Source organism: Eptesicus fuscus, chromosome 10, assembly GCF_027574615.1.
Source record: "Eptesicus fuscus isolate TK198812 chromosome 10, DD_ASM_mEF_20220401, whole genome shotgun sequence".
Taxonomy (NCBI): domain Eukaryota; kingdom Metazoa; phylum Chordata; class Mammalia; order Chiroptera; family Vespertilionidae; genus Eptesicus; species Eptesicus fuscus.
The window spans coordinates 29,645,725-29,717,813 of record NC_072482.1 but is presented as its reverse complement, the minus strand read 5'-3'; positions in this window follow the sequence as shown (position 1 = coordinate 29,717,813).

Sequence of the window (72,089 nt, the reverse complement as noted above, 5' to 3'; positions counted from 1 at the left end):
TTTGTTTCATTTTATTTTGTTTTGTTTTAGACTCCATGTATAAGTTAAACCATATGGTATTTGTCTTTATCTGTCTGACCTATTTCAGTCAGCATAACTCCCTCTAGGTCCATTCATGTTGTTGCAAATGGCAAGATTTCAGTCTATTTCATTGCTAAGTAATATTCCATTATATATGTATGTACTATATCTTCTTTATCCATTTATCTGTTCAATGGGCACCTAGGTTGCTTCCACATCTTGCCTATTATAAATAATGATTCAATGAGCATTGCAAATTGGTTTAGCCACTATGGAAATTAGTATGGAAATTTCTTAAAAAACCAAAAATAGATCTACCATATGACCTAGCAATTCCACTTCTGGAATTTATCTGAAGAAAATGAAAACACTAATTTTAAAAGATACATGTATTCTATGTTCACATAGTTCTTTTTTAATACTTATTTGACATTTCATTAGACATTAAGTGATACATTTAACTTCTCTTCCTTAATTTTTAAAATAAAAACTTTCTTCCTTTGTTTAAAATCTCTCTTCTTCATCCTCTCAACTTCCAATGTATTCTTAGTGGAATATGTAGGCTACTATTACACTTTGCATTTTCCAATTTCTCTTTTACTCTTTCTCTCTCTCCACTTCTAATAATGACCTGCCATGGACACTACATTTTCCTAGATCAGTAATAACTGTTTTGAGGGTAAATCTGTGACATGTGCCAGATATTAACATATTTTTTTTTCTTGAGACATTATTCTGTACTTCTACATTTTTAAAAATATATTTTATTGATTTTTACAGGGAGGAAGGGAGAGGGATAGAGAGCTAGAAACGTCAATGAGAGAGAAACATCGACCAGCTGCCTCCTGCACACCCCCCACTGGGGATGTGCCCACAACCAAGGTATATGCCCTTGACCGGAATCGAACCTGGGACCTTCCAGTCCGCAGGCCGACACTCTATCCACTGAGCCAAACCGGTTTCGGCTGTACTTCTACATTTTGAACACACTTCCCTTGAGTTCTAGCACAGAAATTTCAGTTTTCATCCAATTTTCTTTTCTCACTACTTTTTTTAGTTTATCATCTCTCTTTTTCAGTTTTCTTCTTCTTTTTTCTGGATACTTAGAAAATGATGTTTTTTTTTCAGGTTCCATCTTTAGAAATGGCCTTGCAAACTCACACAATTCTTACTCCCCTAAATCGGGTGTGAATTTGTCACTCATATCAACATTTTAAAATATCTTAGAGATGCTGATAATACCAATTCATCTCTTGAGCACTTATTTCAGGGAGTTTTTTACTTAGCTGTCTCATAAAACTGTAATTATATGTGCTAACATTCAACTCTCATCCCCCTTTTGACATCCTACTATTTAATCTTCTGTCCTAGTTTCTACATCAGTTGTCTAGCCATTCATACCTAAAATCTGGGAATCGCCCTAGAGATGCCCTTTTTCAGCAATAAAATACCATTCATTCCCTTTCCTTCACTGTTCCTCATCCCATTGGTAAAAAAAAAAAAGACAGAACCAAAAAACAAAAACCACTGCTTCTGTATTTTCTGTTTATGCCATTTTGTTATACCCATTCTTTTATCACCTGTTTCTTTTTTCTAATGTCCCTACTGCTTATATTTCTAAAAAGCAGTCTAACCTTACTTCAATCTAAGTTCTTAAGACTTAAAATGTAAGAAAAGACTCTTTCCCATTTTACTTGATACTACTTAAATTTGTTTTATTATATCATGTTCATTCAAATCTTCTTGTATTTGCACTTATTATTTTCCCCCAAATGTTTCAATTTCTGATATATCTCTGAATACTTCCAGTGTGTTTCTCTAGGAAATCTTACTTATTCTATAGGATTGACATAAGCAGCATTTCCTACAGGAAAACACCTCCAATATGCCCACCATCCAATGTGACTAGATCATGTGTTTCTTCCTTTGTCCACTTAAATGCATACTACTATTTTTGTGATAGGTTTATTATATTCATATCTATTTCTTTTTACTTTCCGGTGAGCTCCACAAACGCAGGCCTTGTAGATTCTAAATATGTGTCATGAATTGAAGGACTTGTTGAATAATTTATGAATGAGTAAAATCCAGAAATTATGGACAACAAAATAATATAAAGATTTACTTGTATAACTTGGGTCTGTTCACCCTCTGCATAGTTCTTTTAAATTGACTAGACATACATGTGGAAACACAGAATAGATATGTTTGAAACCAAAGTATTTCATTTGATTTACTACCAATAGAATCACACATCTTGTTTGATTCCTACATCAATCCGGCACTCAGGCACAATTTTACGTAACTTTTAAATTTGAGTATATATCTCTCCTAGCTCATCTTGTTCATCTCACATTCTCTGTACTCGCCACACCTACAAAATTTTAGCTGCATATAAAAGACATTTTGCCTATGAAGTGTTTTTAAACTCATGACATAAGGAACTGTATACAATCATTTAGATTGACTAATCTGTGGAGTAAAATCTGACATCAGAGGTTATCCAGGACCTATTATCCAGGAGTAATTTTTCTAAGAACACTCAGTGTGTTAAATGTTTGGGGGACATAATCATTAATGCATTAAGAAAATTATATAACAGAAATAAGGCTTGGAATATTTCATTAGAATGTTATATGATGATAATTTGGAATATTGAGAAGGAAATGCTCAAAAGATTTACTGATCAGTAATAATCTATCATGTTTGTCCATAAACTGCTTTATCTCAAACACCGAAGATGGTTCAAATATTTAGGAGAAGCACATATCTGAAACAAAGTCTCTGTGTCAATTCAAATATGTAATCGTTCCCAGGAGAGTAAGTATAGTATTTGCTGCAAGACCCAATTTCATCTATCTTATAATGTGTATTGATGCGTACGGGAGTGGAAATAACTAACTGTAAATCAGAGGACAGAAATCCAGTAGGCAATACTAGCTATTGTGAATTAGCTTATGAGAACAATTGTTTCGGATTATCTGTTCCTTTCTACAGTCTCACTCCATATATGTTGTAAACACCATCATGTTAAGTATGTTCTCAGTTGGTATATTGGGTTAGATGTATTCTAAAATGGGTTGATGCTAAAGAGATATTGGAGTTCCCAGAATAGAATATCTGAGACACAAAGATGTTAAAATTAGTTTATTGGCAAATACAATGTTTAATTAGATTTTTAAGTTAAAAAGTTTTAAGAGTAGATTTGAATATCAGTGCAAAGGACCAGTATTAATAAACACACACACACACACACACACACACACACACGATGCATGAAAGAAAACAGAGAACAGAAAAAAGGATGAATAGAAACTAATTACACTATAAATAGCTATATCAGAGACTATACTGTTAATGGTGTGGTGATATTGATGAAGAAACAAACAAAAAAAATGGCACAAAAAATATAAAGATTGCTTTAAAAAGGGGAAAGCACTTTGTAACTGACATAATTAGAATGACAATTACATTATGAATATTTTCAGGAAAGATAATTTGAAATATAAAACAAATAGGAAACTTACTAGAAGCAATACACTGTATGAGTGACTCAAAGTTAATCTACCTAATAGATCAGTCCCTTTTGCTGTTAGTCCCTCTAAGCCAGACATGCAGTGTGGAAGAGATATGTGACTGAGTCCCAGTAAATTCAACATGATGAAAATATTACATTTTCTGGTTGATCTTATAAAATGTCTATGCTCAATCACTTCATGTCTCACATACTCCAGCCCCGTAAATTGTGGGTAGCAAAGCCAAAGGGAAAGGGGCCTGGGTGCCTGAAGTCACTGATCAGAAGAGAACCACTTGATAACCAGGAGCATCCGTTCACACATTTTACAGGAACATAAAATTGGTTTGTATTTTGTTAAGTTATTGAGATTCTGATATGTAATCTTTAAACAGCTGTGATATCTAAACCAAGTACTTTAATGTGGCTTAATTAATATTATTACAAAACTTTCTGTAAAAATAACATGCTTAAACAGAACAGTGGTAAATAAATTGCATGAGAATAAAAAATCTTACAAAGGAATACTTCAAGTTTACTTGTCTTTACTAGTAAATTCCACTGAGTATTCAAGGAAGAAAGTGATCTAATAATACACAAAAACCTAGAGAGAAGAGAATGCATGTTATGTTCTCCAACTCATTTTATGAGGATAGCAAAACTTTGTTTAAAAATCCAATAAGGACGTTGTCTAGTAAGAAAATTATAGACTAATGTAATTTATACACACATATTTAACACTTTCAAAAAACAAAAACGCCATATTGGTAAACTAAAGATAGAAGTCAACTTAAGCTGATAAAGACACCTACCAAATATTTGCAGTCACCATCATACTGAATGGTGAACTGTTAAATGAGGTGATTGTGTGTTAATTAATTTGATTCTGGTAATCTTTTCACGGAATATATATATTAACTCATCACTTGGTACGCAATCAATCAACCAGCCTCAATCAATGCTTTCCCTCTGAAATTAAAAATTAAAGAGGTTCACTAAAATTACTTTCATTTAACTTTCAACTAGAAATTTGTTACTGCAAAAGGAAAAAAGGTATATAATTTATAAAGATAAAGGTGATATGATTATTTATGTAGAAAATTCAGAGAAACTAAGGATACATTATAAAGAATTACTAAGAGAGTTTATTAAGATTTTTTAGCACAAATCAATTTACCCAATATTTTGTTTCACATCCCAACTAAAACAGAAAAAGATAGCACTGACAAGACAAATTTTTAGGAATAAATATAAAAAATATTGAAGGTATATATGGAAAATCCATAGCATTGTTATGTTTTATTTTATGGAGACATTACAGAATACCAAAATATTTTATTGAAAGATATTAAAAAGTCCTAAATAAATAAAATTTAATTATGGATAGTCATGGATAATTATGTCTTAGTTTTGTAATGATATCAACTATCCCTATATTATTCTACATATTTAACATATTAAAAGTATAGAATAATCTTCACTATTGTAAATTGTGCTGCTATGAGCATAGGGATGCATATATCCTTTCTGATTGGTGTTTCTGGTTTCTTGGGATATATTCCTAGAGGTGGGATCACTAGGTCAAATGGGAGTTCCATTTTTAACTTTTTGAGGAAACGCCATACTTTTTTCCACAGTGGTTGCACCAGTCTGCATTCCCACCAGCAGTGCAAGAGGATTCCTTTTTCTCTGCATCCTCTCCAGCACTTGTCTTTTGTTTATTTGATAGCCATTCTGACATATGTGAGATGGTACTTCATTGTTGTTTTGATTTGCATCTCCTGAATGATTAGTGACTTTGAGCATGTTTTCATATGTCTCTTGGCCTTCTGTATGTCTTCTTTTGAAAAGTGTCTATTTAGGTCCTTTGCCCATTTTTTTTATTGGATTGTTTATCTTCCTTTTAAGTTGTACGAGTTCCCTATAAATTTTGGAGATTAAACCCTTATCTGAGATAGTATTGGTAAATATGTTCTCCCATGCAGTGGGCTTTCTTGTGTTTCGTTGATGGTTTCTTTTGCTGTGCAAAAGCTTTTTATTTTGATGTAGTCCTGTTTATTTATTTTCTGTGGTACATCTACACAATGGAATACTACACTGCTATAAAAAAGAAAGAATTCTTACCATTTGCAACAGCATGGATGGAACTGGAGAGACATTATGCTAAGTGAAATAAGCCAGTCAGAGGAAGATAAATATCACATGATCTCACTCACTTGTGGAATATAATGAACAACATAACTGATGAGAGTCATAGAAGCATCGAACAGACTGTCTAACCTGTGAGGGAAGGCAGGGGGTGAGGGAGTAAGCGATCAATCAAAGGACTTATATGCATGCATATGAGCATAACCAATGGACACAGACAGTGTGTGTGTTGGGGGGTGGGGCGGGGTGAGGGCATATCCTGGGGTGGGGGGGCGGTCAGGGAGAGGTCAATGGGGGAAAAGGAGATTTATGTAATACTTTAAACAATAAAGAATTTAAATTAAAAAGAAAGTGTAGAATAACATATTTGGAAACTTCACAAGTTGATTTTAAGATTTATAAGATAAACAAAATGGTTTCAAGACAAAAAGAATAAAGTGGAAGATTTTCATAATCAAGATTTATAGCCTTGAGAGTGTGGCTCAGTAGGTTGGAAGCCTTCCATGTACCAAAATGTTTCTGGTTTGATTTTCAGTCAGGGAACATTCCCAGGTTTCTGGCTCAATTCCCAGTAGAGGACACACAGGAGGCAGCCAATCAATGTTTCACTTTCACATTGATGTTTTTCTCTCTATCCCTCTCCCTCTCTGTCTAAAAATAAATAAAAATATTTATAATAAAACCATAGTAATTATGTTAACCTAATACTGGTTCATGTCAAGCAAATAGAGAAACAGAACTAAAATAGCAATATAATCATTATGGCTAAGATGGTCTTTTCCATGAATAGTATTAGAAAAATAGAAAATTTGTGTTTAAACTATGAAATGTGGATTCCTATTTCCACTACATTAAAAAAACAAACCACACAACTATGTGTAGATTATAGAACTAAATGAAAAGATAAATTAAACAAATATGTAAACTTTAAAAATATAATCTATAAGAATATTTTCATGGCCACAGAGTAAAGACATATTTTTAAAACAATATGTAAAGCATACTAACCATTAAGAAAAATACAATGGTGACAATTTAGAAATTGTAACCATTAAAAGACACCTTAAGAACATGAAGAAAATAAGCCACAAAATGTGAGATTATAATTACAACTCTCATAAGCATCAAAGAACTTGTATACAAAAAATACAAATAATTTTTTTCAAATTGAGGACTAAGACATTGCAAAAGTAAAAACAAAATATTATATTTTATTTTAGTTACATTTATAGGTAATAAAAATACTGGTTAGAAACAATGTTTACCAGAATGTCTAAAATTACTTCTGACACTTAACTGTGGGCAAAATATAGAGTAATAAGGACTCTGGTTATGTCATAAATTAATAACAGTATTTAGGGAAATAAATCATTTTGTAGTAAAATAAAAGTTGTACTTATAATACAGATATTTTGATATATACCACAGTGATTTTTATGTACTTATGCAAGTTTATATATACTATAGAATTTATATACAAGAATATTCAACATTGCATTGTTTATAATAGCTCATAACTGAAAAAAGTCTTAGCAATATTCATACATTTTAAAGTTCATACCTACGGTGCAGGTTCAAGCCCCAGTTGGGGCACGTACAGGAAGACACTGATCAATATTTCTCTCTCACATCTCTCTCTCTCTCTCTCTCTGTCTCCCTCTCTACCTTTCTCTCTCTCTAAAATCAATAAACGTATCCTAAGGAGAGGATAAAAAAATAAATAAAAATACGTTTTGATGTTGAAAGCTATTCATCAGCATATTTAATTTATAATACTTCATTACTAGTGAATCCTAATATTTTAACAAGCTTATTATATGATTATTCTTAATAGTTATCCATTAAACATATACTAAACCTTTTTATAAACAATATAATTAAGCACACTCTTACCACTCTCATTAAAACTCCAATACAGTTGTTTAAAGAAATATTATAAAATTATAGATGTGACCAGTATAACCAAATAAAAAAAGAACTAGCTAGATAATAAAAACATATATGTAACAATCAATATATTATTTTCAGAACTCAGATTGGCAAAGACTTAGAATAAATTAATTAATATAAATCTGTTAATTTATGTAAAATTCAATATTGTTACACATTATTAGTAGAAATACATTATTAACATGGAAATTCATATCCTTTAATCTATAAGTTACATTTTCAGTAATATATGCAGTTTATCATATACATGCAGAATTATTGATGTATAAGATTTTTTTGTAGCTCTATTTTTTTTTAAAGGAAATATTTAGAGCAACAAAACATTCACACTTACATACTTGGAAAACCCATTTCTGGTAAAAAGAAGATAGTGTGAATTTAATAGGAGAGTTTATTTCACATTAGGGTTACATTAATCACTAATTTCCTTTGGTCTTATGTCTCAGTCAGTTTTATTTAATCTCATTTCACTGCTAACTTTGAATATGTATTTTTGTTGGTCCCATCAAGATATTATTTATTGCATATGGTAAAAACCCCACAAACATTCAGGAGTAGTCTTAACAATTATGCATAAAGAATCTCCTGTTTTTTTCCCCTCACTCTTTGCTTTATTTACCCCAGTACCTAGATGTCCAGAGCAGAGGGGGAAGAAAGAATAGCCCTTAAGACATGATAGGTAGATACTATTCAGAAATTCTGATTAGTTTCACATTACCCCAAAATTCATTAGGAAATAGATGAGGCCCATTCCTTTGTAATTTGATAATATCCCACAATATATAGGATTCTAGTAAACTAATATAACCACTTATTAAATAAGATAATTCCTTAATAATACATTTCTCATTTATACATAAAAATTGTGCTATAAAATGATTTCTTGCCAGAAAGGTATAAACACATTGGATGTTAAGGGTGAGACAAGTTACCCTAAATGCTGCATTTGTCCAGTGATGCAAATTTTATAGATTAGCACAATACTTATACAATGAACATTTGAAAAATTGAGAAAATTGCTGAAGGTTCCTGGAAGACATTGTGGCATCCTTTAGGCTGCTATCTATCTGCAAACTGGTATCATGAGGCTACAAAAAATGCACCAATGGACTGTCTTGTCTGTTTTACCTGCAATGAGATTCAGCATACTTTCAACAAATACTGAACTCTGCTGTGGTAGGACAAAGCTGGGGTGAAAGTGGAGAGAAACTGCTAGTCAAATGATTCCCTGAACACTCACTAAGGAAAACTGGTATTTATGTTTGGGAGGTATCCTTTAAATGACTCATGATAACCTCAACATTTAACATGATTGGAGAAAAAATTATCTGAAACTATTGTCAAATTTTAAATGTGTTATAAATTTGGCCCACAGACATGGAGTTGGATGTGGACTGTGGCTGGCACATTTAAACTTCCTGCAACACTAATCCTATCTAATAAAAGAATTATATGCAAATTAACCATCACTCTGCTATACCCACAAGCCACACCAACCAGCCAATCAGGAGCGAGTATGCAAATTAACCCAACCAAGATGGCTGCAGCCACAGAGCAGAGCAGGAGGCTTGGGTTTCCCTGGCAATGGAGGAAGCCAAGCTTTCTGCACACCCAGGCTGCCCCAGGCCTCCACTCAAGGCTACAAAGTTTCAATTATAGAAGATAAGTAAATCCCAGATACCAGGGCCTCCGCTGGGGGGCGTGGCTGGCCTGAAAACCAACACAGGCCCCTTGCCCAGGCCGCCCCATGCCCCAAGGGAACCCCCACCCTGATCCAGGACACCCTTTAGGGCAAACCAGCCGGCCCCCACCCATGCAACAGGCCTCTATTCTATCTAATTCTACCTTGTAATAGAGAAACATGCAAATTGACCGCACCTCCGCTATGCCTATGATTGGGCCTGCAAGAGGCTGGGGGCGGGACTCCGGGTGGCCTATCCGGCCTTTGAGAAGACCAAGATGGCGGCGCCCAATCCTCTTAGTTCTGGGGGTCCTGGGGCGATTGCCAGCCCGGGGGGGGCGTGGCCGGGCTGAGCCAGCTGCTTCCCCGGGGGTCCCGGGGGTGATCGCCACCCTGGGGGTGTGTGGCTGGGCCCAGCCCCTCCCAGGGTAACTGGGAACATTGCAGGCATGTGGTTGCTGAGACTCAGACCAGGCCTCTGGCCACAGATTCATAGCTTTCGGAGACCTAGGGCAGGGATCTCCCTTATCTGCAGAGATACAGAGGTTCTGCAGTGACCCCAAGACGTGGGTGGGCCCAGCCAGGGATCAAGGGGCATGGAAGGACTCCTGGCAGAGGGGCAAGGACCCTCACCCCTGAGGCAGGGGTTGAGGGGTGGAGCCACTTCAGTGAAGGGGTGCTGCACTGCAGGGTACTGGACTGACTGACATGATTCAGAGAAGCTCCCAGTGCTAATGGGCCTCACTCAGGCGGCCTTCACACTTCAGAGGCAGTGACTACTGCTCCTGCCTTCACCCAAAAGCAAGCTCGCTACACCCTGCCCCATAGCAAAGCATGCCTAGGCAGTGAGTGGGAAGCCTTCCACCTGCTCCAGAGAAGCGGGGGCAGTAAAGAATGGGGGTAGAGGAAAGAATGTGGAGCATCCGCAATGAAGAGGTGCTTGAGAAAGAGGCTGGGAAGGCTGACTGGAAGGTTTGTTCTGTTTGCTGGGCCGCTGCCCCTTAGGAAGCGCAAAGAGCATGGCTCTGAGGGCTTCCTGTGTGCTCTGAGGGCTTCCTGAGTCTAGTTCCACAGCCAACTGGAATTGGCCTCAGTTTCCTGGTCTGTAAAATGGATGAAGTGTGTCCCAGTGCCTTCACTGAGCTTTGATGGTCAATTGAGATACTGTATAAAGAAAATGAGGGAAGAAGTGAGAAAGAAAAGGAAGGACAAAAAACACAAAAGAAAGACTGAAAGGAACCTGTAAACCCATTGTCACTTAAATAGGGAATATAGTCAGTAGTGTTGTAATGATGGTATGATGCCAGGTGGGTACTAGAAATATCGGGGAACACTTTGTAAAGTATATGATTGTCTAACCACTATTCTGTAACTAATATAAAACCTGAAACCAATACAAAATAATGAGAGAGATGTCCGACTGCCCATTTAGGCCTGATCCCTCAAGGGGTCCCAGATTGGAGAGGGTGCAGGCTGGGCTGAGGGACACACACACACCACCCCCCACACACACACACACCCTGTGCACGAATTTTGTACACCGGGCCTCTAGTCCTATCAAAATTCATAATGATTTGAAGACTCATGTCGATAATGCATCTGATATTCTGGCTTCACAATTCCTTCATTTCAACTTCCCTAATGCCCATTACCTAATCCCTTGGTAATTACCTACCTATTATCAATACCAACAGCTCTACTACTATAATTTTAGTATCAACACTATTCTCTAAACAACACCTCTAACCTCCAGCTCATTCCTTTTGGTATCTCATCTCCAATAATTATTACATACCACAGAATGTTTTACCCATCAACCCAACTACATTTGCAATGTCCAGACCCCTAATGTCTTTACTCTTCTCATTACACAGGATAGATTCTGGCCCATTTAACTTCTCCCTTTTTCATACTTTCAACTTCCTTGCCACTCCCTCCCTTCAACATATTTACTAATGAAACTGTTAGTTTCATTCCAACATCACATATATCCCACCTACAACCCAGCCTCAACATGGCGACCTAAAGATTTTAATTTAAATGCAAGGCCAATACCCTCAAGGAAGCCATTCAACTCAGCAGCTATTTCACCTATTCTCTCTCTTTAAATTGCCAAGACCCCAATCTCCTACTGCCACTGTTAGCAGATATTCTCGTCTTTTTATTTTCCATCATGAAAGTTCTAGGCATGAGGAGAAAAATTCTTTATCTTTCTATAAATATGAATGTGCTTGCATTGAAAACACATACTTTGCCTTCTGGGTCAATAGTTCTTTGCCATTAATCTAAGGCCACCTCTTAACTCTGTATTAAATTGTTTTTCCTCCCATCTATGTAAATTAATCCACTATAACATTGATACCAATTTTATGTTGTCTCATCAATTTATCAAGAGAGAAAAATGCAATATCACTCAAATTTTGAAAAAAGAATCACTTCTAATGCCACCTTAATTTTCTACCTCATTTTTCATCACCATTCATCACAAAACAGCTCAGTGAGGTCATCAACAGGTCTAGGTTTAGGTCTTTGTCTAGGTTTTCACTTCCTCTCTTCTATTCTCTTATAAGCAGACTTTAATTAAACTTTCATTTTTACCACTTTGTCCAAACTGTACTTACTAGAGTTACAAATTATATACTACCAACTTAGTCCAATCTTTTGGTCAATTTTGAGAACGTGAAATATTGCCATTATTAACATCATTTAGTATTTTTATTACTCTCTCTTTCACCAAAATATTACTTTTTATTCCATCAGGCAGTTTTAATACCTTCTTATCTTGTGAGGCCTTCCCTGATCTCCAAGACAAGAGGAATTTCTGCCACTACATGCTTCCACAGAACATTCTTTCAAATTCACTTGGTATCATTTGCATAATGCATGAATTTCCTACCAGAATGTAACCTTCTTAGGGACAAAATCATATCCGTTTATAGTACCATATTTCTAGTGCTTAGCACACTGCTGGCATATAGCAGCTGCTCAATAAATATGCTAAAGTGAATAAATGAATGCATGAATATTTTGCAAAACATGTTCTGTTTCTTCACTCTGGTACTTCCGAAACCTTATCAGTTTTATTCTAATAAAGGAAAATAAAGAGCTCCAGAAATACTTTACGTATGCTGTCTTAACCTCCCATCTAACCATGAAGACAAGTAGCACAGGAATGCAAAAGTCATACCTAATTACTTTACTAATGGAATAGGGATAAAAAGAGTAACATTCCAAAATATTATATGACCTTACTGGTACATAGATGAGGGGCTATCACCAATAACAAAACACTTTCAAATCTCATTTAACACATATATTTATAAAATAAATCTACATTGATTAGTTGAGCCAGTGATTACAAATTTGGTTATATTTCCATCAAGAGGACATTGACGACAAGGCCCTATCGTAATTTGTGATCCCAGACCTCTTTTTTCTTAAACATTCAGGTCTGAGTTTCATAACCTTTCTGTGGTGCTATATCTGTGTCTCTCTTTACACAGATCTCTGCGTGGATTTATGCCTTCATCTCTTTAAGGTCTTTGCTCTAATAAAATTTGTGTCTTCTCCCTAATCCTCCCTTGCCAGCTTTATTTACCTCACAGCACTTACCACAAACTTATACTATATATGGTAATGATTTATTGTGTTGTTGTTTTTTTACTCCATTGTGTCTCCACTAGAATGTAGTCATCATGAGGGCAAGGGTTTCTGTTTTCTTTATTCACTGTAATAATATGAATAATTTAAAAATCACCCGTCAGAGACAAGTACTCAGTAAATATTGATCAAACCAAATGAAGTTCACATCTTAGTGTCATTCCTCGAAAAGTAACACAACAGAATTACCTGCTGAGGCCACTTTGCCCTTAAAATAAGCTTATACTAATTACAGTAAAATTAATCATTATATTAAAATCAATTAAAATAATTAACATTCATCTGCTTGGGGAAAGTGGCATCCTCATCTCCAGATATATGTGAATTTAGAGAGGGTAACATGTTTGCATGATTCTTTCTATCTTTCTAGAAGTTTCTTCTTCTCCCAAGTTTGCTCACTTTAGAAGGTCTGATTCCATCCCACCATCCCTTTTCTGTTGAACATACTTAAACCTAGCCAGCAACACAGCATTGTCCTTAATCTATATGAAGCAAAAACATAGTATTCATGATAAACTTTTTTTGTGATTAATAGACTTTCTTGAACTTGTAATAACCAATAGAATATTTAATATTTTTGTTTTTAATAGTAGCTCAACTTATTTCCCAAACATAATTTCTGGCCCCATCTCTCCCTGTTTCTCTCTCCTCTTCTCAATTTCAAATCCACATTTCTATTTATATATTAAGCAATGCAATTTAGTTGTATATGTGTGTATCTGTGTGCCCATGTTTTATTTATTTGTCTTTAGTCAATTAAAACTCTCAAAGTTATTTCTTAATCAAGTGCTTTATCAAGATATACTGTTAGCAAAGGCACTTCATACCCCAGGATAAAATCTGCTATATAGCATATTTACTCCGGTATAATTTTTTAAAAATTAACATACAGTTGTGTATCACAAACTCAATCAATGTGGACTGTTTTTTTCAATTGTGTTTCCCCTTAAAATATACACACTTACTTGCTTTGCTAAGCCATCAAGAGGCAGCTGTGTGGACAGATGGCCTGCATTGACTACTATGTAATAAACTATATTAAATGCAATTAACACATATTCTTACTTCTAAGCGGAAGTAGTTTAGTGTTATCTATTTCAGACTAAACTACATTTTGGTGTATACATGCATTCATAAATCCTCAAATTCCATGAGTTTTTTAAGGGAGCACTTTTGTCAACATTTCACATTTTCAGAAAGACATTGAGAAATTTAGTTGAGAGAATATTACTTCATAAGAATGTTCTCTGAGACTTTAAGTTATGAATGACAAGTTATTGTTAGTAAATCATATATTAGAGCTTATTGAAAAATTTAAAATATAGTAAATACAATAATAACAGGTACTTGTTGAGTATTTGCTATATAATAAAAATAATCTATGCTTATCATCAGTGAGCTATTACTCCTATCCATATTTTATAGAAGATAAACCTGAAACACAAAGAGAAAGTGATGTATTAGTTGGCCAATGAGTGCCAACTTTCTACCAGGAGAGGAGATGCAAGACTGAAACCAATCATTAAAGAGTTTGAAAAATATTTTTCTGTTGTACAAATGGATATTTTTCATAGTAACCCACATGGACATTCAAATGTTGCTTATAATGCTATCTAAAATAAAAAGCAAACAGAATGTATAACTGTTCAACCTAAAGGAAATTAATGTATTAAAATTAATTTGGACATTAATGTGTTATACCAAAGCCTATGATCTGTGTTTTATGTGGCATTTTGAAAAAATAAAATTTCTCAGTCATTTTTAGGAAAGGTATAAAATAATTTAAAATAATTATAATTAATTCCTAAATCATACCCATTATGAGATAGTCTCAAAACTATTTCTGTACATTATTATAGTATACAATTCCATTTCCTACAAGATTCAGAATTTTTCATATTTTTCTATTTAATATTGTGTATGTTTAAAAGCTGGACATCATTATGCTAAGCAAAATAAGACAGTCATGGAAAGACAAATATCACAGGATCTCACTTATATATAGGATCTAATAAACACAATAAACTGATGAGCCAAATAGGTCCAGGGACATGGAAGCATGGACAGACTGAGAGATCTCAAAGGGAAGAGGGTTGGGAGCAGGGAGAGATTAACCAAATGATGATTATGCATATACACATAACCCATGTACACAGACAATAGTGCAGTGAAAAAACAAACAAACAAACAAATGCCAGATGTCATAAAACCATCTAAATGCATATGGAAATTTATATTGTTGAAGTGACTTATATAAATAAATATAAGCAATTTCAAGAAATAGAATTATTTGGAAGAGATACCATTAACTTTTACTTTAAAATATATTTTTTTTATTGATTTTAGAAAGAGAGAAAGGGAGAGGGAAAGAGAGACATCGATGACAGAGAAACTGATTGGTTGCCCCTGTATGCCCCCTACCAGGGATCTACCCTGCAAGCTAGACCTGTGCCCAAACTGGGACTCGAACTGGTGACCTCTTGGTGAGTGGGACGATGATCAACCAACTAAGCCACAGCAGCCAGGGCAACTTTTACTTTTTAATGTGCTTCCTGCTAAGGATACACTTTGGAACTTTGGTATAAATTTAGAAATGACAGCAACTTTAAATTAAACATCTATCTATAATACCATGTCATGGGAAAGGACTAAAGAATTCTGCACATGAAGAGCAAATTTTTCAGACTTAAATGCAACAGCTTTTTAAGTTATGTCTCTTTAATAGAAATGTCAAAAATACCTATATATATTTTTTATTTTCACTATTGCACTTACATTTATAAAATGTCAAAGGGAAGATATTTTAGATTAAAATTTTCTTTTGATGTTTCTTGATATAAAGAAAGGGAATATGTGTTATGAAATCAACCATTAGGCATTGACTTTATGCTACCATGGTTAGTGTTACTTTTTAGAATACAAATTTAAAAAAAGTAAATTATCTCAATTTCATATTAGAAGGTTGAAACTTATCAAATGCATCCTCAGTATTGCGATAACAACAATAAGGGATCTAGAAAATATTCGGCATTATTCTAACCTCAAAGGGCTTTTATTGTATGTCCATGTATGTGCACCAGTGAAAAAGACTGGTGCACATACATGGACGTACAATAAAAATATAAGAAAATATATATGAAATGGTGGTCAGTTATAAATTATAAATGCTATAGGAATTGCAGGGAAACATGTAATCAAAGCACCCTGGTACTGGCACAAAAACAGGCATATAGATCAATGGAACAGAACAGAGAATCCAGACATCGAACCAGGCCAGTATGCTCAATTAATATTTGACAAAGGAGGCAAGAGCATACAATAGAGTCAAGACAGTCTCTTCAATAAATGTTGCTGGGAAAAATGGACTGTTAGATGCAAAAATATGAAACTAGACTACCAACTTACACCATACACAAGAATAAACTCAAAATAGATAAAATAATTAAATGTAAGTTGTAAAACTATAAAAATCCTAGAAGAAACCATAGGCAGCAAAATCTCAGACATCTCTTGTAGCAATATGTTTGCCGGTACATCTCCTAGGGCAAGAAAAACAAAAGAGAAAAAACTAGGACTACACCAAAATAAAAAGCTTCTGCACAGCAAAGTAAACCATCAACAATGAAAAAGGAGCCCATTGTATGGGAGAACATATTTGCTAATGATACATTTGATAAGAGGTTAATATCCAAAATATATATTGAACAAAAGGAAGACAAACAATCTAATTCAAAAAGGTCTTAGTTTTAAATGTCACTTATTCAGAAAGGTATTTCCTTCAAAATGTAATAAGAATTACCTATTAAATTTTCTCATTAAATGGTTATGAGAAACAGCAAAGTCACTTACAATATTGTTATCAAGCCATTATATTTAATTATTTATTTTCTATTGATATTCTACAAGGTAACTAGCCTATCTATTTTATTCAGCACAATCTACTAATGTAAAGCCTCATGACTTGCACAATAAGTGTTCAATTAGTATTTGCTAAATGAATTAGATAATTATAGTGATACTGTTTTATTTGAACCACATTCAAGCAAAAGTCTTTCTACTTCATCAATTACTATATTTAAAGTAATATTTTGTGACAGATGTTTTTATAAGAATGGATTTAAATGTTGTTCAAGGGCTCCTAAATCTACCCAAAATTATCTTTCTATTTTCTAAGCATTCTGGGAAAATACCTGGTACCCAACATCATTAGCAAAGAAGCATCTGTCTCCTTCTTTGTGCACCTAATTTTCAGGTGTCGAAGTGCAGTTGTATAATAGAAAGCTGCAGAGGACTCTACCATCAGGGGAAAAAGAAAAGAAAACAAAAACACGAGCAGGTTTGCACCAGCATAATTGTTTTGTGTTTTTTTGGCGCTTTTGTAATTCACTGACTCAGACTTGCTGAAGCTTTGGCTTACTCCTCATTACTGAACGGCAAACTGCAAGTGTCTGAGAAAAAATAGGTTCCAAGAGAGAGACAGACAACTAAATATAATAGACCTTGAAGAAACTAGTTATTGGAGGAAATGAAAATAAGAATCTGAAAGAGGGGGGAAAAGTCTCACAAATACCTTTAATACAACTCACCTCCTTTGAGAATAGTAACTGAATGTTGATAACAAGAAACACTACCTTGTAAAATTAGTCCTTCTTTCCCACTCAATCTATAACATCGCTGAAGCAGGATAGAAAAAATCATGTGTGTTTAAGCTCAAATTAGAAGGGAAAATAACATTTCCATTTGTCAAAAGGCCAAAAAGTGTAAATATTTAATGTCTTAAAAATAAGATTTTTATCGCAAAAATTGCACAAGAATGTTTCCCATCACATTTGTCAATTTTAAATATATTTTTTAAACTAGTGTTTCCCAAACCTTAACATATATGTCAATTGCTCAGGAATGTTGCTAAAAGACAAATACTGGGTCGGAATTCCTGAGGTAGAGCCTGAAATTCTGCCTTTTTAACAACCTCCCAGATGATGTTAATGCAGTTATCTTATGGGACCACATTTTGAATAAGAAAAGGTTCGAGTATAACAATTATTTATTAATGGATTTAACTTGTACGAATACCATTTCATTGTAAAATGGATGAGATTATAATGATTTTAAGACCCTTCTCTCTTATAATATTCCCAGAAATTTTATGAATATTTTAAATTGCTATTATAATTCTTATTTTACAGATTAAGTAAATGAGGTTTGGCAATGTTAGATGGTTTAACCAAGATCACAATCTAAGATGTATACACTGTTAGTCATTTCAAATTGTGTTTTTTGCCTTGTTTTTTCCTCATTCTAGCTGGTAAAAAGTGCAAAAAACTATGACTGTGTCATGTGTTCAGAATTCATTTATCATGTTATATTATCCTTTACTAGAGGCCCGATGCATGAAGATTCATGCAAGAATGGGCCTTCCTTCCCCTGGCTGCTGGCACCACCTTCGCTCCAGCTTAGAGCCACTTTTCCGCCTTCCCATGCTGCCCAGAGACCCAGAGCTTCTGGGGTGGTGCAGAACGCCTGCATCATCACCATGGCAATGACACAAGTGTCCCGCCCTGCCCCCGGCCACTGGGCACCTGCATATGCAAATTAACCCACCATCTTTGTTGGGTTAATTTGCATACTCACTCCTGATTAGCTGGTGGGCATTGTGAAGGTATGGTCAATTTGCATCTTTCTCTTTTATTAGAGTAGATGTAGTCATACTCCGGGCTTTTTCCCTCCCTAACATAGACCTGGACAATGCTCTCTTATGTTTAAAGAATAGAAACATCTATTGCACTTTAATATAATTATGTATATATAATTTTAAATTTTGATACATATTTTAAAAATCTTGGATACCCATTGGTTTTCTTCATTGTTTACAAGGGTACTTATTTAGCCAATATTTGCTGAATGTCTATTATCTGCCTAATATTGTACTTAATAATGGGATACATAATATTAAAAATGTATAGTAAAACTAATCTTCATACTTATAAACAAAATCATAAAATTCTGTTGTAGAGATACTCAGGATCTAGCAAAAAGAAATTAGCAATTTTAAGAAGAGAAAGCAATATGTTAGAAAAAATCAGTGTTGGGCCAGAAATACCTATTGGGAGTTATCTAAACATAGAAGAAGCTATACCAAACATTACTGTTTTCATATTTGGGATTCATGGTGGGTTTTTATTAAGTTTTATTCTACTTACTAGAAAAAAAATGGTTTATGAAGTTAATGGATTGTTATAAAAGTTTGGGTGCATATGAAAGGGCAAATAGACCAACATTTCAGGGACCAAATAAAAGAAGACTCAAAAGAAGAATAAAATAAAGTTATATTAGGAAGTCCAAAATATCTGATTGGTACCGCTTTTCCTATCTGGTAACAGAAAAAATAGAAAATAATTAATTAGAATAGCTCTCCAGAGTTAATTAAAACTCACATCTAAAGTGTCTGTCACGTTTTTATAGGCAATATTCTACATTGAGGCATCATTAGGCAAACTGAGTATAAATGGTATGTTACATGAAAAATGGGGACCTGACTCGCCTGTCATTTTCCCTGCATCATTGCATATCTATTTTAGGCAAGAAGATTCTGCCAAATCATCAGGAACTACGCCTTTATGTGAAAAGATATGTGGAAACAAGGAGGGAACGACATTGGGCTGTGTAATCAGGTTTGAAAAGTCTGAACATTTCTACAGTAGCTGCACCTACCCTGCAATGAAATAAAAAATAGGAACAAGGTTGTCAGCAAAACGATTTTTCATGGTAAAAACCTTGTTGTTTTTTAGTAAAAAACAGTATAATGAAACTAAAAATAGTTTTACTGTGAAGTTGGACTTTGAAAAAAATGACAGTTACATTATTTGATGTAGAAATTTGTGCTCCTGGGGGGAAAAAAAAAGAAAAACTTCTTGGATTAAAGACATTTTAGTTAAAAGATTTTTATTTCAGATAGAGTTTATTTTTAAAGTTTATTTTTTATTATTCTGACTCAGGCCATATTAGAGCTTTATAGCTAAGTGTTAGGTACTGGCTAAGTTAAATTTTAAGAATTTTAGGTTATATTTTGTTAAAAGTAAACATTAACTAGACTCAGGAAGATGGGTAATTATTTTAAAACATAATTATTTAAAAGATAAACAGATCAATGAAACTTTCTTTAAATCATCATGTTTTATCTTAAATTATTAACAAACGAATATTCAGAATAGAGTTGAATTATTTGTTTATATGCAGTTGTTTCAGTATAAATTAATTTAATTATTTGATGAATATAAGGTCAAGCAACCAAATACTTCAACTTTTATATTAAAACACAATCTTTAATATGAAAAAGTTAACATACAAACATGTGACATCAGAATACACAGTTCATGTGCAATGTAATAAGGAAAGCATGCTTTTCAAGTTAGTTTCTAAGTTGTGAAGAAAAAGTTTTTCTCTGATATACAGAACCTCAACCTATAACGTAGAATCAAATTAAGAGAGAACATAATTTATTTATTGAGATCCTGTATAAATTGCATAGTAATGTTGTCAAGTATTGCTATCGATCTAGGTTTTTGTGACTTTATTTTCAGTTTTGCTTTCTCCTAAGGGCATAGAAGATACAATTGCATCATAGCATTTTATGGTAATTTATTTTCTGAAGAAGTGGCTATAACTGCTCTCTTAATAAAGTATTTTAATTCTTTGCATCTTGTTTGTTTTCAGAAGTTTTTCCAAATATTTAACCTATTACATATTGAAACATGTCAGCCCTCATCTTTAAGTGTACACATTAAAAACATACCATTAATTTCCATACCTTTGCTTATTCCATTAAATTCAACAGACTTTTTAAGGTAATATTTTCATCTTAACCTTCATTAGTTCCATCAAATTCTTCTTACATATCTGCTTGACATTAAAAATTCTAATCTATAAGTTATTTCCTCCTTTCAGATAAGACTATACTCTTTATACATAAATGCACTTCAAATGACCAATTAAATTAAGAACTCATTCTGGGAAATTGGGTGGAACTACTTTATTATGTGGGAGGTTAATATCGTGTCCTTGTTGAGAAAATGTCAGAGTTGAGCACACTCTTTTACAGTCCTTATTTTGGTCAGCAGCTCAGCATGCAAATACAGACTTTGCTAATGAAAGCTGCAGGTGATGGGCAAAGGAACCTTGGCACGGGGATAAAAAAGAGACAAAATTGATCTTTACTGTTATTACCAAGAAAATAATACCTGCTACATATGGGGAATGAAAGTGATGAATACAGTGATTCACTTAATCATTCAAAAATATTTACTTAATATTTAGAAACACTGCTAAACCTGGTGTTTTTTAATTATATTTTTATATTTTATATTATTAAATTATATTCATAACTGTGCATGTTGCACAGTTATAAATATTTAATAATATAAAAATATCACATAAATATAATGCTCATATAATCTTAAGCTTCATGGGGCTTTAAAGATCATTCTAATTCAATTCTTGTTTAAGCAACTGAATAACAAATGCTTGAACACCTCAAATGATATTTGTTTCAAAGGAAGAATAAGAGGTAAAACTAGTTTTGTCCTTTAGTAATAGCCAATCTAAGCTTACTTGAAAAGGGTTTGCTTTTGTTTTTCTCATTTTCTATTAACATATTTAACAATGTGTTTTTGTTACTGCCTTTGGTTTTACTTGCTTAGCTATTCACTTCTACTCCATTGCTCTCTATATTATGAACTGATGTTTCTTCTGTTTGCATCTGTTCCTGAGGCAGCAATCTTTTAAGAGCTTAGACACTCGGGACAAGTTTTTAGTTCATTGTTTTTTCTTTTACTGGTGATGCATTATTTATTTCAATGTTAGGTAAGTAATGAGATCATATTGTAAAATAATGTTTGTAAAATCATTATTCTTTCTACCAGGGAGGTTTTACTAAGAATTGGCATCAGTCTGAATAAAGGGCTCTAATCTGACCAGGAGTCGACAGCCACCTGGCTTAATCACCTTAGATTTCATCAGTAGGTATTGAATCAATGACCGAAGCCCATTCCCAGAAATCATATATTTCAATCACTTACACAAAATTTTAAACAATTTGAGTGAATTTTTTATTTAAAAATATAAGAAAGGAAGAGATGCAATATTACATGGAATGATAGTCATTAAAGAAACATGACACCCCTGTTATGTCACCCATGTTATGTCTATCAGGCAGGATTAAGGAATACTGTCAACATTTAAAGTAATGGCCACAGCCGCTTGGGAAAATGGACTGTCAGTATAAGCTTAATAAAATCACTGGACTAGAAAACTAAGCACAATTAATTTGATCATGTTGATTATTCCAACAATGAAAATGTTTATTTCTTAAAGAACTGCACCATCTAGAGTTAATCCAATCCACCTCGCTTTGTATTTCCAACTGATCATTTAGCATTAATATTACATGACTTTTACCCCTAGTCTTTGGTAAAAATATTGGCTTTTCTGAGTCCTTAATCAGGTGTCAAATTAATTCTGAGAAGCTTCTACAAATGATAAAAGTAGCCTCATTTGTTTTCCTTATAGGTCCATTTGGTCTTGGCAAAATATCCTCTTCTATTAATCATTAGAAACATTTTAACTTTCCTTGGCAGAGTTGTCTTAACAGTATATACACTATCAATATACAAGGGCATTTTATGGAGAAGTGAGCAGATGCAGAAGGAGGAGGAGTCATAAAGGAAACAGGAGAATACTCCGAAAAATGGAAAACAAGAGCTTTGAGAACCATGCATCCCTGGGCGCCTGTGAAGCAGTACTGACCTGAGACCAGCTCATAAACCTTGGACCCCTCCGTCCAGGTCACACCACTGAGATTTGATCAAAAGTATTTGTTTCAAAATGCAAAAAAAAAAAAAAAAAAAAGTGGCAATAGCAGGAATGCCTCACAGGATTATTTTGTGTCATATCATTTCCAGAAGTTCAACTATCCAGAACATTTATAAAACTTTGAGACTAATATCTTTAATATGAGTTAAATAAATTAATAAAAAGATGTGTGAGTAGATTTTCCATGGTGTATATAATTCATAAAATATCTGATTTTAATGAAATTCTAAACTATTTTCATTAATTTCTAGCTTGTATAATTGATTTCCTCAAGAATATGCATTAAATATGTTACCGTCAATATATACAAATGTATGTTAATTATCTAATAAATGCTCACTCTGTCAACTAAGAATGCAACAGTAAAACATAATAATAATAATAGCTAATATTTAATGATTTTTCCAACATGCCAGAGAATCTTCCTAAGAACTCAGCTGTATTAATACATTTAATTTTATGTTCCTCATTTTTACAGATAAGGAAAGTGAGATACATAATGGTTAAGTAACATTTATATAACTACATATGATAGCTAGGGTATAGTCCCAGACAAACTAATTTATAGAAAAAGCTACAATGTACTCTCTTTCTTTCACAAGCATGCGCGTGCTCACACATGTACACACACACACACACACACACATAGTCGTTTGAGAGCAAATAGCACTTTATGATACAACTTATTAGAATTTTCAGAGATATTTTAAATGTAAAAATGAATTTAAAGAAATAATGTATCTCACAGACAAATATTAAATGAAATTATATATGCTATTAATTCAATCAGGATTATAATTCCATTGGCTCATTTCCACTCTTTAGGGAATGAGAGTCAGCAAAGAGGGAGAGGGGGAGAGGGATAAGAGAAAAAAACAGAGAAAGCATAATTGATTCAGATTTCCTACAGTTTAGAAATGTTACTTTTTTTTATAGTTAACATATCACTATTAAATATGTTCTAGGTACATTGATACAGTAAGATCTAAAAATCTGAAATATACTAAACAATCTTTTTGAAAGTATCCTCAATAAAAGCTGCAAAAAGATTTCATGAGCTCTTTCTATTTAAAAAATACTCTTTACTATTTATATTAAAATTTCATCTTGGCACCAAAAATCTCTCATTGGGAAAGTCTAGGAGGAGATATATTTTGCCACACAATTCTTAATATTTATACATTCTTCATTTTTAGTTTTTCTAAAATATAGTTTTATGCAGAAATAGATACTTTCTTCAATCTTGTACATTCTCCTGCTGTATTTCAATGATATTTTGTGAAGTATTATTCTTCATAGTTAATGATTCCCTTTTTCTTGAAATCTATTCTATCTTACATTCCATTATGTGGTTCTCTACTCCTTTCCTCTCCCACACTGGGCAGTACTTCTGAGTTCTTTTCTGGATCTTCTTCCTCTAAAGGGCATTCTAGGTCTCGGTCTTTAGTTCCCCTTTTTTCTATTATGGATGAAAAAGGGGCCAAATACTAAACCTGACAAGTTCAGCGGAGATCTGCATGGTGGGACTTAACAAACTCAGAGGCTGAAAGTTACCACATAGGATTGTCTGAACATAAAACTTCCTACCAATAAGTGATTCATGGAGGATAGTCACACCCTAGGCCTGTAGCTTCCTTGACAAAGGTCAATCTTTAGCTGAAGTGAGCCTGTCTATTGTCTTTTTTCACCTAACTTAACATACCCTTGGAATGCCAGAGTAATCCCCTTTTACCGAACCCCCGCAAGATACACCCACCCCATCAGAGCATGAAATCATAGAATCCCTCATTGTTAACTTGTTCCCTTATTAGTATATCTATGTGCTTAAATATTAACTGTCCTGTACCCACCAATGTAAAAGAAGTATTTGTCTTTTTGTATTCCTCTTCATTTTCAGAGATTTCTCCTCTTTGGCTAGTTTCCCTACCTTATCTATCACCAGTGAATTTAATGTAAACACCTTATGTCTCCTCCCTTGATTATAATCCTACCTAATAAAATAGTAATATGCAAATTGACCGCACCTTCGCTACGCCCAAGCCACGCCCATCAGCCAGAGCCACGCCCACCAGCCAATCATGGTGAGTATGCAAATTACCCAACAAAGATGGCGGTTAATTTGCATACGCGGAGGGAGGGAGGAGTGAAGACTGAAGACAACTTGGAAGAGGGAGGAAAAGTGGAAAGCAAGGTGGCTGCCAGAGGGAAAGCCCGGGTGGGGCGGAGTTGGGCTGGGCAGGGCGGGGCGGAGCTGGGCAGGCGGCAGCAGCCCAGGGGTACAGGCACGGCGGCCGTAATGGCGGCGGCAGCAGCGGCGGCAATGGCGGCAGCGCACGTGGCCGCAGCAGCCGCTTGCAGGATTCTTTCTGCAAATGGGCTACTAGTGTATAAATAAGATGCAAAACTGCCATACTCAGGAGCAAAATGTCAATCCATTCAGATTTTGCTTCCTGGAAATTGTTGTCAGTGTTTCTCAAATAAACTCATAAAATTTCTCTACAGGTTTGAACATTCTTATGTGGACACTATCTTACATCAACATTCTATTTGCAGTGTCTCTTCAAATGAGTCTACTTAGGTCGCCGCTGACAATACTACATACAGATACATAAGGCTAAATCATTTCATATCCTCATTTCTTAACTATGCTAGAGTTCTAAATTAATACAGACATGCTAATTAACATAGCATGCTTAATCTCCTCTTAGATTTCTAATAAAACATCTCAAACAGTATCTCTAAAATGAAAATATTAATTCCCTCCAACCTGCCTGCAATAATTTTCTCCAGGATTATCAATATCATTAATGGTAAAACCAAAACCTACCAGTCAACATTAATAATTTTATTTTCCTAATCTTTCCCTCATCCAGCTACTGTTTGTAATACTGTTTATCTTATTTCCAAAGTATAATCCTTTCCCCCATCACTTCTGCCACTACCCTAATCTAAAATACTATTTTTTTCTTCCCTAAACTTCTACAGTTATTGCCTAAATGGTTTTCCTGCTTCCTCTCTGGCCAGCAGAAGACTAGGGACATACATTTCAAAGGGATTTAGTGAGTATCCATGTCCTGCCCAGGGTCTTAACATCACACTCTGTTCTTTCCCCCAGTTCTCAGAGGCTGCAGGATCCTTACATTTTCTGTTTCCCAAAATTCTCTTCACCTTAGTTCTTTGTACTTCTTATTTCTCCACTAAATGTAATCTGTACAAGGAAGTTTATAGACCTGGCTAATGTTCCCATCTGTTCTAATAAAAATATCTCCTTTTCTAAGACTCCTATCATTCTATTTAACGAAACTCTCAATCCCTCAATTACCTCTTCTTCCTATCATCTCTATTTTATTTAATTCAAAACATTGTTATCACTCTTTAAAATCATGCATTTTACTTTGGCCAGTGTGGCTCAGTTGGTAGGAGTGTAGTCCCATGCACCAAAAGGTAGTGGGTTCAATCCATGGGTCAGTGTATGTATGGGGAGATGATCTATCTCTTTCTCTCTCTCTTCCTCCTTCTTTCTCTAAAATCTGTGAAAATATATCCTCAGGTGTGAATTTAAAAACAAAAAATCATACAGTTCAATTTACTGGTGAGAATTTATTGACCACATTTCCAGAGCTTGGACCAGTAGCTGTGTATTTCTAGTGCTCTATAAATATGCATCCAATAGATGAACAAAGTAATACACTAACCTCTGAATAAAAGAAATACAAAATATTAGCTACAATATCAGATTACTTTATCCAGTTTTGACTTGTTTACCTATATGGAAGGGATAAAATATTTACTGCGAAAGTTAACAGCAGACTGAAGAAACAGCCATGAGGCAGCTTTGCAGATCACAGCATGTTACCAAGTAATCATGTTGCCTTTCCAATGTTTGAAAATAAATTCAGAAAAATCCACAGAGAGTTTACTTTTAGTTTTCAAATATTTGTATAGCAGCCAAAGAAATATTTGAGATAGGTAACAGAAATATTATGAGGGACAAGAATTTGAAACAGGAATAAAATCCTAAGCACCTTTAGGGGGCTTTATATTTCACCAATCACTTGCCTCCCTTCCTATGCCAAGTAGTTGTTCCTTTCATCTGGGCTGAATGATCTCCAGATATTAAAAATACAGTCACTCAGGGAGTTGATGTTTTCCATCTATTTCATAATGTGTCTTCCAGGAGGACTCTTCCTGGAGTCTGCAGGCTCCAGCTGGAAGAGCAACATTTTACTCTCTGTGCAAGTCTGAGTTATACGAAAATTACTTTTCTTCATGTCTGTAATATATGAACTAATATCATTTTTCCATATCTGAAAAAATTGTGTTCTCAAATATGATTCCTTTGTATAGTGTAACTAGATCTATCTTATAAAAACCAGAAGTGTGGTCTCATTTCTACCCTTAAGATGTTAGAAAAATAAACATACTGGACTCAGGTTAGGAATTTCCAATCTTGGTTTTCTCATTAGGGAGGAGAGATGTCATCATCCAAACAAGCATGGATAGATGATAAATAACATAAGTAGTATTCAAGGCTTTATCTCGCTCCAGTTGAAATATCATTTAATAGTGTCACTTATAAGCTAAATGATTTATTTCTCCAACTATTTGACCATTTGTTTATTTCATACTTACCAAAAATGAGTCTCCTTTAACAAAGATATGAGAGAAAACTTTTATTTTAGTTCAAAATTCTTAATAGACACTGAGTCAAATGTATGTGACTTACATATTTTCAGATGCTAAAACCCATAACTAGGCTTGAGATAGAACTTTTCAGTGTAATATATATATTACATTTTCAATGTAATATATATACATATATATAACATATAAATTTATATATAAATATATATATATATAATATATATAAATGTAATTTATGCATATATATAAATTGGTCAAATTGTGGCCTTAAGCTATGAAGACTTTACCTGGGGCATTGTTCTAAACAGTAAAACACAGTGTTACAGTGTCAATAGATTGCCCTATAGAGGATCTCTTTGAGGAAAAGAGAGAGAGTAAAAATGAAAAAGAGACTAAAGCTGTGAGAGATAAACATCCTATATAATAAAAGCCTAATATGCAAATTGTCCCCTCAACCAGGAGTTCGACCAGGAGTTCCACCACTCTCTATGATGTGCGCTGACCACCAGGGGGTGGCACGGAACATGGAAGGCATTGGTGGTGTGGCGCTGACAGTGGGCAGCAGTGAGGCGCTGTCAGCCCCAATGGGCCCCAACAAGAGTGGGAGCCCCAAACAAGCATGGATAGATGATAAATAACATAAGTAGTATGCAAGTCTTTATCTCCCTCCAGTTGAAATCTCATTTAAAAGTGTCACTTATAAGCTAAATGACAACCAGGCAGGATGGTGGAGCAGGTCAGTGGGCAGCGCAAGGTCAAGGCAGGTGCAAGTGGGGCCTGATTGCCCCACCGATTACCCCACAGACAGCGAACAGGCACTGAGGGAGCCTGGTGGGGGCCCAATGATTCAGGAGGAGGGGGGCACTCAGGGGCCCAGAGGCCCAGGTGCTGCCCAGGGCCCAGAGGTCCACTGGGACCTGCCCTTCAACTCCAGACACGTGTGCTTCGATTGCTGTCCAGGCCTAGGGTCTGCACTCATGCACGTATTTCATGCTCTGGGCCTCTAGTATAAAATATAATAGGTATAGCAAACATAATAAATGTTACTACATTTCTTAATCCCAATTTTCTCATCTATATGATAAATATTTTTCTTGGCATTTACTATAAATCAAGTCTGCAGGAAGCAACTGAAATCTTAAATACACTGAATTAAGAGCTCTTTATGAATAGTAACTACATCTTATTATCTTTAAAACAAACATTTTGAGTACTCTTTTGGTATTGATAGTATATTAGTAAATTTACAAATGTTCTTCCAACTGTGATATAATCCCCTAAAGAAGATACTACTGTAACCTAACAACAACAACAACAACAACAAATGGAGTTTTGGCTGCATGCCACAAGGAAAGCCAAACTGGTGAGGCAGGTGCTGGTGTACAAGAAAATATGTTTTATTCAGGAGCCACATGACCTGGGAGAATGGCGGACTCTGGTCTGAAAGACCAATCTCATCTCTCTCAGCCTCAAAGATCATCTCTCTTCCTTTGAAAGCCCACCATTGTTTCAGGGATAGGGGAGGGAGGGTTTTTTTTTTTTTTCTATCCAATTATTTTGCTAGCTTTTGGTGGGCTTGGGTCATGTCCATTCATATTTCTAGCTTTTGGCATGCTCAATGCAAAAACCTTTCTCTACTGCCATCTTGGCCAATGGGAGAAATTCCCGGGCGCTCCCACTGCCTGTCTACAGTAACACTAACATTAACGATTTACACATGATTTGCCTTAAGTTTAAATACAGGTTAAAAATAGTAGTTCACAGGATCAAAATATATACCAAGTTTAATTTTAGAGTGAATGTTTATTGCACAACTCTTAAGCATTATGCTCATCTTTTTATTCCTATCTAAAAATATGTGGCTTCCAATATTTTTATAGATATTTTGCATCTAATCATGTAATGGGTGTAGAAATGTCATTTATATCTTCTTCTCACCCAGTGAGTGGCATTTTACCTAAAAGCAGGGTGGGAGGAGAGAACTAGGTCTATGCCCAAAAAGATGAAACAATTGGTAAATAGAAAGCCAGTCTCTTGCTGATAATCAAAAATCCATTTTAATTTTTCCTGAAAGGAGGTCAATCTCAAGTCAGATATAATCACTTAATCCACCAAAATTGTCACATCCTTGCTCTCTAATCAAACACTGTGCCATCTTGTGCTATACAAACCTCCCTTAAAATAAATTTTTTATTGATGATAATCTATATACATAAAAGCCTAAGCGACCATTACAACCAAATGACCAGGACGATAGGTCGACCAGTCACTATGACGCGCACTGACCACCAGGGGGCAGATGCAGGAACTGCCCTGTGGTGGTCAGTGCGCTCCCACAGCCAACCTCCCACAGCCGTCCAACCTCCCCCAGTCCCTCCCTACGGCTGGCCAACCTCCCATGGTCCCTCCCTCTGGCTGGTCCCTCCCCCCCGTCTGGCCGGCCAAACTCCCCAGTTCCCTCCCCTGGCCAGCCAACCTCCCACAGTGTTTCTCCTTGTCCCTCCCCCCGGCTGGCAGGCCCCAATTGTCCCAGTCCCAATTGGGACTAGGCAAGACAGCCCCGACCAGCCCTGATCACTGGTCAGGCCTAGGGACCCCACCTGTGCACAAATTCACGTACCAGGCCTCTAGTGAGAAAATAATAACACAAAGATTTTTTATACTATAATACTCAAATATGAAAGTGTTGATATCTATTGTTTGCTAATAAAGAAATTTAACCAAATTTAAATGCATTTAATGTTTAGTTTATGCTCAGATATATTATAATCAAGATGGAGAAAATATGATTTTTTTAATTAAAAGCCAACTTCTGTTCACAATGATTATGTAATCTAATTCACTAAAATATTCTAATAGACATTTTAACTTTTTCTTTATATTTAAAAAATAGTCAATTAATCTACAACAAAAGAGGCAAGATTATACAATGGAGAAATTACTGTTCAAAAGTAGTTTTTAAAAATGGACAGATACATGCAAAATAATGAATCTGGACCACTTTTTTTACACAACATAAAAAACACACAAAATGGATTAAAAACTTAAATATAAGACCTGAAATTATAAAACATCTAGAAGAGGACATAGGCAATAAACCCTTTGACATCAGTCTTATCAGTATCCTTTTGTATATGTCCCCCCAGGCAAGGGCAACAAAAAGAAAAATAAACAAATGGGACTGCATCAAACTAAAACATTTGCACAGGGAAGGAAACAAACAATAAGCCAAAAAAGACAACCTACTGAATGAGGGAAATAGTCACCAATGATACATTCAATAAGGAGTTAATATTAAAAATATATAAGGAATTCATGTAATTCAATATAAAAAATCCCTTTAAAAAATGGGCTGAGGACATGAATAAATAGTTCTCCAAAGAGGACATACAAATGACCAACAGACATATGAAAAAATGCTCAACATCACTAATGATCAGAGAAATGCAAATTAAAACCACAATGAGATGTCACCTCACACCTGTTAGAATGGCTAGTACCAACGTCAAAAAATAACAAGTGTTGGCAAGAATGTGGAGAAAAAGAAACCCTCATGCACTGTTAAATAGACTGCAATTGGTGCAGTCACTACAGAAAACTGTATGTATATTCCTCAAAAAGTAAAAATAAAACTATCATATGACCCAGCAACTCAACATCTGAATATTTTTTTAAATTTCTTTATTGATTAAGGTGTCACATATTTGTCCTCATCCCCCCATTCCCATCCCACACCCCTCCCCACAGATGCCCCAACCCCCTGTTGAACTTAACCGTTGGTTAGGCTCATATGCATGCACACAAGTCCTTTGGTTGATCTCTCCCCCTCTCCCCCCACCCCCCAACGATAGTCCGATCGATGCCTCCTTGTTTCTGGTTCTATTCTTGTTCATCAGTCTATGTTGTTCATCATTTCCCCTAGATGAGCGAGATCATGTGTCACTAGAGATATACTTATAAGAACTGAATGTGAGACGAGCAATAATAGTTATGCTGACAGGCAAATGAATCAGTCTGTAGTGAGTTTCTTTCTGGACCAACAGTTCTTTTGAGACCCAATTTCAATGTCCACCAGTTCCTTATGTGTACATGTCGGCACTGACCCCTCAGCTCTGGATGGTGGACAAATGGTGGTAATGGAGGTCTGACTCCCTCTGGTGTGGTCTCGGCTGGACCCAGGGGCACAGCTTCACCTGGACTCAGGATATTTAACTAAGAAACGAACAAAAAAACACTAATTAAAAAAGATAAATGAACCCTATATTCATTGCAACATTATTTACAACTAGAGGCCCGGTGCACGAAATTCGTGCACTGGGGGGGTGAGGGGATGTGCCCCTCAGCCCAATCTGTACCCTCTTCAATCTGGGACCCCTCAGGGGATGTCCAACTTCCAGCAGTTGGACATCCCTCTCACAATCTGGAACCACTGGCTCCTAACCACTCACCTGCCTGCCTGCCTGATTGTCCCTAACCCCACTGCCTGCCTGCCTGCTCACCCCTACCTTGATCTCCTGCCAGCCTAATTGCCCCTACCTTGCACTCCCCTATCAGCCTGATCACCCCAAACTGCCTGTGCCTTGGCTCCCCGTCTGGCCTCCCTCTGGAGGCACCACCCCCATAACCCCAATGCTGCTGCCACTGCAGCTGGTTATGGCTGCCTGAGCCTTGGCCTTTGTAGCCACTGCGGCTTTGTCTGGAAAGATGTCCGGAAGACAACCACTCTAATTAGCATATTACCCTTTTATTAGTATAGATTTGGGGACCATTACAACCACGCAGAACTTGAAGAAAACACATGGCCCTGGTCAGTTTGGCTTAATGGAGAGAGCATCGGCCTGTGGACTGAAGAGTCCAGGTTTGATTCTGATCAGGGGCACACATGCCTGGGTTTCGGGCTCAATCCCCAGTAGGGGGCCTGGGGCGGCAGCTGATCAGTGATTCTTTTTTTTTTTAAAATATATTTTATTGATTTTTCACAGAGAGGAAGGGAGAGGGATAGAGAGCTAGAAACATCGATGAGAGAGAAACATCGACCAGCTGCTTCCTGCACACCCCACACCGGGATATGTGCCCTCAACCAATGTACATGCCCTTAACCGGAATCGAACCTGGGACCTTCCAGTCCGCAGACCGACGCTCTATCCACTGAGCCAAACCGGTTTCGGTTGATCAGTGATTCTTATCATTGATGTTTCTATCTCTCTCTCCCTCTCCCTTTCTGAAATTTTAAAAATATATATTTTTTTAAAGAAAACACATCATCTTCACTTTGGGCTTTGTCATCTTACAATATCCTTTGTGCAGTGTTTTAACTTCCCTCAACTTTCCTTTACCCACCTTTAAAGTGCAATCTATTTTGGGGAAGATGATCAGGAAAGTGATTCCAATGGGTAGAAGTTTTTTTTGGAGGGGATGGGTCATGAAGATATTTAAAAATTGAGCATGGTGATGGTTGTACCACTCTGAATTTACTTTAAAAAACCAGTTCATTGTACACTTCAGGTGACATGTACAGTATATGGGTTATATCTCAACAAAGCTGTTCTTTTATTTCTTTTTAAATAAAGACCAGTCTTATAATCAGTTGCAGATGTTTTCAGAGGCCCCTCAAGATTTGCTCACCATGTCCCAAATCACGGCTGTGATTCCCAGTTGCCTCCAGTCCTGGTGGATCTGGATGGTGTGGTTTGCAAAGGAGAAGGTGGCAAGAGGCTTATGGAATTTCGGCAACCCCATTCCCCCGGTCTCCTCATAGGGCACCAGGGCCATTCCCACTGTGCCAGCTCTGCTCCCTTTAACCTGTTGGGCAAAAGAATCCTGCGTGCTCTGGCCAGAAAGTGCATTCTTTCTTAGGTGGCCCGGATGCTTTTTTTAAGGTCATTTTATGGATTCAAAAGAATAAACAGAGATGTGGAAAGCTTTTGTCAAAATCCTTTCACATGGTTCTTCCAGTCTCATGGGAAATGAGATGTGGCTCTGAATTCATCCCAAAGTGTGTCTTTGGGCAAAAGCACTCAGAACGGTACAACTCCTGCAGAATGCCCCACACACTTTGCTGTCAGGACTCAGGGGGGCTTGAGGGTGAGCGAGGCGGCAGTGCCAGCACAGGACCTGGGAGAAGGTAGCGCTTTCTACACTGCCCAGGCCACGTGGACTACAGCAGTACCTGCCCAGGTGGGCAGGGTGTTTCTGCTGTTTTGTTTTGGTCTGGCCTCCACCCCGTCAGCCACGGACCTGTGCCTGCACTGCGACTGAATGGTTTGATGGCCCTACTTTTTGGTGGACAGTGGATGCACTCCCAGAGACTGGCAGTTAGACTCTGGTGGCTTCTGAGTCCCTTGCGGGGAGAGCCCGGCCCTAGGTCAAGAACAGACTCAGGCGTCCTCGGCCAGGAGGCCTCCTTGGGCTAGGGGCCGCCACAGTTTGAAGGCTGGCCATGACCCCAATCCTGGCAGGGGTCTCCTCTGGGGTGCTGGCAGGCCTGGTCTAGGGCTGCGGGCGGTTTAGAGGCTGGTCATGCCCCCGATCCTGGTGGGGATCTCCTCTGGGGCGCTGGCAGGCCTGGGTTAGGGTCACTGGCGGTTTGGAGGCCAGTCACGCCCCCGATCCTGTTGGGGGTCTCCTCTGGGGTGCTGGCAGGCCTGGGCTAATGGCCACCCTGGTTTAGAGACCGGTCAAGCCCCCGATCCTGGTGGGGGTCTCTTCTGGGGCGCTGGCAGGCCTGGGCTCTGGCGCCGCAAAGGGAGAGGTTCCTGAACCTGCTTCCCACACACCTAGGCTAGGATCCATCTTGTAGGAGGCGGCTTCAATGCCCGGGGTCGGTGACCAGGTCCTCCGGAGCCTCGCTTTCTGGGCTGCAGTCCCACGTCTCCCAGTGCCCCAGCCACGGATGCGCCCACGCAGTTGCCCCCACCACCAGCCACCTCAGCGCAGGCCACAGCAGCTGAAGCCAGCCTCTTGGAAGCCAGGCCACCACACCCACCACCCCTAGTAGCTCTCTGCTGCTTGCTCTGTGCCCTGTCCACTGGGGTCGGGGAGTGCTCCCAGCCCAGAGGCCCTCCCTCCCTCCGCAGCCTGGCTTGGGAAGCTGGCCTCATGCTGGGGCTACTATGCCAGCATGCCCACTCGGCTACAATGGGTGCGACACGGGCCCCATGGAGGCCAACCTGGAGAACGTGGACCCGAACTCTGCATCCAGCTGCTGCAGATGGCCTCCGTGGTCAACTACCACCTGCTCCTTCCATTGGCCCCATTGATCCCTCTCAGCACCATCCATTTAGGCAAGGGGACCGGGAGGCTGCTGGCCGTGCCCGGCCACGCCCCGCCGGGTCGCGATGCAGCCCTGGACCCCGGGGAGGCTGCTGGCCGTGCCCGGCCACGCCCCCCCGGGTCGCGATGGGTCCCGGGACCCCCGGGAGGCTGCTGGCCGTGCCCGGCCACGCCCCCCCGGGTCACGATGCAGCCCTGGACCCCGGGGAGGCTGCTGGCCGTGCCCGGCCACGCCCCCCCGGGTCGCGATGGGTCCCGGGACCCCCGGGAGGCTGCTGGCCGTGCCCGGCCACGCCCCCCCGGGTCGCGATGGGTCCCGGGACCCCCGGGAGGCTGCTGGCCGTGCCCGGCCACGCCCCCCCGGGTCTCGATGCAGCCCTGGACCCCGGGGAGGCTGCTGGCCGTGCCCGGCCACGCCCCCCCGTGTCGCGATGGGTCCTGGGACCCCAGGGAGGCTGCTGGCCGTGCCCGGCCACGCCCCCCCGGGTCTCGATGCAGCCCTGGACCCCGGGGAGGCTGCTGGCCGTGCCCAGCAACGCCCCCCCCGGGTCGCGATGGGTCCCGGGACCGGGGGAGGCTGCTGGCCGTGCCCGGCCACGCCCCCCGGGTCGCGATGGGTCCCGGGACCCCCGGGAGGCTGCTGGTCGAGCCCGGCCACGCCCCCCCGGGTCGCGATGCAGCCCTGGACCCCGGGGAGGCTGTTGGCGGTGCCCGGCCACGCCCCCCCGGGTCGCGATGGGTCCCGGGACCCCGGGGAGGCTGCTGGCCGTGCCCGGCCACGCCCCCCCCGTGTCGCGATGGGTCCTGGGACCCCAGGGAGGCTGCTGGCCGTGCCCGGCCACGCCCCCCCGGGTCTCGATGCAGCCCTGGACCCCGGGGAGGCTGCTGGCCGTGCCCGGCCACGCCCCCCCGGGTCGCGATGGGTCCCGGGACCCCCGGGAGGCTGCTGGCCGTGCCCGGCCACGCCCCCCGGGTCGCGATGCAGCCCTGGACCCCGGGGAGGCTGTTGGCGGTGCCCGGCCACGCCCCCCCGGGTCGCGATGGGTCCCGGGACCCCCGGGAGGCTGCTGGCCGTGCCCGGCCACGCCCCCCCGGGTCGCGATGCAGCCCTGGACCCCGGGGAGGCTGTTGGCGGTGCCCGGCCACGCCCCCCCGGGTCGCGATGGGTCCCGGGACCCCCGGGAGGCTGCTGGCCGTGCCCGGCCACGCCCCCCCGGGTCGCGATGGGTCCCGGGACCCCCGGGAGGCTGCTGGCCGTGCCCGGCCACGCCCCCCGGGTCGCGATGCAGCCCTGGACCCCGGGGAGGCTGTTGGCGGTGCCCGGCCACGCCCCCCCGGGTCGCGATGGGTCCCGGGACCCCCGGGAGGCTGCTGGCCGTGCCCGGCCACGCCCCCCCGGGTCGCGATGCAGCCCTGGACCCCGGGGAGGCTGTTGGCGGTGCCCGGCCACGCCCCCCCGGGTCGCGATGGGTCCCGGGACCCCCGGGAGGCTTCTGGCCGTGCCCAGCCACGCCCCCCCCGGGTCTCGATGCAGTCCTGGACCCCGGGGAGGCTGCTGGCCGTGCCCGGCCACGCCCCCCCGGGTCGCGATGGGTCCCGGGACCCCCGGGAGGCTGCTGGCCGTGCCCGGCCACGCCCCCCCGGGTCGCGATGGGTCCCGGGACCCCCGGGAGGCTGCTGGCCGTGCCCGGCCACGCCCCCCCGGGTCGCGATGCAGCCCTGGACCCCGGGGAGGCTGTTGGCGGTGCCCGGCCACGCCCCCCGGTTGCGATGGGTCCCCGGACCCCCGGGAGGCTGCTGGCCGTGCCCGGCCACGCCCCCCCAGGTCGCGATGCAGCCCTGGACCCCCGGGAGGCTGCTGGCCGGCCGGCTACGCCCCCGTCGCGATGGGTCCCGGGACCCCCGGGAGGCTGCTGGCCGTGCCCGGCCACGCCCCCCCATCTCGATCCAGCCGGGGACCCAGGGAGGCTTCTGGCTTTTCCCTACCACGCCCCTCTAGGGTTGCCATCGCTCCCCAGGACCCCGGGAACTAAGAGGATTTGGCGGCCGCCATCTTGGTTTTCTCAAAGGCCATATAGGCACCCGGAGTCCCGCCCCCTGCCTCTCGCAGGTCCAATCATGGGCATAGCGGAGGTGCGGTCAATTTGCATGTTACTCTATTATAAAGTAAGATAACCAAGATATTAAAGTAACCTTGCTGCCTATTGATAGATGAGTGAATAAATAAGTGGTGGTATATCCATACATACATGCACATATACACACTGGATTACTAAAAGGCAACAAAAAAGAATTAAATCTTGTCACTTGTGACAACATGGATGGACATTACATGTATCATGCTAACACTAGAGGCCCGGTGCACAGATTCATGCATGGGGGGTGTGGGTCCCTCAGCCTGGTCTGCACCCTCTTGCAATCTGGAACACCTTGGGGGATGTATCAGTGAGCTAAGTGGCAGGTGGCAAGGGAGGAGCTCGAGCCGGTGCTGCTCGCTCTCATCCTGGGCCACTGTGCCTACCGCTGCCGCTTGGGAGCACTGCCGCGGAGTCGGGAGAGGCTCCTGCCACCACAGCTGTGCTCACCAGCCATGAGCCCGGCTTCTGGCTGAGTGGGTGGGAGCGCACTGACCACCAAGGGTCACCTTCTGCGTTGAGCATTTGCCCCTGGTGGTCAATGCGCATCATAGCGACTGGTCGACTAGACGTTCCAGTCATTCCTGTTGTTCTGTCATAACAGTCACTTAGGCTTTTATATATAGATAAATAAGTGAGAGAAAGGCAAATACCACCTAATTTCACTTACATGTAGAATATAAAAATGAACAAACAAAACAGAAGGCCCACAGGTACAGAGAACAAACTGATGTTTGCCAGAAGGAGGAAAAAGATGGAAGAAAAAGATACAGGAAGATAAAGATACAAATTCCCATTGTAAAACAAATAAGCCACAGAAATATAGTGTACGGCACAGGGAATATACAGACAATAATATCCTGATAATTTTGCATGGTGACAGATGATTACAATAGCTACCATGGTGATCACATGTAAGGTTTATAAATGTTGACTCTCTTTTTTGTACACCTGAAACTAACATAATATTGTATGACAATGACACTTTAATTAAAACAATTACAAATAAAAATGAATTAAAATTTTTTTCTACTTTGTACTGTAGAAAATCTAAATCTTATTGAGAAATTTTTGTTACTAAGGCAGAAAACAAGCAAACAAACACGTGTTGCTTTTACATTTAACCTTTTCCCAAGCATATAATTTCCTTTCATTTTTGTTCCCTGAAAATATTATGACAAGGAAAATGTTACGGCAAAAGATAAACAACAACAAAATAGAAAACATGTTCAACAAAATATCATAGCATCAATATATGGGTTTTTAAATGCAATTTTATGGAGAGAAAAAACATTTTTAAACCTATTGGGGTTACTTTTTTTTTTTTCCCCTAGCAACCATGGCTTGTGTATATTTTGGGACAAGCTGTGTTTTTTAAACATCATTATTTTCTACTATGTTTTGAAATGACTCATGATATCTTTGTTTATGTCTTTGTAGTACCTACAGGGATTTAAGTAAATACATTATTATAATTTTTATCCTCCAAACCTATTTCTAATAACTTAAGCACTCATTGAAATGTGATAGCAATCTGCCAAATGATACTTCTGCCTATCCCTTTTCTAATTTACATAAAATGTTTTTATTCTTCCCAAACAATGTGTGCTTTATTCACTTATGCCAATGTATGCAGGAAGAAAAATAATAAGAAATAAAGTTTAAGTTCACTGGAATATGAAATCACTTTTATAGTTGAGTTTTTCTTAATTACAAGTATTGATATTCTCTTAATGAATTCTAAAAGAAATACAATTTCTGACCTATTTAAAGCTTTTAGGTATTATAATAATGAAGGGCTCATTTTTATTTAAGCTTAAAAATAGATCACTTATTTTTTATCTTAATGAAGTAGCAGCAAGTAATTTGAATGGGAGAAAACATGATTCAGATTGTATTTCAGAATATTTTATGAAGAATATCTGGTAAAGGAGTCACCTGACCAAAATAGCAGGAAAAACATTTTAATGAGCTAATGTTTGTCTCTGAAGTTTGAACATACTTCTTTGAGATTTATGGATTTTTCAAAATTTGGTTTCGTTGGTGTAAAAAAAAAAAAAAACCACGGAGAAAAAAAACATACTACTTCATTCCCTACCTTATTTTTTTAATGCCTACTATGAGCAGCACATTGTTATCTGGAGGTAAAATATAAAGGGTGATTGCCTACAAATCATTTCAACATCAAGGATGAGAGACACATACTAATAAACTAAACAAATCATTTTGAGCTCTATAACCAAAGGGCAAAACAGTCACACAAAAGAGAGAGGTAATTACGTGATTCATGAGCTGCATCTTGAAAAAGAATAGTCTATGACTTAATTTGGGTATGAGGCGAAAGGCATGCCCAGCAGAGTGGGGGAATGTTGAGCAAAGCCATAGGAACAGGGGAGAAAAACAGAATTGATACTTGGAGAAGATGAAAGATGAATGATATCTGCGTGTAGACTGTGAGAAGGTGTGTGAGAGAGATCCATGGGTGTGGGCAGGAGCCTGAGCTGTGGCTCTTTCCCTTCTTGTTGTCCTCTGTACAGATGGTCCAAGAGCCTGTATTCTTTCACTCGGACCAGTCCTAGAGTCTCTCCTCTTCATAGGCATATCCAAACTTCTTCAAGTTAGAGTTTTTCACTCTCCATCTTCTCTCCTTGTTTTGATCCACGTATGACTCTGATGTCATAGTTAAGTGTGCTTTAATATTTTCATGTGTACATATTCTCTTTCTACCAATTCTCTCAACAGATTTTAACTGACTAGATTATTTTTATTGGCACTGCAAAGTGTTAAATACATAACAGTGGTTTTATAAAGTTTGATTGACTCTAATAATTTAGACCTTCCCGTTAGCCTTTCTGTTGCCAGAATAGAATAAAACAACACATTATCTGATCTTGCTAGGAACTGTATTTAATAAATTAGTTTAGTAACAAATGATCACAACCATGACTGCTTAAAACAACACAAATTTATTATTTTATTAATCTGGCAGCCAGAAGTCTCTTTGGGCTAAAGTCAAGGTGTTGGCAGGGAGGCATTATTTCCTAGCAGCTCTAGAGGAGAATTCATTTTCTTGCCTTTTCCAGGTTATAAACGATGCATGCATTATTTGACTCGTGGCCCCCTTCTTCCATCAACAAAGCCAGCAAGGGTGGGTCAAATTCTGTTCAAATTGCATCACTGTAACCTTCCTTCCATTGTCACATCACCTCTTTATCTCCTTTGCCTCCCTCTTCCACTTTTAAGGACCTTGTGATTATAATGAGACTACTCAAACAATCCAGGATGAACTCCCCATCTTAAATTCTGCTGATTGGCCAATTTAGTTGCAACTACAACCTTAATTCCATTTTGCCCTTTAATCTAACATAGTCACAGATCTTGGGGATTAGAATATGAGTATCTTTGAGTGGTTATTATTAATCTGCTTGTTACAAAAACTTATGAATTTTTTTTATTTCAGATCAATGCCAATTGATATTTAAGTATTTCCCCAGTGTCATTTTAAGTATAGGCCATATGATAAAATGTTAAAGAAAAAAATAATAAATAGACAAATAAATTCATTTATCTCATTTTTGCTTTCTAAATTTTTGTGTTTTTTTTTTTAATTTAGAATGTACATGTCAAACAATTTGTAAGAAAGGGTGCATAAAGACTAATAGTAATTTGTCATACATTTCTGTTAGTTTATTTCTGATATTAAAAGATCTCAAATTTGAGAGTCACATAAGTGACTCTGCTTCATCAGACTAATTCCAAGATATGTTAGATGATGATTTACCTATCCTATATAATGAAAGGCTAATATGAAAATTGTCCCCGCGACCAGGAGTTCAACTGGGAGTTCAACCGGGAGTTCATCTGAGGGCGGGGCCGGCTGGCCAACTGCCCACAGCCCCTCTCCCCAACCAGCCTGGCCCGATCGACACCCTGATCGGGGTGGACCAGCTGGACCACCGGACCCCACCCATGCATGAATTTGTGCACTGGGCCTCTAGTCTCCTATAAAGCAATTCACTTACATGAACAATCCTTGTTTTTATCTTGTCTGGACACTTTGGGTATACATACAGAGAAAATATAGCTTTATTCTTAATATATGCCTGTTTTTTTTCTCTAGCCAGCACCTACGTTTTGCTATCCTCCCTGCCCCCAAATTACCCAGTACCACATATACAATGATGGTCCCATAAGATTATAATGGAGCTAAACAATTCCTATCACTTAGTAATGTACAGCATAAGGCTTTACTCAAGTTTGTGGTGATGCCAGTGTAAACAAGTCTACTGTGCTGCCAGTTTTATAAAAAATGTAGCACATGCAATTCTGTGCAGCATATAATACTTGCAAATAATAATACATAACTATGTTACTGGTTTATGTATTTTCTATACTTTTTATGGTTATTTTAGTGGTGCTTTTTTCTACTTATAAATAAGTTTGCTGTAAAACGGTATGCCATGTTACACTGCAATAGTCTCACATTTCTTCTGTTTACCATGTATCTTGAATGCATCATTTCCTCTTGTGCTTAATTTAATTTTGTGTTGTCTTGTTCTTCATGTCCCCGAAGCATATAAAATCCACTGTTAATGTGTCCAGTAAGGGGCCATGTCAAGTGATTGACATGGAAATAAAATTAGAAGTGATTAAGGACTACGAAGGTGGAAAATCAGTGATGGTTATTGCTCACCAGTCAGGCATGTCCCATTGCACCATAGCTATAATCTTCAAGAACAAGAACAAAGGGTTGGAAACTGCTAAAGGATCTGCTTTATTGAAGGCAAAGAGACTAACAAAAATTCAAGAAAGGCCCATATCAGACATGGAGAAACTTCTAACGACCCTGATTGAAGACCAGACAGAGGCATATTTCGCTCAGCTCCATGATGATTATAGCCAAAGCAAAGGTTTGTTTGTAATGTTGAAGGAAAAGGCTAGACCCCACTGTGATGTTGAATTTATTGCTAGTTCTAGGTAGTTTAAAAGACTCAATAGTTGTTATTTATTACATAATGTGAAAGTGAGTAGTGAGTCTGTGAGTGTTGATGTGAAGGCAGCTGAATAATTATTGGAAATTCTAGATAAGCTGATTGTGGAGGGAAATTACTTGCCAGAGCAAATGTTCAATAAAGGTAAAACCTCCCTATTCTGGAAACAAATGTCTCTGGGAAGGACTTTCCTCTATAAAGGAGGTAAAGCCAATGTCAGGTTCCGAGGCTTTTAATGACAGAATAACAGCTGTGCTTGGGGGCAATGTTATAGGCTACAAATTGAAACCCTTGTGATCTGGCACAGTAAGAACCCCAGGGCCTTCAAGCACATCAATAAGCGCACACTGCCAGTGTATTACATGAGAAGTAGGAAGTCATAGGCGACCCAGCTCCTCATCCAAGATGCCCTCTTGAGTTGCTAGGTCAGTGAAATGGAGAAGTACTGTTTGGAGAATAACACACTTTTCGAGATTTTTCTTATTATTCTTATTTTTTTATAATTACTTTATTGATTAAGGTATCACATATTTGTCATCAAACACCCCCCCCCCGCCGTTCCCTTCCCAAACCCCCCCACACGCATGCCCTCCTCTCCCTGTTGTCCATGATCACTGGTTAGGCTCATATGCAAACACACAAGTCCTTTGGTTGATCTATCTCCCTTGTCCCCACCCTCCCCTACCTTCCCTCTGAGGTCTGACAGTCTGATCAATGCTGTTCTTGTTCTTCAGTCTATGTTGTTCATCTTTTCCCCTAGATGAGTGAGCTTATGTGATACTAGGAATACACTTATAGGAACCAAAAATAAGACAAGCAATAATAGTTATGCTGAGAGGCAAATGAATCAGTCTATAGTGAGTTTCTTTCTGGGCCAACAGTTCTTTTGAGTCCCGGTTTCTATGTCCAACAGTTGTTTATGTGTTCATAACAGCAATGATATTTCAGTTCTGGATGGTGGACAAATGGTGGTAATGCAGATCCAACCCTCTCTGGTTTGGTCCTGGGCAATCTGCAGTGACGCATATCTGCTGACTGCTAGTATGGCAAGGCATCGTCAGCGTCTTCCATCTCTGGACTGTTTCTCTTCTGACTTCATGGCTGAAGCACTCCTGTCAATTCCTCTCTGTTGCAGGAATCCACATGTCTCAGAGTTGTTTTCTGAAAATATACAAACATATTCTTTACCAAAAGTTAATAAAGGAATATTTTCTATAAATTTGACTTGTGATCCTTTTTCATTTTTTTGCCCAAACGATTTTTCTTTGGCTTGTTTTGACACCAAGTATGTTTTACCTGGGTGACTTGCTGTTAGCATTACAAATGGAAGTTAATTTTCTAAAGTAAAAAATTTCTAGATGTAATTTATTTGCAGGATATTTTTTCCTTACATGATATTCTTCTACTATTCCCCCTTTTTTGGTTTAAATATTGGGAGGCTTTTGGAAATTTTATGCTGTAATCTTGATAGCTTTTAAATTTTACTTTTTTGCACTAAAATGTGACTGCTTTAGGTTCATTATATGTTATGCAATTTTACCATGAGATGAACTACCAATAAAAATTTTAGTTAACACTTAGTAACAGCTTTTTCGTCTAGTACAATTGATTTTTCTAGAGTATTTGCTTATTTTAATTGGCCAATTTAAATTAGTCTGAAAACTTGACTACTATTTTACTGTCAAATTTAATACTCTTAACAACCATCTTGTTTTACCCTGTAATTATTAGTGGAGAGGATTATTTGCCTTCTTGAGTAGGCCCTGAGCATTCCTGGTGCTAGACTGGATTTAGATATCATAGACCCCAGTTCCCCAGATCATAGGTGCAAGACATCTCCATCAAGTCTTGTTCCAGTGAGAGAGCATCTGCTGTCGGCCAAGTCTCTGTTACCTGGGTCCCGATTTGAGCTGGGCATGTGAAGCTGAGCAGCCATGGGGGCAGGAGATCTCCTTCAGCAGGGGTGAGGGTTCAGGCCCCTGCAAACTTGGGGGGGTGAAGGTCTGTGTCCCACCTCTGTTGAGCCCCAAGTTCTCTCCTGATGGCCCCTATGCGACTGTGCCTGTCTTAGGTTGTTCCTTCCCTGAGGAATCTTACCCATCTCTGGCTAACCAGCTCCTCCGGGGCCAAGCAGGGTGATGTGAGGTTTAGTTCTGTCTCCTTGGTCGCCTATGCCGCCATGGCCTCCATGCCCATCACCTGCCTTGGGATCCTCTCGCCTGCTGGCAGGGTCCCAACACTGAACACATATCTTGTGGAACCCAGGTTTCTTCTCCAAGGAGGCCCAGCTCACCCCACTGGGTGAGAGACAGATCCATGGTACCAGCCATCCCGAGGTTTCAACCTTGGCATGAACAGAAGCTCAGGCAACAGCTGTGGACAATTGGATTGTGAGAAGCAGGTCCGTCTTGGCCAAAAGGGCAAGAGGGGCCAATTTAGAATGCTCAGGTGCCTTCCCAGGGGGCCCTCTACACAGTGGAAAGGATTAAACCCTTTCATGTCCTTTTTAAACTGCTGCCAGACATTCAAAGAATTAGTTTGTAAGTTTGTTTGGGGTAATTGTATAATATGCTGTTGTAATTCTAAAATATCTAGAGATGTGTTACGTTTGTCTCCAAGCACCAAACAGATAATCCCCCCCGCCCCACACGGGCGTGAGGAACTATTATAAGTAATGGGGGTGATCCAAATCTGGGAAAAATTTTAATGACAGTGTAGAATAATATCATGTAAGGATATTCTTTGTTCTAGTCTATGGCAATACCCTTTCAAACTGGCTGTCTATTTCTTTTTGTATAGACAAGGTCTTAGTTACATTTTCCGCACTTCTACTGCAGGCAAGTAGTGATAGTAGTGACACCCTTTCTTTGGTGTCCACACAAGCCAGAAACCTCTCTTTAATTTTACACACAAAGTGGCATTGTTTTGATTTTGTGTCATACAAAAGGGAAGCTGGGTGGAGACTCCTGTATATTTATAATTTCTTGCCCCACCCATGTACCTCCTGGATGACCAAGGTGTTTGGTATTATTGGTAACTACATTAGTCAGGGGATCAGCCCACATGAGTGGTCTTACCCATGAAGGGTCAGGAGCATAAGTCCAAAATACTTACACTCTTGTCCCGGGTAAAATTACTGTACATCTGATGATATGCTCCTGGACATCCTCTTTTTATTGATGATCTTAATCCCAATATCAAAATCGTGTTTCTCCCTCTAACTGCCACTGGTTTTATCCAACCATTGGATCAAGGAGATATAGCAGCTTTTAAGGCTTACCACCTGAGGAAGACCTCTGCCCAGAGTATTGCAACTGAGGAAGACACGGAAAAGATAATGATGCAAATCTGGAAGGATTACCACACCTATGAGTGCATCAGAAACCTTGCTTGGGTCTGGGGTGATGTCATCAAAGAGTGTGAATAGCACTGGAAGAAGACCTTCTAGAAGTTCACACAGGACTTCAAAGGATTTTCTAAGGCTAAGGAGTTTAAGAAATCAGCAAGGCTTTAATTGAGATGGCTAACAACTTTAACCTGGGTGTGGAAGATGATAAAAATGAGAAACTTCCTCAGTTTGTTCCTGTTTCACTAATGAGGATTTGTTGTATATGGAACATGAATACACAGCTGAAGAAGAGGCAAGAGAACAGGAAACTACAAAGCAAAGGGTGAACCCTCAAGGAACTCCATAGTGAAGGTTTTAGCAGAGATTTTGCAGAACTCAACATGCGCCTTGAAGAGTTTGAAAATATGGACCCCAGCACCAAAATGTTTTCATTAACATAGAGGAATGTTTATGGTGCATTATCTGCTTATAAGCAAACCTATGATGAAAGAAAGAAATGAACCAAGCAGACCACAATGGACATATTTCTGAAAACAGTGACACCCCCTCAAGAAGAGCCTTAGGCAAGTCCTTCAGGAGGCATTCTAGAAGAAGGCATTGCTATCACAGGAGATAGAAGCTCTGCTCATGCTATTGCCCATGAAGACTCTCCAGTGGGACAAGGTGTCAGGTGATCCAGACCCTATGTAGGCTCAGGCTAATGTGTGTGTTTGTGTCTTAGTTTTTAACTTAAAAGCTTAAAAATTTTAAAAACTGAAAAAAAAAATATAGAATAAAGATATAAAGAAATTATGTTTGTACAGCTATGCAAGGTGTTTGTATTTTCAGCTAAGTGTTCTTGCAAAATAAAAATTTTATGAACTATAATAGTTATAGTAAGTGGATATTAATTTGTAATTGAAAAATAAATTTTAATAATTTAGTGTATCCTAAGTGTGCAGTGTTTATAACACCTAGTGTACAGTAATGTTCTAGGCCTTCACATTCACTCACCACTCACTGGCTGACACAGAGCAACTTTCAGTCTGTAAGTTTCATTTATGGTAAGTGCCCTATAGGTGTACCAGTATCGCCTATTCCATATTTATACCATATTTGCCTTCACTACATTTAGATACACTTACCATTATGTTACAATTGCCTACAGTACTCACTATAAAAACATGCTGAATATACTTGTAGCCTAGGAGCAATAGGCTATTCCATATAGCCTAGGTGTGTAGCAGGCTATACCATCTAGATTTCTGTAAGTGCACTTTGTGTTGTTCCCACAATGACAAAATCACCTAATGTCACATTTCTCAGGTGTATCCCCATCTTTAAGTAACAAATAAATTTGTGCATCTTCTATTGATTTTGGCAAACTTTAAGCTATCATCTCCCCTTATATCTTCCCTTCATCTATAACTAGAGGCACAGTGCACAAAATTCATGCATGAGGTGGGGGGGGGGTCCCCTCAGCCCAGCCTGCACCCTCTCCAATCCAGGACCCCTTGGGGGATGTCTGACTGTCAGTTTAGCCCCGATCCTGGGGGTTAAACTGGCAGTCAGACATCTCTCTCACAATCCGGGACCACTGGCTCCTAACTGCTCACCTGCCTGCCTTCCTGATTACCCCTCACTGCCCCCCCACCCCTGCTGGCCTGGTCACCACCAACTGTCCTCCACCCCCGCCAGCCTGGTCACTCCTAACTGCCCCACCTGTCAGCCTGGTTACCCCTTACTGCTTCCCCACCCCCACTGGCCTGGTCACCCCCAATTGCCCTCCTGCCAGCCTGGTTGCCTCTCACTGCCCCCTTCTGCTGGCCTGATCACCCCTCATTGCCCCCCACAAGCCTGATTATCCCCAACTACCCCCCCTGCCAGCCTGGTCACCCCATGCAGCCTGCTGTTTAGTCGTTTGGTTGCCCCTCACTGCCCCCCTGCCAGCCTGGTTGCTCCACAGAGCCTGCTGTTCAGTCATTTGGTCATCCCTCAATAAACCCCCTGCCAGCCTGGTTGCCCCACGCAGCCTGTTCAGTCATCCGTTTGGTTGTTTCAGTTATGATGGTTGCTTAGGTTTTTATATATATATAGATTAGGTGTATGACAGAACAGGCAATATCTTTCCTACTTCTTAAGGTTCCCCCCACATCTCTTCAATAATCACTTCACATACTGTGTATTTCTGCAGTTCAGATGTTGCATGACCAAACCCAGTACTACCTGTCTCTACTGCACTCCAGAGAATCATTACATATGTTTCCAATTCATTAAAGCATCCTTCCACTGTTCATATATTCTCTTAAATACTTTTTCAATTGTTATGTTGTTGGTTTTTAGATTCTGCCTGATCTCTTTAATAGCTTTTTGGATCAGCTTGTTTATTTTTACACTTCTTTTTTCTAACACATATTTTAATAACTATCTTCTGCTTTTTCAAACATATTTAACATAATTACTTATAGTCAGTGTTTAAGAATTTGAGTATGTGTATCTCTGCTGATCTCATTCAATTATTGGTTATGCTTCCTGTTCCTCATGATGTTATATATTCTCTGTGTTTTGTCATTCTTTATCGTGAGCTTTTATTCTTTTATTTTGGGAATAAGGCCTGCTTTGTTCGTGATTTTCATTTGTAATAGCTTATTCCATGGTTTGATGGGTTTGCCAATACAGGAAAACATTTATTATGCACTTGCAAAGTTTTCTCAGACCAAATTGCATGAATTTGAGCTACAAAACTCCATGAGCTCTACTTTGTGTTTGTTATTTCTCAAGAGATAATGTTTTGCCTTCCCCACAGAGCCAAATTCAAGTCAGGTAATTTTCTTAATTTCGCCTTCTCAGGAGTAGGTTTATTTCTAGTCCACACATTCATGAAGAGTACAAGCACTTTGTGCAGACTCCTATTAGACTCTTACTTAGGGTGAAATTCCTGCATTGTTCTCCTGTCCTTGTATACCAGGTGGCAGTTAAAACCGACACTGAAGTCACCAGGAAATGGAATCTGCCCTGAAGCAAAATGAGCCTGGCTGCTTTCTACCTCTCAGGATTCCTTATTTCACTTTGCATTTAGTCTCTGAAGAACTCTTCCTTTTTTTCCAGCTCAGTTATACATACATAATTTGACGCAGCATATTTAGTTTTTGTAATATAAAATTAGTAAAGAAATTTAGATTCCATAATGCTAGAAATAAATATCCTTGTAGTTTATATTGATGATATCAAACTATGCATTATTATAAACTCTTCATAGTAGGATACTTATTTTTTTCTCCACTGGCATCCATAATCAATTTTTAATTTTTATTTTGTTATTGATTACACTTTGCATTCAATACTATTTTGTATTAGTTTCAGGTGTACAGCACAGCAGGCAGAGATTCATATAGATAATAAAGTGTTCCCTCTGATAATTCAAGTGCCCACCTAGAACCATAATATTTATTACAGTATTGTTAATTATATTCCTTATACTCTACCTTATATCCCAATGGATGGGCCCACACAATATTATGCCAAGTGAAATAATCCAGACGGAGAAAAACAAATACCTTGATATTACTTATATGTGGAATATAAAGAAAAATATAGATGAACAAACAAAATAGAAACAGACTTATAGATTCAGGGAATAAATTGATGGAGGCCAGAGGGGAGGGGTAATGGGGAATAGCGTAAAAATGGGTGATGGGATTAAGAAGTAATAACTAGTAGCTACATAGTTATTTTTAATAATCTAAAGGAACAGTACGGGTATTATAAATGTGTAGAGTTTTCAGTACTTATAACAAGACTACAGGAACCACTGTGTGCACTAACAACAAATATTTGAAAATATATTACTTTAAGGAGATGGAAAAGAAACCAGGAATTACTAAACTTATATTTTCTACCTTCAAATCTTTCCTTTCATTTGATTGGCTTTCATTGACCAAAATACCATGAATTTTTCTCCCTTTGGTTACTGTAACCATATAAAACTGAGTCAAAATGGCATTCATAATAATAGGCTGCTAAAAATATCCAATTTGTTACTTTGTGTATCCTATAAACAGGATAAATTGGTCACATTACAATTTCTTTAGTGACTGACATAAAAATATCAATATGGGTAGATATTCATATTCTCTGATATGCAGATAGAACTCTAATGGAAGTACAGGTCAGTAACATATTTCTTGGCTGGAGAAAGCAAATTACAAATAGGAAAAAAATATTAAATTAGTCAAGCAAACAGTCAATCATTCTGTACAAGTTTTAATTGTCTGTCTGATCTTAATATAGATTACATTTTGACAACCACAAGCTTGAAACTCTTCACATTAACTTTTCAAACATTCAACTCTACTTCAATAATCAATCTTAAACAGATCTAAGCATTTCAATCATCAATTTTAAGGGGCCTATTTTGAAGCTGACATCTCAATGAGCTCCTAAGGATCGAGGTGTTGTCCTCTAATGTGAGGAATGTGGGCTTGGAATCTTTATCCTTTCCCTCCCAGTTTCACCCTTCACTCCCTCCATGTTTCTCTCTACCCCAGGAACTTGACCTGAATGGACTAACCAGTGAGTCTCCTTGTCTTCTAGATTCCAGTGGAGTCCAGTAGTGAAAGCCCTGAGGGAAATGTGTAGGGAGAAAAGACGTTGCTATCAGCGAGTTTATTTCTCTGGACCACGCTCCATAGAATGGCCTGAGGCTGGAAGCAACTATCCCTCCACCAGCAGTCTCAGCTCCAGGCAAAGTGGCCTTCTCCCAGGCTCCTGCCTTCTGGTCCAGGAACTGTTCTCTCTAACTCTAAAGAAAGGAACGGCAGTGCCTCCATCCCATTTCATGTGGCTTCCCTTTACTCCAGCAATGCTGTGAGTTATCCCCCTTTAACTTTTTTTTTTTTTTTTTTTCTAACTGGATGGTAGCCTCTGTTCTTTCCTGAGACCTAATTATAAGGAATGTTTGGCTAGAACTACACTAATACCCATGGGGATAAAGAAAACGTGATAGGATGAAAGATGGTTTTTGTTTGCTTTTCAGTTTAAAGATGTATGCACTTGGCTTCATATTGACTGTAAAAAAGCAAGGGGGAAAGGAATCAGAGAAACATTTTAGGTGTCAAGTCTCAGAGAATTCCCGTTTGAGCTTGTTTTATAATGTGAGAAAAAATATGTACAGAGAAACACGCACATTCTAACGAGAAAGCACAAATTATTTGAGGGCACCAAGACAAAAGGAGATATGAATTATCTAAAAAATACAACTATGATTTTCCAGTACTACTGACTTCTTCATGAAGCAGAAGGAAGAGAAAGGCAGAAGGAAGGATCATTGAATGCAGATATTTTTAGATCCAGATGCTGCCACTTAGCAACTGGGTGCTTATGGCCAAGTGCTTTACTGCTGTGTGCCTCAGCTTCCTCAATTGTTAAATGGTAGCCATAGCAATACCTACTTATTAGGCAGGTATTTATAAAACATTTAGAACAGTGCCTGAGATATACTAAGTACTATAAACGAGTTCATTACATGAATATATGACATGGAATGAAGCAGGAGAGGCCATTGGACACAATGATAAATGAATTTCACATGAAGGTCAATTTGATTCTGAAGAAATTGGAGGAGCAATGCAAAGGATTTAATTGAGCAAATGTTATCAGGTTTGAAAATGTTGGAGAAATCATTTTTGACTCATGGAGCTGATGAATCTGGAAGGAGGCATTTTAAACTGTACCACACTTTGGGAAGGTATTACAAATTGAGGGTAGAAACAAAGGAAGAATGGATTTTAAATATGTTTAGAGAGCAGAGTATATAATCTGGTAATTGCCTAGCCATAGGAAATAGAGGAGGGGGGTAGTCTAAGATGATTCCAGGGATGCTGGTGTGACTCATTTAGGTAGAGAATAGGAGAGTACGGGTAAATATAGCCTCGTTTTGAAGTTATGCCGGGGATTGAACCTCCAAATAATGAGGCAAATCGTCAAGAGTATTAATTGACTCAAAGTTATGTAATTAAAGCTTTACAAAAATATAGGTGAATTGTTTATTTTCAAGGGATTGGTATTTTTATAAAAATAATGTATACCATATAGTTTAAGGTGAACAAATTATAGGTACAGAACAGTAAATTTCAAATATCTAAGAAATACACTACTGAGTAAAAGTATATTGTTTTAATTGGTCCTTGTTTAAGCCATGCAGCTTTTTTAAAGTAATTTTTCTTATGCTGTACTCTCAAATTTTCATGGTCTTTGTTCATAGTAATGGCAGGTAGGAAAGTTATAGTTTTGAAATCACAGTTTTTAACAAGACAAGTTAAAAATGAAAAGAACAATTAATTTTAATAAGGCTTGTGAATATGGCATTACAGTAGAAAAAAAACAACTAAATTAAAGTTCCAGATGTAGAGGTAAAAAAGGGAATCGCTATTTAGCTTTGATTAATATTATATTCCAAGCGCTAGGTAGAGCATTACAAAGATTTTTTTTGTAGATCTATTCAGATATTCTCTTTGCTTTGAAACACTGGACTTTTTTTTTCCTTGTTAAGGTTCTCCTTTCTTTTTCAGGTTGGCAGTTCTCCCAAAGAATGTGTGTGTATTAGACTGTTATATCAAATGATTTTGAGAAAGATTCTAGTTACATGAACTTATATTAAAAGGGATATGGGAGAGGCAGAATTATTATTTATTTATTTATTTTTAATCCTCAGCTGAGGATATGTTTTTTATTGATTTTAGAGAAAAAAGAAGGGAGAATAAAACATCAATATGAGAGAGAAACATCAATTGGTTGTCTCCAAACATGCCCTGACCGGGAATTGAACCTGCAACCTTTTTGCTGTACAGGTGACACTCCAACCAACAGAGACACCCAGCCATGGTGGAGCAGAATTTTTGTAAGAGGAAGTTTGCTATAGATAGATGGATGTAGATATAGATATATACTTTAGGTATATACATTACTTATGTTAAATATATACTCTATAGTATATGTACACTAATACTAACCACTAATTGATTATAATATAAAAGAATGATGATTGATGTAGCAACATGAAACATATCCAGGAATATATACAGTGGTCTAAAAGGTTTGTTTATTTATTTATTTTAAAGAATGCATTTTCAAGCAGCAACAGGTATACTTCACTACTAAGTATATTTAATCTCCTTAGAATAGGTCCTGTTAGAAACCACATAGCTGGTGAGTCTATAGGTAAGATAACCTTACCTAATAATAGACAAACATGTAAATTGACTGTACCTCTGCTACACTCACCAGCCAATCAGGAGTGATTATGCAAATTAACCCACCAAAGATGGCAGTTAATTTGCATACACAGGTACCAAGTTAAGACTGAAGGCCCCACCAGAGTGAAGTCTGAAGACTGAAGGCTGAAGGCTCCACCCATGGATGGAGCCAAGCCTGAAGGCTGCAGGCTTGGCTCCGCTGTGGCCTGAGTCCCGGGTGCCAGCGGAAAACTGGTGCTGGCAGCCAGGGGAAGGGAACACCTATTGCATGAATCTTTGTGCAACGGGCCTCTAGTACATTATAATGGATATAGCTAGATCTCAAAGTATTGAGTAAATTTTGAAATATTAAGATGATTTTAAAAATTCTGTTCATATAGTGAAAAGGGATATATTCATTTCCTGAATGGAGTCAGATCTTTCAAATTATGTTGCTTATTACCAGAATAAATTTGGAATTCTGATGGCTTTGAAAAAAGGGTATATAATGGCATTCATTACACATTTTGCATAGAGTCACTAAACAGTCTTTACATCATTCTATGACATGCAAAACACTGAAATAGGATATATAAAAGCATTAAAAGGATAATCTCCTCATTTGCATAATGCCTATACCTGCATTCCCAATCAAAAATGAAAATCATGATCCTTTAACAAAAAGTGTGTGTGTGTGTTATTCCAGTCAAGATATTAGGATGAATAATGTATGGAGATATCTGAAAATAACAGTACTTTAAAATAAAAAGAAAAGCTTCCTCTGTGGACCTTAAATAAAACAAAAGGCAAATAAGGTTGTGGAGGTGGAAACTAGAATAGGAAAAAGACAATAGTTTCTGGAAGTTGAGCTTCTCTGAAAAAATTAGAATTTAATGTATGTGTGTGTGGGTGAGGATTGGACCAAGGTTTATTACATAGACCAAGGATTTACAAAGATTTACTCAAGACTGTTGTTCATAATAAGTAGTTGCTTTCTTAAAGTGACAGGATAAATCATATATATTCCTTCAAGATGGGATAACAGAGCACTGGCTTGAGGTGTAAATACACAGTATCCCTACAAGGAAATGCATTTAAATTATCAGTATATGAATGCTTTTCTCCATAATACTTCACCAGAAGGAGAGACAGATGGGAAGGACAAGAATAAAGCCACCCAAACTAGGGGAGTAGGTTTAGAAAGAGAGAAAACTACCTAAAAATATAAATATTCAAGTTAAAATTTTAAAGCCCAGGGAGAAATTTATATCAATTCCAACAGCATCAATGAGTTAAAGAATTTATCCCTGATAAAAATAAAATTATAATGTAACACTTTTAGAAACATGTTTAAGTTTCTCAAATCTAAAGGAAATAATTGCATCCATAACCAAAGACAATACCTTAAGGAAAAAAATCTATAATAATAAAAGCATAATATGCTAAAGAGACCGGACTTCCTTCTGGATGAAGCAAGGGATGTGAGGGAAGCCCGGGTCCTGGGTGCCACAGCAGCTGAGGGAAGGAAGGCCTATTCTTGCACAAATTGCACAAATTTTATGCATCAGGCCTCTAGTCCTATATAATAAAGAACTAATATGCAAATGGTCATCCCACCCTCGCTCCCTTGCACCCTTGCGCCCTTGCACCCCGGCACCGGGGCTGGAGGACCTGTGGCCAGTCTGGGGGACCTGAGGGCACACATCCCCGCCTCAGCACTAGGGCTAGGAGACCTGAAGCCATACCTTCTGTCCGGGCACCAGGGCCGGGGGACTGAGGCCGTGCTCCCTGCCTTGGCTCCAGGCTGGGGGACCTGAGGCTGCACCCCCCGCCTTGCGGGATTTGATGGGGTTGGGGCCAGCGAGGTCTGGGTCTCGAATGATTTTGAGGCATGTGCGGGTGGGTGGGGACTTGACTCTGGGTCCCACGATGCACCCTAGACTCTGACAGGAGGGAGATTTTCATATACATTTTACTAATTTTCTTTTATCTATGATACTTCTATTATAGAAAAAGGGCAAATAGCAATATTAAAATATTTCCTCTAATTAATTCCCTTTTAATGTGCATGAATTTCATGCACAGGGCCACTAGTATATATACACTGAGTGGCCAGATTATTATGATCTCTGAACACATAATAATCTGGCCACTCAGTGTTTGTGTGTGTGTGTGTGTGTGTGTGTGTGTATGTGTGTGTGTAAATATATAAATATGTGTGTATATATATATATATATATATATATATATATATATATATTACATATACAGAAAACATGTTAATATAAAATATATAAATAAAAATATATCAGTTATTGAAATATAATATACATCAATAAGTGAGGTATTAAAAGACCCAGGAAATGATGGAAAGGCCATATTCATAATGATATTATTCAGAGGACCTCTTAAATCAAGAAAGATATGAGTCTTTAAATTGAAAAGTCATAAAAGAAAATAAGTATAAATGAAAATTAATAATACAAAGAACTAAAAATATGAGAAAAATATTAAATGTAACTAAAAAATAAAATTTTGATTAGTATAGCCTTCTTATATTCAAAAATAGTTTCCAAAACACATTAAAATATCAACTTAAGGTTTTAGGAAAAATAAAAAAATATACATATTTCAAAATTTAAAAACATATAAAAATAATTTTAGGCATATTAATACAAATATATATCCCCTTTGAAAGTATTACTGAAACTGTATATTAACTAAAACAGTTGATCAAAAAAGAAATAATTAGCAAATACTTACAAATATATGATAATAAATCCAAATAATTCTAATAGTAATGATTAATTTATTTATGAGTTAAGAAAGGCAAATCTAAAATATTACACAAGAATAACAAGATATAGGAATACATTTTAGAGGAAAGTAAGACATGCTAAGTTCCTTGTCTTAATTCAGGGAAATATAGACTCATTATGCATTGGGGGGGGGTGTATAAAAACATATGTAAGGCCAATTACTAAAGGAAATAAAACATGAAAAGAGCAAGTTTTAATATATACCTTTCAGTTAAAGATGAGGGAAAATAATATGTAGAGAAGGCATTGTAAGCAAAAATAGTAACATTTTTAAGAAAAATAAATAGAAGTGTAAATAGCCAGTCTCAACGAAAAATAAAAAGTAAAATCTGAACAAAAACTTACAAGAAATTTACATGTTTACAAAACTTAAGATTACAACATATTTATAAATGCTAATTGTCATTTTATTCATTGCAAAAATTGGTTTGCATGTGCCAGCTACAGCTTCATTTAAAACCATGGTCCCGCCCTAGCCGGTCTGGCTCAGTGGATAGAGCATCAGCCTGTGGACTGAAGGGTCCCAGGTTCGATTCTGGTCAAGGGCACATGCCCAGGTTTCAGGCTCAATCCCCAATAGGGGGTGTGCTGGAGGCAGCCAATCAATGATTCTCTCTCATCATTGATGTTTCTATCTCTCTCTCCCTCTCCCTTCCTCTGAAATCAATAAAAATATATTTTTTTAAAAAACATGGTCCCAACATTAATATCTACACAGTAGATATACTGATTTATTTTATCATACAACATAACTCACCATTGTGTGTATGTTCTATTTGTTTTCTAAGTTATATTAATTATTCTATTTACCATGGGAAAAGGTTGCTCTTATGAAGTATTCTGGTGACCTAAGGGTCTATATAGTTTTTCTGATAAGGCTATTTAGCTGCAAATGACAATGTAATATGTTGCAATTTTTCAGTAAGTCAACTTTATATAGAAATATATGTCATCTTAAGCAGTTTTCTTTTATTTGCAGTTGTCTAGATGTCTTCAAATGATGAAATTTCTGTAAAGTTATATAAAATTTGCACTTAGATTGAGAGTAATACTCCTCATTATTTTATAGTATTTTACACAATTTCTATCACATAATATATGTTAACAGATAATAGATATGTTATCAAACATAAATGACATATACTATATGAATCCAGATTAACTAATTGGATTTAAAATTGTTAGGATATTTTCACAATTTCTGTAATAGCAATATGTACACTAAGCCTATAGAACTTAAAGGTGGTCTCCAGACCAGAAGTACCAGCACCACTTGGGACATTATTACAAATGCAAATTCTCAGCCTCAATGCCAGATTTACTGATTCAGAAACTGGAGGTAAGAACAAGTTATCTGTAATTTTACAAGTCATCCAGGTAATACTGGTGCATGCTAAAATTTGCAAGCTAAAATTTTAGGGCCAATGCTTTATCCATTTGGGGGCTTTCATTGATATAAATTAAACCATAGGCTTAGCCAGAGAGTTCAGAATGATCTTAGAAATGTATGACACTAGAAGGTGCCTTGCTCTGACTAGAGCAAATGCAGCAAACCTACAGTGTATAATATTTCAAGTTTGTGTAGCCAAAGGATTATGTCCTGCAAGATAATTTATTTTTCCTAAGACATGTTTTCCAGTCCAGATCATCACAACTAAATAAATGCGAAAGTGATCTGTGCCTATTTTTTCAAATAGCCTTGGCAGATAGTTCTCTTGAAATCAAGATTCATTATAATCTTCAATGGCTTCAGAAAATGCAATAGCTGAAATGAGCCAAGATGGAGGTAGAGACATTACGTGTTGATAGATCATCATAGATGTGGAAGCTCGTTTTTGTTGGCAGAGATTTTTATTACCCTTTTGCTTCCATGTTTTATCACTACCTTTTATCTCTAAAGGTAGCTCTACTCTACCTATTTTTGTTTTCCTGTGCCATCCTCTTGCTTTGCATGTACCCAAAATATAGTACAAATACCTTTCCATGTGCTCTCCTTACTCCCAGAGAAGCCATGGAGTAGCCACTATAAGCTGGAAAAGTACATGGGAAACACCTAATTTAAAGCTCTCCAAATGAGTGGGGACCCTTTCCTTGTCAATTAGTCAGGCTCCAAGGTTCCTTATTTTAACTTGAAATTACGAAGACCTGATCACTGCATTCTATGCCATTGAATTAGTTCTTAACACTTATGATACATTATTTATTTTTCCTTGAATTAATTTCCTAATTGTTTAATAATCATTCTCTGTTACATCCTGGCCTGTGGGTTTTAGAAATGGACTTAGAAAGTAAACTCATGAAGGTCTGATTTCTTTTCTTAATACTGTTTGACTTACTGACAGTCTCCACCTTCCTCTTATTTATTGAGTGCTGTTAAAATCGTTTTATATCTTCCAAAGAGTTTCATTCTCCCTCCTTTTCTGCAGCTGAAATAAGAAAGTGAATTAGATAAATATGATGAACAGTGCATAGCATCTCTGTACGGCCAGAAGGAAATAAAAGACTCTTCTCCTGCTTGATTCTCTATGATATCAAGTTCATTATGCTAATTTGAAAGTTATTTGTATTAGAACCCAAGCATTTCTGTCTTATGACTCCTGGGATTACAAACAAGGTAAGGCAACAGACTGACACGTTTACATTTTAATCTGAAAGTTATCTTGCAGTAATAGGGTTTTCTTTAAAAATGTTATAATGCGTTGAGAAGCATGCCAGGAGAGACCACACTGTGCACAGAATGAGCCAAATAACCTATTCCATTCAATTTGATATGGTTAGAAAGATAAATGTAACAAATGAGCCTGTGGAATACACAAGCAGTTTCAAGGAAAAAAAAAAAGAAAAAGAAATGACAAAATTGCTAAATGAGAAGCAGGCACTGGTACTTTGGCAAAAGAATTAAGTGGCATTTCCTTCAGACAGTAATAAAGTTATAAAATGTTATTATTTAAAGAGTAGTGCCATATAGAGAGGCAATCCTTCAGCTTTCTTCAAATGAGATGAATAACTTTCTTTAGATTAGGTATTTAAAACATAATTTTCATATCTTTAAGTGCTATTACAATTAATGACATCTTTTCTGTAATTCCTCTTCACCCCTTTGTGATTAGGTCTTAATTTTAATAGATATAAAGTGGTATACATTTTTAGTGTAAGATAAATTAAAAAAAAAATAGAAAGATGGTGTGTTATGCAGACTTTCACCAAAAGCTTGCTTAAAAACACAAGGTGATTAGAATAAGACAAGGATGCCCATTCTTGTAACTTTTATACAACAGAGTACTAAAAGTCCTAGCCACAGCAGTTAGGTCAGGAAAAGAAATAAAAGACATCAGAATCAGAAAGGGAGAAGTAAAATTGTTTCTGCCTGCAGATGACATGATCATATATATAGAAAACCATAAAGACTGCAAGAAAAGCTGGAAGAACGCCCTGGCTGGTGTGTCTTAGTGCTCACAGCATTGGCTCCTGCACTGGAGGGTCACCTCCCAGTCAAGGGCATGTACCTGGGTAGCAGGTTAGATCCTCATCCTTTAGGGAACATGGGGGAGGCAACAACTGATGTCTTCCCACATACACACACCCTTCCTTCATCCCTCCCTTCCACTCTTGCTAAAAATCAATGGAAAAATATTTTTGGGTGAGATTTAATCCTATATAATAAAGAAGGAATATGCTAATTGACCATCACACCCTCATGAAGATGGCAGCACCCACAGACAATAAGGAGGGAATATGCTAATTGACTGCCACGCCCTCAAAGATGTTGGCACCCACAGCCACAAGATGGCAATGCCCAGTCCCCACAGCCCCACCAGGGCGTCCGCCTCCGGAATCCCCCAGTCCCCTCAGCCCCCCAGCCGCCCAGGGCTAGGCAGAGGCGCAGGCAAGCCTCGGATGGCAGCTGCCCAGCCACCTAGAGCTAGCCCGAGGCACAGGCAAGCCTTGGATGGTGGCTGCCCAGCCACCCAGAGTCAGCCTGAAGCTCAGGTAACCAGGGCCGGCCAAGGCTTGCACTGCCGGCAGTGGCAGCAGCAGATGTGATGGGGGCATCACCTTCCCCTGATTGCTAGGTCACATCCTGCCCCTAAGGGCTCCCATACTGTGAGAGGGGGTAGGCCGGGCTGAGGGCTCCCCCTGTCCAGTGCATGAATTTCATGCACTGAGCTTCTAGTAAATAAATAAACAAACAGTAAGATATGTACACATATAATACCTTAATAAAAAAAATTGAAAAAAAATAAAAAACAAACAAAAATAAACTGGAAGAACTAATAAATGAATTTGGCAAAGTTGGAAGATATCCAAAATGTATAAAGAATTCGTATATGCTCTAGCTGGTTTGGCTCAGTAGATAGAGTGTCCACCTGAGGACCAAATGATCCTGGGTTCGATTCCGGTCAAGAGGAAGTACCTTGGTTGCATGCTCCTCCCTGGCCCAGGCCCTAGTCAGGGCTCATGCAGAAGTCAACCAATTGATATGTTTCTCTCACATCGATGTTTCTCTCTGTCTTTCCCTCTTTCTTCCACGCTCCCTAAAAATTAATGGAAAATATCCTCAGGTGAGGATTAAAAAAAGAACTCATATAATGGAATAGGAAATAATCTGAATAAAAAAAAATAGGCAAAAAAGCCTGAACAGATATATTCAAGAAAGACATTCAAATGGTCAACAAGTTCATGAAAAGATGGTTCAATGTCCTTAATCATCGCAGAAGAGTAAATCAAAACCACATTGAGTTACCAGCTCACACAGGTTAGCATGGCTGTTATCAAAAGACAAGATGTTGACAAGAGAAAAAAAAAAAAAAAAGAGAGACCTTGTACACTGTTGGTGAAAAAAGTAAATTGTTATAGCCATTATGAAAAATAGTAAAGTGTTTTTGTTTTGTTGTTGTTGTGTTATTTTTCAAAAACAGAAAGAAAGAGAGAGGGAGGGAGGGAGGGAGGGAGGGAGGAAGGAAGGAAGGAAGGAAGGAAGGGAGAGAGAGAGAGAGAGAGAGAGAGAGAGAGAGAGAGAGAAAGAAAGAAAGAAAGAAAGAAAGAAAGAAAGGAAGAAAGGAAGGAAGGAAGGAAGGAAGGAAGGAAGGAAGGAAGGAAGGAAGAAAGGAAGAAAGAAAGGAAGAAAGACTAGTAGAATTGCCATATTTTCTAGCAATCTCACTCCTGGATGGATATCAGAGGCAAGAGAAATCAGATTCTTGAGGAGATATTTGCACCCCCATTTTTATTGTGACATTATACAAAATAGCCAAATACAAAAACAGTCTAAGTGTATTTCAACAGATGAATAGCTAAAGAAGGTGTTATATTATATAATACATATATGAATATTATTTATCCACTGGGATGCCTGGTGCACAAAATTCGTGCACCGGGGGGGGGGGGTGTCCCTCAGCCCAGCCTGCACCCTCTCCAATCTGGGAACCCTCGAGGGATGTCCGACTGCCTACTTAGGATTTATTTATCCTCTATAAACGGGCAGTCGGACATCCCTCTCACAATTCAGGACTGTTGGCTCCCAACTGCTTGCCTGCCTGCCTTCCTGATTGCCCCTAACCGCTTCTGCCTGCCAGCCTGATCACCCCCTAAGCACACCCCTGACAGGTTGATTGATGCCTAACTGCTCCCCTGCCAGCCTGATTGACCACAACTCCCCTCCCTTGCAGGCCTGGTCCCTCCCAACTGCCCTCCCCTGCTGACCACCTTGTGGTGGCCATCTTGTGTCCACATGGGGGCAGCCATCTTTGACCACATAGGGCCATCTTGTGTGTTGGAGTGATGGTCAATTTGCATATTACTTTTTTATTAGATAAGATAGAGGCCTGGTACATGGGTGGGGGCTGGCTGGTTTGCCCTGAAGGGTGTTCCAGATCAGGGTAGGGGTTCCCTTGGGGTGTGGGGTGGTCTGGGAAAGGGGTCTGTGGTGGTTTGCAGACTGGCCATGCCCCCCCAGCGACCCAAGCAGAGGCCCTGGGATCTGGGATTTATTTATCTTCTATAATTGAAATTTTGTAGCCTTGAGTGGAGGCCAAGGCAGGCCAGGGATGCAGAAAGCTTGGCTTCCTCCATTGCCAGGGGCAACTCAAGCCTCCTGCTCTCTCCAGCCCCATGGCTGCTGTCATTTTAGTTGGGATTTATTTATGTTTTATAATTGAAACTTTGTAGCTTTGAGTGGAAGCCTGGGCCCGCCAGGGCAGGTGGAAAGCTTGGCTTCCTCCATTGCTGGGGAAAGTGAAGCCTCCTGCTCTCTCTGTGGCTGCAGCCATCTTGGTTGGGTTAATTTGCATACTCGCTCCTGATTGGCTGGTAGGCGTGTCTTGTGGGTGTAGCAGAGTGATGGTCAATTTGCATATTACTCTTTTATTAGATAAGATAGGAAAGAAGGATATCCTTATGTTTGTGACCACATAGATGAAGCTTAAGGGCATTATGCTAAGTGAAATAAGACAGAGAGAGAAACAAATACTGTATTACTGTATAATATCATTTATATATAAAATATATTTTTTAAAAAGCAATATTTATAGAAACAGAGAATATAATGATGGTTGCTAAGTACTGTGTAAAAATCCTCAGTTGTAAAAATAAGTTATTAGGTTCTAATATGCAGCATGGTGATTAGAGTTTACAACATGATATTGCATAGTTGCAAGTTGCTGAGAGCAGATCTATATATTCTCACCACATACACACACACACACACACACACACACACACACACACACAAGAGTTAAGTGTGGAGATGGTGAAAGTATTAACTATCTTGATCTTGGTAATCATATCACTATATTTAATATAAAAAATAAATATAAGACCATTTCTACTTGAATCAATAGATTACTTTGATCATGGAAATATTGACAACTAAGAAAGTATAGTGTATTTCTTGAATATCTTATAGTTTTTCTTGAAGAAAAATCACCACACTCTTTTGTTTCCATAATTGTCCTTATACCTATGAATGATTTTTTCTCCTGCTTTCCAGGCTGACTCAGCCTCATAATCTCTCTTGTGTTGGATCTCTTGTCTAGGGTAGATTTATGGACCCTCTTTTGCTTACTATCTTATGTAAAAAAAAAAAAAGGCACATAATCACAGTAGCATCCTGAACATCTTTGTTTAGGTGATACATTAGTTTTGAGAACTTGCATTTCAAAACATTTTATTTTCAGAAATAAGACACTGTAAAAATGCATTTAATCCATTCTCTGTAGCTATGAGTCTGAATTTATTTTTGTTATTTTGTTATTTATATTCCACATATAAGTAAAATCATGTTATTTGTATTTCTCTGTCTGACCTATTTCACTTAGCATAAAGGTACGATTTCATTCTCTTTTTATGGCTGAGTAGTATTCCATTGTGTATAAATACCACACATTTTTATTTATCCACTCATCTACTGATGGACACTGGGGTTGCTTCTATGTCATGGCTATTGTGAATAACATGGCAATGAATATAAGGGTACATACATTCTTGTGACAGGTGACAAAGGGGCACGTGGTTGTAGGGGTGGGTAAAAAGGTGAAGGAATTAAGAAGTACACATTGATAGTTAAAGAATAGTCACAGAGATGTAGATTACAACATAAGGAATATAGTCAATCATATCATAATAACCATGTATGGGGCAAGGTGAGTACTTGAAATATGGGGGAGTACTTTCTAAAGTACATGATTTTCTAATCACTATGTTATACATCTGAAAATAAAACAGAATAATATTGAATGTAAACTGTAATTGAACAATATTAAGTTGCATTTAGATTAAGATGACCAGACGTCCCACTTTTGGCGGGACAGTCCTGATTTTTAACAATTTGTCCCACATCCTGCAGCATTTTAAAGAAGTCCCGTTTTTTGGAAAGAATGCACCACAAGCTGGGGAACGGCGGGAGAACGGGAAGGGAATATACGGTTTTTGGCGGCCATCTGGCTATTTAGCCAGGATATGAGTTTTATAATATTTTTGTTAATTTTATAATGTTAAACTTTAATAATAACAAATAATTGTAGAGAACTGATTATCGAGAACTGCTTATCTAAGTTCACATTGTTGATCAGTTGTTAGAATTCGACCACCATTGTTTGGACTTAATGAACAATGGCATTTTTTGGGATTGGCAACGACGAAAACATTTTGTAACTGTCTCTCAGACAATACACATCGTACTGCGTGCTAGTAAGCTAGTTAAACAAGTGATGTCATTACAAATCAGCTATTCAGATAATTTAGGTAAGTAATTTATTTATTTATTTCATAAATACATAAATTTTCTTGAATTTAGCAGACAGTACTCGTATTATTTATATTTTATAGTGGCGGCAAAAAAGTCTAGCGCCAGCCTTGAAAGTGACACTTAAGACTTACGTTACAGCAAATTCAGAGGAAAAATAATACAAGTTAGTATTGTTATTATTTAGAAAGAAATATAGGATTAAAATAATTTTTAAAATATACTTACTTTATAACAATCAAATTAATTTAATTTATAAACTAAAAATAAAATATGTTCATGTAATTATGTACCTACTTACTGTGTTTTTAAGCAATAAGTACATAATAATTTATAATATAATTTTAAATTTTTTTTTTTAGATTTTTAACATAATGAGTAAGAAAAGAGGATACAAATTCAACGATGATCTAAGAAGTGAATTTCCTTTTATTAAAAAAAACAAAAGCGATTACAATATAGACCAAATTTTTAATCAAGAACCACCCCCCCCCCCCCTTGCCTGGCCAAAACCAGTTTGGCTCAGTGGATAGAGCATCGGCCTGTGGACTCATGGGTCCCAGGTTTGATTCCGGTCAAGGGCATGTACCTTGGTTGCGGGCACATCCCCAGTAGGGGGTGTGCAAGAGGCAGCTGATCGATGTTTCTCTCTCATCGATGTTTCTAACTCTCTATCCCTTTCTCTTCCTCTCAGTAAAAAATCAATAAAATATATTAACCCCCCCCCCCCCCCCCAGTCAATGGCGTTCCACTTTACCAATGTTAAAATCTGGTCACCTTAACTTAGGTATATACCAAAAATGGGGAATAGATCCTGTCTTTCACCCAGTCCTCAATCTCAAAATGGGGCAGATTATAATTATCTTCTGGGAGAGAGGGGCAACAAGGATGGCAGTTATGCGAGGAAAGGGCGGACAAGCTTTTCTCGAGTAGTAGGGATGACTCACAATGGCCTCATGTTTTTCCTGGCTCATTCGGGGATTAAATAAAACTGGCACTAAATAAACCTGTGTTTATGGAATCCCTCCTGAGTCCTATCAGTCTGAACAGCCAGTGGACACAAAATAATCTGAAGTGACTTTTCTAACCAGAGCAAACAAAGTCATGTGAGTCTAACCAGCACCTGAGCTTAGAAAGGTTTAGAGCCTGTTGCCGAAACACAGATTCTCAAGGAAATGTAAAGGCTTACCCTTACAATGATACAACCTCAGTGATAAACTCACTTACTGCTATGGTGAGGATTATACTGCATTCTCTTCACAATTGAATACTTTGAGAAGGTTGAGTTTAGAAACCTAGGTTGGCAATAATTTTCCTTCTGAAGTTTAAAGCATCCTTCTATTGTTCTGTAACTTCTAGCATTGTTGTTGAAATATATAGTGTTATTTGGATTCCAGTTTGCTTTTGTGTGACTTAATCCCAATTCCTGAAAGCCTTTAAAACCTTCCTTTATATCCTGTCCTCTGAAATGTCTTGATGACCCACTGAAACACCTGTATTTATTGTGCTGGGAGTTCAATGAGCACTTTTAGTTCAGAAGCTCATGAGCTTAGCTGAAATGATTTTCTATTACTTCATTTGTTTGGTCTAATTTGGGGGAAATTCCTTATACATTGTTTGATACATTCTACTAAAATTTATTTTGCCCCTATTATTTTATTTTTTAATTTTTATTGATATCATAGAGGAAGGCGAGAAAGAGAGAGATAGAAACATCAATGATGAGAGAGAATCATTGATTGGCTGCCTCCTGCACACCTCCCACTGAGGATTGAGTTCACAACCCAGGAATGTGCCCTGACTAGGAATCAAACTGTGACATCCTGGTTTATAGGTCAATGCTCAACCACTGAGCCACGCTGACTGGGCTCCTATTTTGTTTTGTTTTTTAATGTTCATTAGCATTGTCTTGTTCTCTAATCATGTGTGTACTTAAAAGCATTGTTATTTTTTTACTAAAATAGTATTTTTACTAGGTAGTTTTTGTTTTTGTTTTTTTGTGGGTTTTTTTAGTTACCTTTTGTTTTATGAATTATTTAAATTTCCTCCAGTTTTCATACACCTGTTTTTATTTTGGAAACTCTCTCCAATATATAAAGATCATTATGTATACAACTACATAATGAAAAAAAACACAGAAAAATATTAACTGAAATAGGTGCATGGACTATCCATTTTGAAAAGTATAGGGTAGGTATTGGACAGGATCTGGTTTTGCAGAGGCTCTGAGATGTTATTTTAGACCTTCTCCCATGGGTCAGTTTTTCTTGAAATGACTTATCTATATCTTGCTAGTAAGTATGAATATTATTACCATTATTCTGTTGAAGTGGTCTTTGAATCTCACCTTTTAGCATGCAGATCCTAGCTTATCTCTCTTAACTTCAGAAAAACATCACCCCCAACCTCAACCTTCCCTGGTGTCTGTGAGTCTAGAAACCTTCTCACATTCAGCTTTTGCAGAAAGTAAAGTTCTATCCTGCTTGGGCGGGGGACAGATGGTTGTCTGCCTTCCTGGTTTAGAGAGAATGGTGAGAGTCTAAATATTCTCTGTACTTCATTTTCAACCAGTTCTCCTGCCTTTATTTGCAAGCTAAGTAACGGTAATTTTGATTCATGAGACTTTCAAAATCTGCTTGCTTTCCATTGGTTTCTTTCACATTACTACATTCTTATACTGATATTTAGATTTCAGTATCCCCTGCTCTGATAATGTTAGCATTTATAAATCCATACTTTATCTTCCAAAAGTGTGTTGGTTTTTCTTATCTTCTATGGTCTCTTCTTATGCTTTGCTCACTTTTTTCTTTATTTATTGATACAATTTTATGCAGTTATTTGAACTTTTTGAGAAAATGGAGATAAATTATTTTAATCCTTTATGTTTAACCAGTAGTCCCAGGTTCCTCAAATTTAGGAGGACAGATACATATTGAGATTTTGCCAAGACTAAGCGACATACTAAATGACAGACTTACTCAAAGCTGTTAATTCTGTTTGCCACCAAGTTAGTTAACACCTTGTCTTATTTTTGAATATATGCACTGTCTGCTAAATTAGATTGAAATTATTTCTCAAATCAGGAACTATAATCTTTCTTTTTTTATTTGTATTCATTTTATCTATTCCTAATAGCTGAATATGCATGGAATATACTCAATAAATACTTAGTCATTGAAAATGTTCAGGTTCAAAATGGTCCAGGTTAATGTCATGTGAGTTTGGCTTAATTTCACACAGATATAAAATGAAAAAAAATGAATCATTTTTCTATATAATAAAGAGCATATTCTCTGTTCTCAATTAGCTACAAAACCCAGTGTTAAATGATTAGTTTAGCCATCATTAAACCAATCATTGATATGATTTTTACATGGAGATATAATTATAATTTAGTTGATGTACTACAAATGCAGTATATAACATGGAAGTTTTTAACAGAAGTATTCCTAAAAAAATGAGCATTGCTTTTTTTATTAAAACAACTCTTCAAATGCCTATTATAAGTTCCATTAGGGCAATGATTTTTGTCTGCTTTGTGTGTGTGCGTGAGTGTGTGTATATGTGTGTGCATGTGCATGTATGAGTTTGCATTTATATATGTAGTAACTACATTAATATAATTATACTAATACTGCTTTGGTAATACTTTTTCCAACTGTGACTTCACAATTTCAAGTGTTAGAAATTAAAATACACAATCTTTCAAGGGTTTATACAACTGGCAGTACAGATTAATAAAATTGCAATTGTTATATTTTATAGGTTACACATATGCATATCTAGTATGAATTATAATTTTAAAACTATTCATATACTATATGTTATTACATTTCAGTTAGAATAAAATTTCTATTGACCATATCCTGAAGGAATTCAAGAGGGCCTATGTCCCCATCAGCTTAGGGCAATAGAAGATGACTTATTGGGGAAAACTATCTTAAATTACTTAAAAATGACTATAATGATGAAAAGACAATAATGTCTTTCAATGTAAGGTGCTGACATCCATCATGTCCACAGTACTGAAAATCTTTGCATTTAGAATAAAGGCAATTATAGACAAGAAAAGATTAGAGATGGATGAAGAACCTAGCTGGCATTCTTTGACACCAAATATCCATTTTCTTTAAACTAGAACCACACCTAGCTAATTAAGTTAGCCAAAAAATTTCCTTTTTTCTTAAACATGTTTAAGTTAGATGTATGTCAGTTTAAACTATAAGAGTCCAAGAGGACTTTTCTGATTCATATTCTGTTTAGACTTTATTGTCTATTATCCATCTTTTTCTTTCTGGTAATTAGTTTATTTAATAAAATGTCACTAGTAATTAATTTACAATCAAAATTGGTGCTATTGTGGGAAATATTTTGTCTAATTAATACAAACTTACATATCAACAATGATCCCACACATACTAGCTTTTTATTTAGTCAAGTGAAAACATTTTCTCCTATTTCTTCTATTTTTAAATCTTTCCAGACTACCCACTGTTGGTGCCAGACATTCCCACACATCTTTTCTTCTGGTGTACCCATTCTCAGTTCTAAATACATAGTTTAAATACACATAGAACAAGTCTTCTATCTACTCTTTATGGACATTCTCTAAATACTTTATGAAATCTATCATGTCATTCTAAGTATTTTATCTAGGGTAAAACCTCCATTTGTCCCTCATTTACCATGATATCAGAAATCTTGTCTATATGCTTTGCTTTCTTAGAGTTACATTGCAAATTCTCCTTTTAAACATCATATAAAATTCTACTAAAATCTATAATTAAGTTGGAGAATAAAAGTAGCAATGATCCTTGTCAGTTGTACTCATTCAGTTTACATTCATTGTGTCAAAACCAAGCTATTATTCCATTTGAAGAGAATCTTGATGTTGGACAATATATTCAGACTAGGGGCCTGGTGCATGAAATTTGTGCACGGAGGGGGGGGGGTCCCTCAGCCCAGCCTGCCCCCTATCACATATTGGGAGCCCTCAGGGGATGTCCTACTGACAGCTTAAACCCGCTTCCCATGGGGAGCAGGCCTAAGCCTCAGTCTGGCCTCCCTTTGTGGGAGGCAACCAGGCTGATCAGGGGAAGGCACCAGCCCCATCACCCCTCTGCTGCAGCCACTGCCAGTCACCACAGCCACCAAGGTGTTTTCATCAACACGGACTCCAGTCCCTTCACCATGAAAAACATGACAACTTTCTTTAGGCATTTGCAAGATGTATCTTTCATAGGATATGACATTTCTTTATTTTTTTTTATCCTCACCTGAGGATATGTTTCCATTGATTTTTAGAGAATGTGTAAAAGAAAGGGAAAGACAGTGAGAAACATCAAAGTGAGAGGCACACTTTGATTGGTTGCCTCCTGCATGAACCCTGACCTGGGCCCCGGCCAGGGAGGAGACTGCAACCTAGGTACATGCCCTTGACCAGAATTGAACCCAGACCCTGTGGTCGGCAGGCCGAGGCATTATCCACTGAGCCAAACCGGCTAGGGGAGGATGTGACATTTGTTAGCCCTCCAGCAGCATACCTTCATTTTTTTCTCCAGGAGTGTGGTGGAAAAACCCTAGATCACCTTTTTGGATTCTTATTACCAAAGTTACTAAGAATATTACCAGTGGTATTCAGAGAGCTTAGCCAATGAGCAGTCAGAAAAGGTGTTTCCTCTATAGTTCACACCAATCGCCAGCTCGGCCCCTGGCTCCCTCCAATTGTCAGCTCCACCCCTGCCCAGGCCTAAAGCCTCAGGGCCTGGGCTGGGGCCCCCCAGCTCCCTCTGATCGCCGGCTCCGCCCCTGCCCAGGCCTAAAGCCTCTGGCCAAGGCTTTAGGCGTTTGCAGGGGCCCCCTTGGCTCCGATCTCAGGCTTGGCCCTGACCAAGAGTCCCCTGGCTCAGGCCCTTCCTAGGGTGCTCAGGGCCCACATGGGACCTACCTCAGAGTGACCTGGGCCCGAAGATGTTCCCGGGACCCAGGTCGCTGGGCACCTATGTATGCAAACTAACCGCCATCTTTGTTGGGTTAATTTGCATACTCACTCTGATTGGCTGTGGGCGTAGCGAAGGTACGGTCCATTTACATGTTTGTCTGTTATTAGGTAAGATGTCGATGTAGTTAGGTTTGAAATATCCTTGTATATCCTTATCTAGGGTCTGGATAATTCAGAATTAGTAAACTTTGACACAACTAAAGGAAATAATGTAAATACTTCTCAATTAGATTCAGAAACTATGTTTTACATAAGTTATCTGGATTTTAGTAAGTTATGGTCATTCTTTTCTCAAAATGGGTCTGATTATTCCTTTATAAACAAAATGCTAATTCATATTGATAACTGGAGCAGTGAGCTGAGGTGTTTTTCCTGGTGTCATGTCTTGCAACACCAAAGAATGAGTTTCCTGGACCAAAAGATTTAAGCAAAAGTGTAGAAAATTTATTGCAAGCAGATTCAGATTCCCCACAAGGGGAGTGCTACCCAATAACGGGCTGCCGGTTAAAGCCTTGTAGTCCAGGGGTATGTAGCATTGTTACAGAAAACCAGAGAAAAACCAAGCAATACTTAGAGAGATGGAGTTACATTTATTACGCGCGGGTCCAGAGGAAAATGTCTCTCAAATTTTGGGCCCCAACAAGGAGGAATTTTCCCTATTTATATGTTTTTACCTTCTTTGTCTCCAAATATAGGGTGTTTCCAGCCCCTTTTGCAAATTCTTAAAGAGCCCCTATGTGCTGGGGCCTTGAGACCTCAACCAAAGGCCTGGCCTGGTACCAGCACTGATAATTTTGTCTGGGGAAGGTTTAATGGCCTCTCTGAAGTGGGCGTAGTCTTATTTTCCTTATTATTTAAGCAAGCAAGCATTTACAGAAGCCAAATAGCAGGGTTAAAATTTCAAACAGCAGTTTTTATATAAGATGGATGCTTCAGTATTAGCTACAAGCCTGCTCTATGTCTACCTGTGTCATCACCTGATTGATTCCCTCATTGTTCTTGCTCAGCAACAGACCTGAAATTTCCCTGTTTCTATGGGTTCTTTCTCTGTTCCTGTGCTGAACTTTCCCTGTTTCTATGGGTTCTTTCTCTGTTCCTGTGCTGAACTTTCTCTGTTTCTATGCGTTCGTACACTTTGTGAATGCAGGCCCTTCCTTGGTTTCCCTTGCCTCCCGCTTTGAGTCCAGACACATTTTATTATTTCTGCCTGGTTGGCTCCTGTGGTTAGGCTGCTCAAACTGCCATGTCTGTCCTGCCTATGTTCCACCTGCCTTTGTTTCCCACTGGACCCGGCCCTATCTGCCTGCATTTCAAGTTAACCCTCTCAGTATAATTCTAGCAAAATGGAAGTGTACACATGTGGTAATAGGTGACTCTGTGAGGGCTGCCTTCTCACTTTCCAATCCAAAATGAGCCGAAGCGTTCCAGCCCATGCTGTGCTCTTCCTAACCTGGCTGATTTCTTACAATCACAAGCTTCACGGGCTCCTTGTCAGGGCAGGATCGCTGTGACCATCCAAAGCGCTATGATTCCAGCTCCGATTTGATGTTTTAACCTTCAAATCTATAGCTTTTATTTCTAAAAGTAAAATTTTCAACAATAGTCTTGATTTGGTTCTAAATCAATGAAATGATAGTGGAAACATGATAAACTGTATTTGGATGAGGTTTCAGAAAAGGGTTATTTTCTTTCAATAGTGCATCTAATAAAACTAATAAATTCTTTCTTTGCCTTGCTGACAGAGTCATCTTCCAGAATATTGGGAACATAACCAAGGCACTTCAATTTTTACTTAATTTTAACAAAAAGAATCCCTGCCTACTGAAAAGTAGTGACGAGAAGTAGGGGGAAAGAAGTATCAACTCTCTGAGTATAGACATAACCACTATTCTACTACTGTAGTAGTAGCATTATTCCACTACCATGCTCTGCAGGAAGATTTTTAAAAGCTTTAAGAAGTTACTGGAACAATTCTTTGGTAATAGAATATAACAATAATACAGAGGATTCTCAGAGATTGAAGGCAAAATATGGCAGAGTAACTAATAAAGCACATAATTCTGCCCATGCCACTTACTAATGATATAAACTTCTTCATTATTTGTAAAGGAGATGATACGGAATTTTTGGACTGGAACCCGGATACTTTGTCCAACGGAATCAAAGAATGAATCCATGGACAGAAAGTGGTATAGAAAAGGTGGAGATTTATTGAAGAACAAGTACAGACTTCCACATGGGGAGAGGGAAAGAGTCCCATAGAATGGACTCCCACGTAGGGAGGGGGAAAGGGTCCCACTGAGTTCCTTTTCCCTATGGCTTATAAAGGCTGCAGATTCTGGTGCCTTGATATCTATCCCCTCTGATTGGTCACTATCCCCTTAGACTGGTTACTATAGTAACCCCTAGGCTCAAAGATCAAAACCTCACATGGGACCAGTGAGGTTCTCTCCCCCACTCCTTCCTTATTGTTTTCCTATTCCCTTTGGGCTTTCTTCTTCTCCTTCTGGATGAAGGGCTTCCTTCTCTTTATTTTGTAAATATAGACCTTTTGCTGTTCCCAGCTCCCTCATTCTATGGAAAT